This window comes from Aulonocara sp. 'chitande type north' Nkhata Bay, linkage group LG9 (genome assembly GCF_057382095.1).
Source record: "Aulonocara sp. 'chitande type north' Nkhata Bay isolate Kocher_YH1m ecotype deep benthic linkage group LG9, A_spYH_male_GT1.1, whole genome shotgun sequence".
In the NCBI taxonomy this organism is placed as follows: domain Eukaryota; kingdom Metazoa; phylum Chordata; class Actinopteri; order Cichliformes; family Cichlidae; genus Aulonocara; species Aulonocara sp. 'chitande type north' Nkhata Bay.
Window position 1 is genome coordinate 36,842,246 of NC_141352.1, and position 71,738 is coordinate 36,913,983.

The window sequence follows — 71,738 nt, forward strand, 5'->3', positions numbered from 1 at the left end:
ATATGTTGGGCTTTTTTATTGGGTGAAAAATGTTTAGAAACGGTTCTTCAGTTCAGTCCTTTTATTTCACACAACCCACCCACCTTTAGGGAGCAGTTGTCACTTCTATACAATTTATGAATGTAACTTGCTAAGCGTGCTAGCATTGGATGATAAATTGGTACACCACCATCTGGTCTAACTATTTTCACTTCTGGATGGGGTAGACAGCCTAGCTTCAAAGTTGCATCACAATTATTATTTTTTTTAAATATCTGCATATGTTGAAAATACTATACCTTGTTGAAGGTTGTTCAAGTACCTCCCTTTTTAGGAAGTAAATCATAAACAGAGGGGGCATGGAGCTCTCACACTCATTGCTCATACTATGGAACTTGGATGCAAGACATTGCAATGACCTAACAATGTGACATTTTCATATTGCATAGAAATGTGTGCAGATGCTATGAAATGGCACAGCCCTACTTCTCCATAAAACTGACGTGAGGCTAATGTTAATGATGCAAAATGAGTCCAGAAACCATGATGGGACAGCAGCTGTGTCTTTCATATATATTATAAAATATAACATTTCTAGGCACTCCTGTGTTTTAGTTGAAGAGAAGACTTTAAACCTTGTTTTATCATATTTGGGTGGTTTTGGCATTTTATTTTAGATACAGAGCTGTTCTAAGAAGGGTCAGCAGACCCAGAATCACTGTGGGGTTACATTTATAAGAACAAAAAATTAGTGATCATGGAGATGGGGATATTGGCATCAGTTCATGAGTGTGAAGTTCGTCTGATGATTTAAAATGGTCCAAATTAAAGTAGTCATAAGTTCAAAAACCTCCAATAAATTCAGCATCCAGACTGGGAGAGGAACCAAACTTCTTTTAAAGTAATCGCTCTATATTGAGATCAAGTTGTCAGTGACATGTTGCAAAAACCTTCTGTCTTAACACACTATTTGAAGGTCAAAGGGCACCTAGAAGAATCTGTTTGCATCATACTGAAAACCCATCATGCCCAGTAAAAGACATTTAACAACATGGCAAATGGAGTTTTATCCTCAGCCTCCCCTCCTCTAACTCCCTTCACGTGTGCATATGAATATCTTTACCTTTCATTCGGCAGCCCCCCTATATGGAATTTATGACTGTGATGCCGGGGTTTGAGCTCTGTTATGTATCTGCAGAGACAGCATGGCCACATGCACTGGAACCGTGCACTGCTCTCTGGCCAGACAAAACGGATATCTTTCCTCGGGGATGCTATAAATCTGGACTTTATTTCTAGGAGCACTGCAAAAGAGCCCAGAGAAAGAGAGTACCTTGGAAAAGCTCGCTCTTTTCCCTCTTTCTCCACATTCTCTGTCTTTAGAGAGGTTTTCCAACCGGGAATGTGATGCAGCCATTAGGCACTTCTCTCCTCGCAGACACGTTGTGATGCCTCTCCACACAGGGGGTCATTCTAAGTGCAAACATGTCCTATCTGGAAGTGTTTATCTAATAATGACCCCATGACTGGCTGCACATGTGAGCTTGTCCAGACTGAAACAACGTCCACCTTGAATGTGAACATCTGGGGAATGATGAGTGGTGAGGTGTGTCTCTGCTATTATGATATTAAGCACAAACTTCTTCACTCTCAGTCATGCTAAACTTCAAAAACGTAAAGTGTCTTTCTCACAGTGTTTAACGCCTTAACCTACCCATACATCCTCGCATTTTAACAACCGACTGCTTACGTACCAAATGACACTGTTTGTAGTACATATTTAAAGTATCTTGGGTAACGCAGCTTCATCTGAAATATTACTTTCATAACTTTAACAGTTAAGCTACTTTTCTTTTCATGCTAGTTACATTTCATTTGTTTTCATGGCTTAAGCTATGAATTGATTAGCTGACAATTTAGTTGTTTTCAGTTTTTATTGCTTAGGCTTTGCTTAGGCAAACTAGCAGAATGACTGCATGTGACAATTCAACTTATTTTAATACTTGCCCTTAAAGAAAAAAATACTGTGAATTATTTACTATCATTCCAAGCGTCAGTATTGAGCTGTCACAATCTCTGACCATACCAAAAGCTTTGCACTCACACTGAATGCATGCTTATTTTGGCATAAACCCATCATCCCTAAGCTTTGACCATCAGAACAAATTCTCACTTCTCTCATATAATAGATGAGTTTTGATACTTTAGTGGTTTCCTCAAAAAGCTCTCGTTCAATAGAAACACAGTTGTAGTCAGACATTTACATACCCTCATCATGGGCGTCAGTGTTTTTCTGTGTTACAGCAAAGATGTCTTAAATTTCTATGTTCGCTGCCATTTGTTCCAGTTTATGGTCTCCATTCAACCATTCGTTTACGTGTTGTAGGCTGGTTTATAGTCTGCATGTGAGCATTTACAGGAGCAAACGCAAGCTCCCACAGAGTTTCTAAGGAGAGTAAATGGGAATTGTTTTCTGTGTTTCATTATAACATGGATTTAAAAAGAGTTTAAAAGAAGTAAACACAGTGAAATTAAGCTTAAACACTGATTTTTAAATTAGGTAATCAGTAGCAGGCTTAGGTCATCTGATTTGTTTGAAGTATTAAACAATACTCTGTTCACATTCCCCATATTTGATGAAACAGCTTTTAAAAATCTTTTTCTTTTAAAATTATTTTGTGTGCGCTTGTTTATACAGTACTGCGTCATCCTGTAATCCTGCCAAGTAAAATCTGATTATCCACCACAAAGACGAAGAAAACAAGAACAGTGCATCATTGCAGCAACCTGTAAAGTCTTGCCCACCCTTGGCACTGAAGACTCATGATTGATAATAACAGGGCAGAAGCAGTCTAGTGGTTTTGTTGAACTGATGTCATCCCTAAAGCCGATGAGTCAAAATCAAACATTACATACAAGGCAGACATCCAGATGGGAGGTAAAAGTTTTTCTTCGTCATTAGTACAGTTGCCACACACATTTAGAAATATGTGTGGGTGGTGTGTATGTGGTTTTGTTTTTTTTTTCTTTTTTGGGGGGTGGGGTGGGGGGGGGGGGGGGGGTTAATATGTTGGCATTAACGGCAAGACAAATGGCTAAATGCACATAATTAAAGTGGCTGGTTGACTTAAATTAAAAGTGCAAATTAAATAAATTTCTGCATGTTTTCAACAATTTATTGAGAAGTTGCTTAAAGAGGATTTTGGTTAATTATTCAAACCCTCTGACCTTAACTTCTGTAAACAGGTATGAACATACAGAGACTGTAGGCAAGGACAATATTGAGTGATATTGGTGATTATTCAGATTTAAGCAGGCTTTGGTTGCACGCATTTGTAAACGCTGAATGGTGGATGGAAACGGATAACTGCCTGATGCTGTAAGCGGACCCACGGTGAGTGGATGAGACTAAAAGACGATGCTTCTGTTAACATATTCTTCTGATAACCTTTTCAAAAGGGGAAAAAAAACATCCTCAGACCATTGATGGTTAAATAATTTGTTTTTCAGCACGAATCATTGCATAGTTTATCTAAAGTATATCTCCAGCCTTCATACCCTGTTACTGAAAGTACTGTAGGTATTTTTGGTCATGCCATGTCGAAGCTTTGAGAGTGCATGAAAGGCCCACTGATATGTAAAAGGCAGAAAGCTGAGGGTTAATTAAAACTTAGGACCTGAAATCTCACTTGAACAGGGAAGTTGCAGAGTGGCCTCTAGTTAAACAGCAACACTCATAATATTGTCAATGGGTGTTTCTTGCGTTTTGAAATCCCCATTTATCAGCAGTTGTGATTATCAGTAGCTAAAGGTCGGCTAACGGCCAGCTTTGGCTGATAGTATCGGTGTCCTCTAGCTCCTTTATCTCCTTAGGTAAAATTCACTTGTATGCAAACTCATTCATTTTATGAATACACTGCATCAGTTGTCAGGTGTCTGTCAGTCTGCGAAACTACTGACATTGAAAGTAACACTTTGAGCGTTGCGTGCAGGTAGCGCTTTCTCCACCCACTCAGCCACGGTGTGAACTGGCAGCTCTGTGATGGATGTGTGCACGCTGAGCCAGATGAGCTCATCCTGGAGAGGGATCCAGACATGCCACCTCTACAGTTTACACACCATCGTCAGACAGTCCTGTTACATCTTAGCACACCTTTATAGTCCAAGGTGGTGGGAAAAGGCTGATTTATGTTCTTCGTCAAATGTTATGATGGATGCATGTTTGTGCTTTCGGTACAGTCCAATAACCTAGTTTAGATTTGCAGGAAGTTTTAAAAGAGCTCCATTGAGATGAATATATTTTAAAGAAGGTGGTTTTTATTCCCCCCCCCCCCCCCCCCCCCCCCTTGACACCTTTCAGCCACTGAATTGAGAAACTGACATTTGTGGCTGGTTCCATCCAAAAGATCTGCTTTATGTTGACTGCTGTGTGTTTGGCGCTGACAGCTTTCTCTCTGTGTGCTGCAGAAAGATAAGATGCATCACTCCCCCCCCCCCCCCCCCCCCCCCCCAACAGTATCTTGTTAAAGGCACCATCAGGCACTGTGCCAGCCTCCCTGTAGTGCCCTCTCACTACAGTGATAAGCATGTCGTTGTCACATTGACGTATAGGTGAGGTGTGTGAGTGCAAGCACATTTGTCTTGTTCTTGGCAATCACGTAAAGCATATTCATACAATAGAATAGAATGGGTTTCTACATGCCATGACTCACTGTGTAACATTGGTGTATGTGGGCTTGAATCACACAAACACGTTTGATTAGTGTGTTAAAAGGAGAATTGTGGGGATATCAATAAATCAACCTAGTTCTCTTCCCTTTGCATCTCTTATTAGTTGTTCTAGGAAGAAGCAAACTGTTGGTGTAATGGTAACATTAGTCACGAGCAGACACATTTCTGTTTCCCCCATTACAGCTCGCACGCTCCTTCGTTCTTTTCCTGACTTTGTTTCGCTCTTTCTTTCGTACCTTCTCTTTGCCCTTCCCAGCTTTTTTTTTTTCTGCCTAGCTCCATGCTGTTCCTTTTATTTTGTCCCTGCTGAGAGATGACTGGAATTTCTCATCAGACTGAGAGGGTCATTTGAACTTTCTCGTCTTCTCTTCCTGCCCTCATTATTTCCACTCTCGTTCTCCAGACTCCGCACTATTTCTCTTCCCTCCCTTTTCTGACGCTCTGCACCGGTTTCTTTGGCATCCCACTCGAGTGTGTGAGCCAAGGGAAGGCAGTGCTCTCGTGGGACTCGCATAACTATCTCTCTCTCTCGTGCATGCACAGTTTTGTTTTGTTTTTTTCTCTCTCTCTCTCTTTCTCTTCTCTGAGGCTCACTCTGAAGCATGCAGGACACTTTGCTCCAGTCTGCAGTAGAGAAGGGGCCTAATTTTGCTCCCTTGGCTAATGAGCTTAGCCCATGCTGAGCAGCTTTTAGACCTGCAGGTTGTTGTTATTGCGGGCACCGGTTAGTCCACATTGGTTGGTGAGAGGAGCCAGAGCAGAGGAGTGAATCTGAGAAGAGGTGTAGTGCAGCAAAAGCTTGAGCACTCCTCTGTTTGCCTGTCAGGACCACCACTGCTTATGCTGGTACTGTGGCTGGGACATCTTTCTCTCTCCCCCTCCCTCCCTCTATCCTGCTTCTCTCTAATACTACCTGACTCGCCTCTCCCTCCCTCTCTGCCTGTCCCGGAGCACTGACGGAGTACTTTTGTAGTTGCATCACTTCTCGGTCAGCTGTTCTGTCTTCCCGTGTCTTTCACTTCTTTTCTGTCTTAAACTCTCACCTGACTCTGTTGCCAAAATGTACCGGAATCCATGGATCTCAAATTACCTGAGTCACGTCAAGTTCTGCAGCCAAGGTAAGTGCAGTGACTTAGGGCTCTGCAGCTCAGATTTTGTAGCTCAGGCAGTGAGCTTGGGGACAGGTTACTCTGGTTTGGGCTGTTGGGACTCTAAGCTCGTAGAAGTTGGCAGGCAACAAACCGCAGACTCCCTTCCTCTCTGCTCACTGTCCTGCTTTCCAGCCAGCTGTCCTTGCACTGCAGCTGTAGCCTCCAAGGACACTATGTAAAGATGAGGGATTCTTAATACTGCAGGGGGCTGTTTTATGTAGGAAGCTATTTCAAGGCTCCATACCTACTTGGACGTTTGAAAAAGTAGTTTTATGGATGTGTTGTGAAGGCGTATATGGTTTTGCACTGAATTAAACAAAATTTACTGACTTTGGATTTGGGTCATTAGGAGTATTCAGTAGGTTTTTTTTTTTTCTTTTTTTCAGTCTAGATACAGAGATAGATATGGAGAAATAGAGATAGAGATGGATATAGAGAGATGGACACAGAGATGCTGTATGGATATGATCTGTTGCATAGCACTTAAGCACTGTGTCATAAGAGAGCAGTGAATAGCTGAGCTCAGTAAGCTGTTAAAGACGGTCTCCATGTGCAGGGAAAAGGAGAACCTGGTAATCAGGACAAAGTAACTATTTTTAAGCAAGACATGGGGTGTTGCAGAAATATCTACTTTCAACATATTTTTGTACTTGACACAATTTATTTGACTAAATGTTTTCACTACACATGTCCTTCATTTATAACAGCGAATTGTCAGAGAAGCTAGTAGTGTCTGATCTGTCAGTATTGTCATTTATAAAAGTTGAAAAATGAAAGGGTCATTGCATAGGTTGACCAACAGAGGGCACACTGCAACTTCACTGCTGGCAAAAACTTTGTTAAAATTTTTGCTTCAGAACTTGAGTTTCTTGTTTAAGGTCAGCTCTTTCAGACGAAATTTGTGAACTGGACAAGAACAGCATTCAGTGAAAAGCCAGCAAATACATCGCAAAACGCCATTTCAAAACGACAACCTCCTTAAAACAGGACCTTCTTGCTGTGCGGCAACAGTGCTAACCACCGTGCTGTCAATCATTAATCAACAATTTTGAATTCGAAAGGTTTGAATAGAACGCAAAGCTTGGTCTAGTGCTCTAAATGACCCAATTATTCATGGCTTTGTAATATATAAATGTCATATTGTGTATATCAGAAGCACTGGCTGACGTCCTGACAGGTACAAACATGTGAGAAGTACTGACATGTTTGTACCTGTCAGTACTCGGCATTAGAGACAATGTGGCATCACAGATTAATATTATCAGTGTTGAGGTCTACGTTACAGTTTTTGCATTATTTCCTTCACCCCTGTTTATACACCCACTGATTGGCCACTAGTTGATACCTGTGTTTGTCTGAATGCATCTCATTATATTTTCTAACTGACACCTGAGTGTTTAGATCTGCTTGTCTGTGTTAAGATGGATGTGAATCTGCAGCAGGTGGCCCTCAGTGTCAGGCTTTTATGTGAGCATACAGAATAGTCTTGTGTTGTTCGGAGGAGGATGTGCTTTGAAGCTTGTTTGAGGAGTTTAGGTTGTAGAAGTACGCTTTCATTCAGACTTTGCAGCTGAACTGCTTTTATAACCATTAATACTAGTGTTTAAGACCTAATTGGCTTATTGTGGCATCCCTGTGCTTAGAACACTGTTTGGTAGCAGTGGCCTCACCTAATTTCTGTCTCTCCATCTGTTTTTTTTTTTTTTTTTTTTCCCCCCCCCCCCCCCCCCCTCAATGCCTTAATTCTTAAGCTCCTGTTAGTGTGGAGGCTTTAGTTGCAGCTTGAGCCTCCCAGCACACAGAATCGGTGGGCAACTGGAAAATTGGTGGGGGGTGCTGAGACTTAAATGTCAGGCACTTCAGGTGTGATGTAATTCATACAGATAAAGGGTGGTTACTTTTGGGCCTGCTGTAATCCCAGGAATCAAAGTTAATCCTGGATCGTAAATTAGACATATGGTCAGCCACTGATGCCTCTTTGGCTGCCACACTGGGTGTATTGTGGGTTAAGACATGGAGCTTTAGCCTCATGTTACTGTCAAGTTTATCAGAGCCTTTCCAAAGTTAACTTAGCTTCTTTGTTAACAGACAGTGTTATACAACAACCTTTGATACCATCACATAAAAGGCTTGTACACTTCAGAACCTCAATGACACTCCACTGAATCGTGAAATGATTTTATCCTCATGTTTTATCTGCATCAAGCTGCCTTTACAGCGTCGTCGACACACACGGGGCACAGTGCTGAGGAATTCCTGGCGTATTCCCTTGCGGCTATAGCAGCCATAGTGTTTCTGTAGATTACAGCCAGCATCAAAGGCTGTGGGACATCTGTGATCTTTGTGGAGGTTTTTATGCCTGTGTCTGGAATGACGAATGAATTGAGGCCCTTTCTGGGAACCGTGGGGATGGTGGTGGAGGGTGGTGTCACTCCTGATGGACCACATGCCACAGCATATAGAGTATATGAGGTGTAAAAGGAGTACAGGTCTGGTTTGTGAAGAATTAAGTCTGAGACTTCACAATAGCATAAGACGGCTGCCCCCAAGGGTAAGAAGGCGTGGGTTATTTTTTGCAAAAGCAGCTAGTTAAACTTTACATCTGGTTTTGTTTCACACTATAATTTAAATGGAAATTAAGATATTTTTCAGTTTTGTTATTCCTAAACATTTAAATCCACTGACCACTTACATTATAGACATCTGAAAAGCATGAATGATGCCAAGAACAATTGGGGTAAGGTGGACGAGTACTGAAACCGGTGTGCTTCATAACACGCGCACGCACACACTTTCATATCTTAGTGAGGACATCTAATTGGCAATGCTTACTCTAGCCATGAAAAATTAATGTCTAACCCTTACCTTATACCTAACCATAACCCAACTGTAGCCCTGGCACTAAAACCACATTTTGAGCCTCAAAAATGCCTTCGAACAAGCCTGATTATTATTATTTTTTTATTATTATTTCTTATCCAAATGTTAGTAAATTAACTCCTTTATTCTCATGTATTTCCAGTTTACTCATTAAATTAACAGCATTAGACATCTTTAGATTTCATCAGACTTCACCTCCTTTAACCTGGCATTCATGGCTCCATGTGGGTATCACAGTACAGAAAGATGAAATGGCGATGCAATATTGTGGATGTTTTTAAAGTAATCTTGTGGTTGCTGTGGCCGTGGTAGTCTGTATTAAAACACCCAACAATTTGTATCAATTTAGTATGGTTATGTAAAAGATAGCATTAGTTGTGGAGAAAGGGTAAATGATCACTTTCTTTCTTTATGCTTCTTGAACAAGCAGTGGGATATAAGACACACGTTGGCTTTTTACCAGTAACAAAGGTTTCGATTTCACTTAAATTACGAGGAGTTGTAATTGTTAGCTCTGGATAAATGTTGTCTTTCACTTCACCTCAATTGTCTCCAACATGGCTATTAGCTGTGGTCTGTGGAGCTCAACAAAGCCTTCACTTATTGAAGAGTTTTGGAACCTAACTGTGACAGTTGAGCCCAACACAGTCACATGTTTAGTTTGGCATCTGGACCAGAGCTGGAAGGCTGCCCTCCAGTACAGCAGTCTAATATTCAACACTACTTGTTTAAAGAAGGCTACATTTGTAAAGTCATCCACATGTTAAGTGATACTGCTTCGTGTATCATCAATATCGCGTATTGCTTTGTAGCTGACGTTTGGTCAATAGTGGTCATTCCATTGTGTAGAAAACTCTCTATTGCATTTATTTATAGCTTTAACTCAAAGTTGTGAGAAGCTTAATTCAGGACTGTCTCATTTTCTATTGCTAATGGAAATCTCAACAACTGTAATTTAAAAAATACTAGGTGCAAACCAAATAAACATATACAAGATGAATTAGACATATAGCTAAGCTTTAAAAAAAAAAAAATACTGTTTGAAAGGAGAAAACCACCGAACACGAATGCCTTACCGTTTCAAGTGTGAAGCACGGTGGAGGGAGCATCGTAGTCACGAGGGAGCAATGGATTCAGCTTTTTATAGGAGAAAACCAGGATATCAGTTCTAGATCTGAATCTCGGGGAAAAAATGGAATGATGAAAACACTTTGACCCAAAGAGCACAACTAAATTAAGAAAAAAAATGGCCTAGTCCTGACCTTAATCTGTCTGAGATGATATCACAGAAATATCAAGAAATAATAGCTTCCTCAACCTTTTGCTGGTCTCAAAAATTAGATGTTCAAAAGTCTGTTACTGCCAAAGATTAAGTTGCAATTAAGCTTGTATAAAATCTAAACTTCATCTATGTGTGATCAGTAAAGAGACTTTATACCTGCTTGAATGATGTTGACTTAATCTTTTTGACTCTGGTCAAAAGAAAACGCAGTCAACTCTGAATAAGATTATCATTCAAGGCTCACTGTGTTTCAGCAGCCCTATTCCATCCAGCTGAAACAATACTCAACTACCCCTAAACCCATACCCGCACACCACCTTCTCCAAATAGGCCTCCTTTCTTCTCAAATGTCTCAGATGATGTTTTGCTTAAGTAGGAGGGATTGAAAGCATCAACCCAAACATCTTTAACAGGGACTAACAGATCTGGAATGGGGAAGGGAGGGGCGGGGGTTAGTTTGGGGTGGGTAGCCACTGGGGAGATGTTAGGAGTTTGGGTGGAGCAGTGGGCAAGTTTAATGGGGTGGGGGGATTTGACCTTGAGGTGATCTCGGAGGGGATGGAAGTAGGACCACATGTTTCTCCCAAAATTGCACAGCTCTGGCTACTCAGAGGTCCAAGTGCAGCCAGAACCGCACGTTTGAGGTTTAGAGCAAATAGCAAGCATAGATGTTCCCTACAGGGATGTGTTGCACAACTTGGGTTTCTCATGAGACTGTTGTGATGTTTAATACCCACTAATGCCCCATTTTGGTGGGATGGGGGGGTACTGAGGCTGTATGTCTCTGTAGGCAGGTGTTTATACCACATTGTTCCCGTGTTTACCGACTTGATTTTTCTTCCTAATACACACCAGACTGTAGAAAGTTGGATTGTGTATGTAATTAGGTTTTATCATACATTATGCTTCTGATGGCTGAGGAAACTATCTGTGCTCTCTGTATTCCTGGAGGGTGCAGTGTAGAAATGCTACCCAGTGACAATGATCCCATCTGCACTGCAACTTTGATGTGTGGTGAAACTGCACTGTACACAGGCCGTCAAACGCTCTGATGTATGATCTCATGCACAACACATAGACTGATGCTTAAGAAGGAGACGGTGTGTCTGAATATAAATGCAACAATGGTGTGTGTGTGTGTGTGTGTGTGTGTGTGTGTGTGTGTGAGAACTAACATAGACTACTTATTGTGCGATATGATTCAGTGGGACAGGTAGATTGTTTTCCACATTGTTCGTTTTCTCTGTGGAAGGCCTCTTAATTAATGTGGTCCTGTGCCAAGGAGCTGCAGAGAGAGCTGCTTCACGTTAACATGCCTACGCTGCTCTGATCATCTGTTCATCTGAAGACACAACCCCGGGTTCAAAGTGAAATTAATGGACCGTGGAACATGAATAAATGTTACTCTTTTCTTCTGTCCACAGGAATTGGGAGTGAGAACCCCATTAAACTAAGCAATCCCAGATTGCTACAGAAGAGAGCATTGAGGTAAGATGTGCAAAAAGACCTTTAAAAAGTAAAGGTGCTACTTAGAAATGTAGCAAACAGGCATCATGCTCCTGCAGGGGAGCTCAAATCCATGACTGATAGTGTTTCCTTGTGTTTGTGTCAGGTATGTCATGTGTTTCGGATCATTGTAATGCTGAACACTGAAGCCATTTCTAATCAAACACCTAGTACTTCATGGTGGATGAAATTCCTTTGTCCAACAAGCACTGGTTGAAATCCAGCCGCAAACCATGACAGACTCGGAGTTTTATAGGTAGCTGTATCGATACTGTTGTACTTCTTCCATACTGACAAAGATTTTGACCTAAAATTTCAAATTTGTATTCATCAGTTGGCGCAGGTTTTCAATCCAGTCCTTGTATAGTTTGGCATACCTCAGCCTTTCCTTCCTGTTTCCCTTCCTTAAGAGCGTTTTTTTGACAGCCATGCCTGAGGTTTCACTGAACAGTGAAGTGGATCAACCAAAGGGCCAGATGCATCGCTCAGGTCCTGTTTTAGGTCTTTGCTGAATTTATTTTCTTTTTTCTTGTTTTTAAAGGGCATACCAACGCCATGCTAGGATATGTCACGTGTTCAGCTAATAGCTCTCACCTTGTTCCTGCAAAAATGCTATTTTATGCTTGTGCTATCTTGAACATTTTCATAGATTCAGGTCACGAAATTAAAAAGAATGATGTGTTTTTGCCACAGGCTAATGGTAAATTGTCTAAATAAATAATTAAAGCTCGTTCTTTAAGTTGTCTGTTATCTAGACCCAACACTGGTTATCCCTTAAGTTGGGTCCCATTTTATGCTCTAATGATTCTTAGGTCAGTGTTAAATGGCTCAAACAAGCGTTCCTTTGCGATGGTCATGTAGAAGGACTGGGCTGAAAATGAGTGAAAAAGCAAACCAAAGTGCAAAGAAACACTTTAAAAGCCTCGAGAAAGAGTGAAGAATTTAGCTGAAGGCACAGTGCTGTATGCAGAGTAGTTACTTTGAATACTGCAGAATTGCTGATGGTAATGCACAGTGAACTGTAAGAGTTGCACCTTGTCCGTTATCAGGGGTTCCTCTCATTACAAATCCAGCAACGTAAGTCAACCTCACAACCGGGATAATCTTTTTCCTTTTTCCATGTTTTGTTTGCTTACTCTTCCCATGCTATACAATAAAGAATAGGAACAATGACATTGCACAACACTGCTTTACTTGTTCATCAATACACGCACTTGCTGATACAGACTGCTGCACATAAACAAAGTGGCTCTGGCTCTCTTGGAGACGTTATTTTCTTTTCATTCTAGAACTAAGAAGCAACCTTTGCAGTGGTCTCTCCCGTGTCCCTCTCCTCTCTTTTCTCTCTCTTTCTATGATCAGAGCTCCACATATAAACACCTGTGTTCTCTTCCTCATACATGAATCACATTAAAAAATATTCTCTTTAATGTAAATTTCTTTATTAAGACAGTACTTCAGATGGGTGAGGAACTAACTTGTGCTCAATAATGTTGTTGGCTGTTTGTCAAATACACCATCAGGCCTCCTTATTAACACTCTAATCTGTGAAGTTTCCTTCACTACACTTATAAGACTGTTGGGCACATCGATGCCCAAAATCTGGGTGTTATTTTGTTTTGTTTTGAAAGCACTTTGCATGCATGGTGAACATATCTAAAGATGAAGAAGTAGTGATGAAAAGAGATGTTCCTGTGTTGTGATGAGAAAGGATCCACCATGCACGCGTGTATCAGGGTGTTCACAACTCCGTGGTTTCTGTCCCTTACAGCAGCCACAGAGTTCAAGCGAGTTGGGTTTTCCCAGTTCTTGACTGTTTCCTCACAGCAGTAATCTGCTGCCAGCTCTTTTATAGCTATATTGCAAATTTGTGGTTTTGAATCAAATCCATAAATGACTTCAATATGTTGTTTTGGGGGGGGGGGTTTTGTTTTTTTTGAGAGACAGAGAAATTTGCTGCATATCTGCGAGGCTCGGGGTGTTAACGGGTCAGAAATGTCTAATATCTAGATGAATATTTGGAGATGGAGAAGTTGATGAAATTTACAGTCTCACTTCCAAATGCACAGTTCGGATGATTAATTGCATACTTTTGTAGCTTCATCCGCAATCCACTGACTGATTAGATTCTTGACCACCTCTCAAACCAACCACGCTTCTAGCAAATAGTTCAGTGATTTGTGTTTGATCAAATTCAGATTGATTCAGTGAGCCCCTCACAACTGCTTACAATGTAAACAAATCCAGTTTCCCACAGCTCAGCCCTGTTTCAATAAGAGTTGGTATTTTTTCTGCACCCCTCAGCTTCCAGAAAGAATTCTCCTGTGACGAAAAGGACGACCCAGCCAAAAGCGCCAAGGATATAGATGTTAGTCTCTTGGCCAATCTCCCCAAAGGTGAGTGAAGTGATTTTTATTTATTTATTTATTTATTTATTCTTTACTTTTTTTTATTATTTCTTGCTGAAAATGACTCTGACGTTGTCAATGTTCCCACAGTTTTTCAGAGTTGCTGTTGTGTAACAGCAGCTTGTTTGCCAGGTTGGAATTAAGTCAACATTTGTGTAAAACCAGTTTTTCTACAAGGCCCAGCTTTGCAAAATGTTATGTATGAACTGCTGTTATTATGCTGCACTTGTTTTCTTGACAGGGTTTATTTAATGTAAGTTCCAATAAAGATCCTGTAGTGGTTCACACTGGAATGTACACATAAGTTTGAAGACGCTTTTGATTAGCTGTTTATAAACTGACTCATGTATAAACTCTGTGGACTTTTGTAACATAGTAAGTAATCAAATCAAAAGTAAACATTTTGAATATGATTTTTGATTTTTCTTCATTCACTAGAGAATACGTGTTGAATATTTGAAATATACCTTTTCTTAAAAATAAAGTACAGAGAAACGGCAGTGATCCTGGATTAGAGGAGCAGAAGTGGGTGGATGGATCCATCTTTTTATGTTGTGACAAATAATTACAATAATTACAATCAGCTGTTTCTTTGGTGAACCCATCACTCCACAGATCAGCTTCATCCTACTCTGCAGTTCTTACAATACAATGCTCTGCATTGACAAAGTCAAAACTATGTTTTTTCTTTTTTTTATGTAAATAAATGAAAGGCAGACGTTTTTGCCTTGGCTGAAGTATCTCTGAAGTGAAATGGTGAAATGTCAGAAGCTTTCCTGAGAACAATCCTTGAAACTTGGCAAACCTTTGTTTTGGAGGTTTCTGCCATTCTGCTCCATTAGATGGGGATCATTGGTGTTTGGTAATTGTTGTTGCTATAGATTCTGGTAAGATTTTAAATAACCAAAGTCTGGGCAGCCAGATTTAGGTGCTTCCCAGCTTTTATCGTTGATGGGTTGAGAATTTTTTCCCCCCCTTTAGAAATTTTCCTGTTTTTGTGCCTTGTTGCAATCCTGTCTTATAAGATGCAGACGATCCTGTTGGTTTTTATGCTGACATTGACTTGTGTAGTCTATATATAGACGGGTGGGTGTGCTTTTGTAATTTCATTGATTCATGGGTGGACTCAAACCAGCTTGGACCACTGATAGAAGTAAGACTCATCCGAGTTCATAAGGGCTCTTAAACCAGTGGTCTCAGGAGGGTTTATTCATGGGGTTTTTTTCTGGGTTTTTTTGTTTTGTTTTGTTTTTTAAATAACATAAATTGTAAGTTGGTTTTGTGAGATTTTGTGTCGATTAGTGGAAAATAGTATTTTGGAAATGATTCAGAAACATTAAACATATAACATCAATGATTTAATCAAACTAACATTTTATGATAATATGTATATGTGAGCTCAGTGGTATGTGTTCATATTACAGATTACCAAAGCATGTCTACAAATATTTCCTGTGAGCCAAAATCTATCCAAAATTTGTCATCTTAGACCAATTAAACATTTAATTAGATCTGCTTATTCTGTACTGATTTTATTGCTTATTTATTTATTTTTGTTAAGTCTCTGAATTGAGGAAACTATTTGAGGGCATTACCACAAGCACAAGTGACTTGGAAATGAACAGGTGAGATAATGATGCATCTATAAATATGCTACAGTAATAAAGATAATACTACATAGGATAATAATGTGTAAAGATGACTCTTCCCTTTCTTTCTGTGCTTAGAAAGGAGCGCATTGCTCGGCGCTTGGAGGGTATAGAGGGTGAAGTACATCCGTCTCTGCTGCCTACCTTGGTGGCCAACCGGCTTCTGGAGGAGGACACTCCACGATACACTAGGGCCTCTGACCCCTGTGCTGGTGAGACAAGAACAGTACTACAGACTATCGTGTCTCTTTCTACACAACAAAGACATGACTTGTTTATTCTTGCACCAGTTACCGTTCAGCGTTATGGCATGGAGGGATTTGAAAGCCCAGAAATGCAGTTGATGGCTCCAGAGCGCCAGTCCAGAGCTCGATGCAGGCCTGAGCCTCAGTCCTTCATCCACACTGAGCCAGTTCACATTTCGGGTCCGACCAAAGGTGTTCCTGAGTTGGAGTCCAAGGCTGAACGCATCGCCCGCTACAAGGCAGAGCGGCGCCGGCAGCTGGCCGAACGCTACGGCATCTCTTTGGATCAGGAACCCGACTTGGACCATCACTCCCGCTACCCCCGCTCTCACAAAGAGTCGGACTGCTCAGAGAGACGTAATAGAGGGGAGCTGGTGGGAGAGGAAGGCAGAGATATCACCCTAAGTGCTTACACCAGTACCTTAGCTACTAGCCCAAGGGCAGGCCGTTCAGCTCCGCCACACGGCTACCCGGACCCAGGCTGTGATATTGGTCACACCAGGGTGGAGTTGTTCTCAGAGAGGGAGAGGCTGATGAACCTGGAGAATCAGCGCAGGGCCGCTCCGCCTGAGCCTCCATCCTCCTCTTCATACATGGATGTGACATCATCGTCCTCCTCTAATAAGGTGCCTGCAAAAGACTACACAGTGACTGGCATACCACCCAGTTCACCCAAGCAAGGCAGGCACCCCTCCCTCTCCTCGCCTAAACATGGTGCGTCTCCTGGTGACCTATTCATTGAGCAGCAGGCCCAGAACGTCCTCAGCAGACAGGGGTGAGTGTTTTGTTCTCATCTTTGTTTTTGTTGGGGGTAGATCTTTTTTTATTTTAATAAATCCATTTATACATAACAATGGTAAAATACACTTTTGCTAAAGTTTTTGGGGTACTTTAACTGTTTTTGTTTTTGAAAAAAGCAAAGATCAAATTTTATACCAAAGTGTGCAGTACTCCCTCTAACACAGCAACACTCTCAACACAACATGGAATAAAAAAGGTCAGACGTCACTGCATTTGCAGAAACATAGATGTATCCATGTTTTTCTGCTGGTAACTGAGACACCATTGTTAAATTGTAACAATGGTGTCACAACAAGATTAGCACATTGTTGTAGCAAACCGTTTTCTTTTTTTTAAGTTTGATTTGGTTGAAAATGGACAACCCTGAGTTTTCTACGTGACTCCAGATTTTTGAGGGGTTTCATATTTTACTTTATACATAAATTGTCCCTTGTTTCGGGAGGCTTTTTCTGCATTAAGCTCCCAAGATCCCCTTCACATACAAACATGGGGTTTGAACCAGAACCAGAACTTTAACAGCTGTTCACACTGCATTGTGTTTAAAGGATGGATCCATCTCTCCATCTATTTCTGTCACTGTTGCTCTGTTCGTTCCACATGTCCAAGGTCGTTCTCTTAGCAGGACTCTTGTTTGATACAAGGTCATGCAATCCGAGCTCATTCTGGAACAGACCAGCTCCCACAGTCACCTACAACTGGGCAGATTAGTCTGCCTGTGCTGTTCTGTGCTGTATGTTTATTCTAGAGATTTCAGGTGGATGTCTTGAAGAACAAATTGGGGTATTTTTCAGATTCAGAGGATCTCTTACTAAGTTGTGGATAGTACTTTAGCATGTGCACCAAAATGATACACTGCATTTGCCTAAGGGGAGGAATGGATAACACTGTCGTTGTGAGTCCATCCTTTAATTGTATGTTTAAATGGTGGCTAAAAGGACAAAAATGACACCCGAATATTAAAACACCTGAGCTAGCAGCTCTTTAGAGGGGACGTACTAAGAGTTGTTTCAGCTCCACAACTGTTGGAAAAGAGAGAATCCGTGTATGCACCCCTGTTTCTTGCCCAACCCAGATCATGACCAGGCTCCAGCCCTGCACTGTTCCACTGCAAACAAACATATGAAGGTGCATTCCTTGCTTCTACATCCGTCCGGGACATTATTCCCAATCCATCTGTGTTCCCCTCTGCATCGCCCCCTCTTTCTTTTCCTCAGTTTCCCTCTCAGGTTTCAAAACTTGGCCAGGTTGTATGTGTGTCCATGGTGCAGGGAGGGTGTTGTGTTACTGGGCAGCTCAGTGTGACTCCACAGCTACATCTCTGACCCACAGCTGGGTCTGATCAAGACCAGTGAACCCTGAGGAGAAACAAGCAAATAGGAGTGTCTCCGCTCTCCTTTTTCATTGGATGTGTGGGAGACTAACATGAAATGCTACGTTTTAGCTCTTGTAGTGAAATGTTCAGAGCAACCCAAATGTCATCATTAGCAAAAGCTTGATGCACTTTTATTCCAGCACGATCATTTTCATCTCCTTTATCAGCATTGAAACTTTCTGGAACTGGTGACAGAAAATAATCAAAACAACAATTAACTGTAACGGTACTTATATAGTGCCTTTCCACAAAGTTGAGCACTCAAGCTCAACAAATGAGTTTCTACTGCAAGTCTCATGCATTCTGGACTTGGAAGAGCGTGGGATCAAGTGACCCTTCAGTTTGTAGACCCACTCTACCACCCAAGCCACAGCTCTGCAAACTAAGTGCAGAGCTGCACTGATTATCCACTAACAGTTTAGTTTAGTTTGTTATTTTTGTAGTAGTATCAAGTTGTAGTGTTTTCCTAAGTGCTGTACAATAAAGTGGATATCTTAAGGATTTTAACATCTTTGCTTCACAAATGGCGCTCGCTGCAGCAGTCCAACAGAATAGCCTCATCAAAGGTGTATAATCTACAATAAATCACAATACGTTTATACGCAGATGATAACTTATTATTCTTACAGAACCACAAGTGTCAGTACTGGAAGCTAGCAGTTTATTCAGTAGACTGTCTAAGGTTTCTAAATATTCAGTCAGCTGGTCAAAATTAATTCTGTTGCAACTATCGATTTGCTTAGGAGTTGAAATGTTTCCACACAGAGACATGAGGCTTGCTATAGTTGAGGAAGAGCCAAACTGATTGGTCCAGTCAGAAGACTATCTGTAATTTGTAATCTCCAGTTACTCAAGTAAAACATTTCTACCTCATGACCTGCGTCAGGTCTGTTTCCCCACTTGAATCCAAGGCTAACAGATATGACTTTGTGTTGTGTAGTGAGCTGTTAAATTCAGGTTCTTGTATCCCTAAAAAAGAGATTTGCTTCACAAACTGATTTTTGTTTCCTCCCTTCATTCTTCAGTTGATCTCTTAATGTATTTATAACTGATCAACATTTTTTCCAGTTCTGCTGAACTCTGATCTGTGCTTAGTGAAAAATTCACACTGTTTGCCTTTACTCAGCATCAGAGGGCCAGCATGACTCATCTGGCTCTGGTGGAGTGAGATGGCATTTCCCTTGAATATCTGCTTCTGCAGATAAAACCTCAGCTACAGAGGCGTACATTTAAAGAGCCCTCTCTCCAGATAGCATCAGTGTTATCAACAAATGAGTGTATCTATAGATAGCATCTATGTAATAAGATCTGATGTAATATAACTGCACTATCTGACCATTGGTCATAATTCAACAAGCCTTAAATATGAGACTTATTATTCATATTTTTACTGTGGCAATTAAATGTATCGTGTGGGAGTTAAACTTGTGTTCTTGGGATTGTGCTGATTGCTAAACTCAGTGTCTCTTCAGTCAGTCTTAATGTGAAGTCAGTGGAGTGTGTAATATAGTTTTGTCTCGGCTTATATGCTTCAAGAAAAAGACCTCAACACTGAATTCAGACCCAACTGCCCAGTCAATCACGTTTCCCATTGGGTTTCTCTTGGTGCAGTGCAAAGACGAAACTTAGTACTGATTGGTTCCTCCAGACTGATGCTGAAGGCGACACCCACTCCCTCATCAACTGGCCTTCAAGGTAGACAAAGGCTGGTTGTTTCTCACCCCCAGTTATCATCTACCATGTTCCCATTCATCTGGACCAACCCTTGTGAGCTGTGCTTTTTAAACAGCAGCTCATTACAGGGCTCCAGTTTTTTAAATATTATTATTATTATAAATTTCTGTGATGATGCTGCATTTACTCACTTAGGGTCCTGAGTTGACCGGCAGGCGACTGTTTAATAATCTCTGCTTTTGAGCTCTGGACGTCTGCTGAACAGTCATCCTCATCCTCATTGTCACCAGCTCCAGTCCCCTTGGCTTCCAACCATAACTTCATTTCTCACTCACCTTTTGCTGTGTTTAGCTTAAACCCCATTTGGTAACAGCTGTGTGATGGATCATATTATATCAACAATGACAAATGCTCGTACAGTATTGCCTTTTTAACAATTATGCTGTCGGTGACTGGATTTGTGAGTTGTGGGTGTTTTGTTTTGTTTTTGAATACTTTCTTCAAGAATCAGATCTTAGTAAGAATTTAACCATTATTGCCAGTGTGAGAGAGAGCCTGGAAATAATTCTAAACCAGTTCATATCAGGCAAAGATGTATGTTGGTTTTAATCTGGCTTGTATGGTATGTTTATGGTTTTATGAAATATTTGAGTCAGGAAGACTAAACATCTGAGCCAGTATTTATACTGGTCTTACATCCAAATATAAAATCTGCATGCTTTGTCAGTGTCCAGCCCTAATGTCAAACAAGAGGCTGAGCTCCTCCTTTAGTGCTCAAAGGCTGACACACAAAGGATCACAATCAAAGTCATCTTTCTGAGCTTCTATGAGAGCTATGCTTTGCCTATTGATGTTTTCCAAATGTTAACCAGTCCTTTGTCTCCCTGAAGAATCAGAGTTAGGGAGAGGCTTGTCAGGGAGGAGGGCCGCCAGAAGAGCCCAGAGTTCGGAAATGTTACAGAAGGCCTAGTGTACCGCAGACAATTTCAGCACCAGCCCCAGGCTTCTACACGCTACCATGCAGACCCACTAGGCCCACAGCAGGCCTACTCCCACCATCATCCACAAGTTCAGCACAGCCAGTCTGGTCCACAGGGAGGGCAAGAAGTTGGCAATTACCCCAGTTATTTGTCCATGACCTCTGGTTCTACATCCAGAACTGGGCAGCAGCAACAGCAGGTGGAAGAGGAACAAGCTGGTGAGGCTGAGGCGGTCAAGACAGAGGGCCTTCTGAGGAGCAGAAAAGCAGTCTTGCCTTCACAGATCCGGCGCAGAGAGAGGAGCACTGAAGACCCATGGAGAGGGCGAGGTGAGGAGGAGCTGGTCGTGTACAGGATGCAAAGAGAGGCTGAAGCAGAGGAACCTGTTAGAGGGGGACTTGGAGGCAGACCAAGACGGGAGGAAGCAGAGTATACCTCCTGTCTGCAGGCGGCGGAGCGCCGACCCAGAGAGCGGGAAAACGCTGATCGTGCCCACAAAAGACCGGCTGCGACCCACATTGAGCCCAGAACATCTCACACAGGGCCAGGAAGTTCCAGCTCCACCACAGCTCTGAGCCGATCCGTGTCTGATGCTGGAAATCAACAAGGACCCAATCAGAGGACCTTGCAACACCAAACCAAGGAACCCCAGGAGGTCAGAGAAGGAGAAAGTTTGAGTAATGGAGAGAGTCACCAGGACACCAGGGTGTCTGTTGCACAGCTCAGACATTCCTACATGGAGAGCACCACCACTCCTCCAACCAGCCGCAGGAATGAACTGTAGGTGGTAAAATGCTGCATGGCCTGTACTCGCTGACGCTTATTACCTAACATCATCTGGCTACTCAACGACTAACAAGCAGCTACGTCTGGTGTGATGCTAACATCCCAAGCACAGTGGTTCATTTAATCTGTAGACATGGCATACATGCATTAATTTGCTAACACTAATCGTCCTGCAGTACGGTGTTTGTCTCTGCTTTAATGGCACTGTGAGTTGTTTGGATACTGCCTGGAGCTCGTGTGTGTGTGTGTGTTTAAACTGTTAAAAAATCTGCATGGGCTTGCTCATAGGCTCGATTTTAAAAACCAGAGGTGTGGTTGAATGTTCAACACCTCTGCTTTTAAACAGTTTTATTTTGCACCATGTCCCTCTCTATTTCTCCCTGACAACTCTGTATTCTCTCTTTCCTTTGGGTTTTCTGTCTGTTGATCCCTCTCCCTGAATGGCCCCTCCAGTGAAATGGAGGAGTGCAGGGCACTGACGGGCTACGAGGCCCCATGGAGAGGGGAAAGGGACAGGGGGCGCAGGCCCCGGCAGTATATCTATCCTGGGGAGAGTAGAAAGACCTCTGAGAGGTTTAGGACACAGCCCATCACTTCTGCTGAGCGCCATGAAACTGATAGGTACTGCTCTGGATTCAAGAATGCACAGCTGAGTGTGAAACGCATGCATGTTAAAAGAAATCACAACTTTGTTTAATTTGGAATGCAACGAAATGTTGATTTTAGTCATGTTCGGGTGACCTGTAATCAAATATATATATTAGTCTCTACCAAGGTACCATAGTCTTATCAATATCATCACAGTGAAACAGGCCAGTGAGAATAATGCTCACATATACAGACCTAAACACCCTCCCTCTCCTTGATTTTCATTCTAACGACATTAGCAAACAAGGAAGCTTAAAGGCCAAAGGTCCCTCTGATTGGGCCTTGGCAGTGGTCATCACACGTGACCACAGTGAGGACGCATGAATTGGCCTTTGTCAGTAATCAAGTCCCGAGACCATGGATCAGAGCAGACTAATGTAATGCTGTCTAATTCTCTAGCTTGGTCTGCTTTCTCTCCATTTTTCAATTCTAACGCGAGCTGTCACATTTCCAGCATACCACAAACTACTGCTTTTCTCAGCACGCCGCTAGCCTTCTAACCACTCGCCACTGATTTACTCACCTTTTTTATTGTTATACATAAGCTTCGAACTGATCACCTTTTTCTTTTTGTGCTTTTGAAGGTCTTGTGTGAGTTCAGACTTTGCTTCTACTGAAGGTAAGTAGTTTTTCTCACTAACCTCAGATTTAGATTTTCAGAATACAGTAACAGTAAGTAGGTATAATAATAAGTAGATATAATGCTAGGCTCATTGCATCTTATTTTCTACTCCGGTATAGATATCATACAACAAAAGTAAAGCTCATGAATTAAAGTAACCACATCTAATATTTCTGTAGACATCCATGTGGAAATGCTGAATCACATGGACATTGTTTCAGTTTCAGGGTTTTCTTGGTTAATTTTACATGAGAGCCAACTTAAACGCTACACATTGTCATGCCACAGACTGATACAGCACAGTTTCTTTTATAATTCTTTGGATGGCTGCTGAGATCACGAGGATGGAAAAAGAATGCAGTTACATTCATGCTTTAGTTCAACTGTCTTTCCATTTATATCTGCTCTGTATCATAACTGCATAGGTTCATGTAGTAGTATCTGCAGTTCAGTGGTCAGTGACTAACTATGAAAACAGCATTACTGATTATTTACAGCTGCACTCATCTATAAGTGAACAGAATGAGTTTTCAGTGGCTTCAGTAATAAACACATGGATGGAGGCCTGGTGACTTAAATCTGTTTTTTTTTAGGTCGTCTTTATTTTATATGAAAGCGTGATATTTTGAAGTGGAGTTTACAGAGTCATTAATGGTGCTCACAGTAGCATAACATCACTGTGGCCCCGCTTAGGGCAGAGCCAGCTCATCTGCTTCTTATAAACATGACTTGGTCGGGATGCTTTGGCGAGTATTATGTAGGCCAGAGCTCAGCACTGCAGTGTCAAAGGGATAGCTGTTTGATGATGTCATGGCATGTGTCTTGCAGAGAATAAAGCGTGTATATTCCTCACACCTGTCCATCTTTTTATAGTCTCCTGAGTGACTCCAGTGACGGGTTTAGTGGTTTGTTTGTTTTTTCCCTGCCATTAAGCCAGATGGTGTTAATAACGATTGATAGGTATCACACAATAGTTGTCATACTTCTGTGTGTTAAATAATTAGATTATTGGGAAAGGTTTATCGAGCATAAATGTACCTATCATCTTAAGATGCTCTTCTGTTACCATTTTTATCCAAAGCTAGCTAGTGCTAAAGTGTTCAGTTTCTTTTAAAGTGACTTCAGTTTTTTGCATATTATAATAATGTCAGTGTTACTGCATAACATTCTTTTTTTTTATTGACCTATAATTTAGTAAATATGTAGACTAAAGCAGGATCTTTAATCAGCGACTAGTGACTACAGTCATTTGAAATAACCACTGTTAGTACATTTTAAACTAGAGCAAGCTAGCTAATTAAGCTAATACTAGCTTAACGAGTTTGTTCAAATTGTCTGCCTTTGAAATGTCCTTACATGATGGCAGTTTAATGCGATATTATAAGTATAATGCGTTGTACATACTGTACAGGATTGAACTAGCACTGAGTTCGCAACAAGAGACTGTGTACGGTCAATAAAACTCACAGATTCGTAGCCATGCAGAGCTGTTATTGGGGTGAAGTGGTGGGCAAAGGACTGAAGTGACAGCTATGGAAGAGGAGGATATTGTTGACTGAGGAGGAAATGAGGGTTACTTATGCAAGAAGCCTGGAATGTGTTGGTGTTCATGGAGAAATAAAGAGTCTCTGTTGTTTCTGTAAAGTCGTACCCCGTGGTTTCAAGGACATTTGTTGAAACCCTTGTTTTTATTTTGTGTACTCAAAGTGTACACTTAATAGAATCATTAGTGTATGAATAGAAATATATGTAAATAATCACATTACAAAACTTATTTGCTCTTTCTGGCAATATAATTTGGTGTTTTAGTGTCTTTGGCAGAAAATTTAAGTAGTGTTTTACAGAGTGTCTATGGTAGCATAAAACAATAAAATATTAAGATAAAAAAACCAAAACGTAAAACAAAGTATAGATGATACAGAGAACTGTGAAGCAGAATTTATGTAGTTAGAGCTGGTTTCTAACTCTAACTTTTTTTTCCTTTGTTGCAGCTGATGAAGAGAAGCTAGATGAACGGGCCAAGCTGAGCGTCGCAGCTAAGCGCTCTCTCTTCAGGGTGAGTTTTGACTTCAGCCTGTTGGGCATCTTATATTGTCTGAGTACGAGCTTCCAAGCTGAGGAAAAACTTCATTCCAGTTATGGGTACGATTTCAGACTCTGGGATTAATAAAGTATTCTGATTTCAATTTCCTGTCCTTCTCTTACTTTGAGTGAATGTGAGTCACAACTGAGCCAGCCTTATTCCTGAAATGATTTGTGCCATAATTCAGCGGCTTCTAGAATCACTTTTAGCAGGAAGGAGTTGAAGGAAACCTTTTCTGTATGATTGTGTCAGGCTCTCACGTTTTTGTGGAAGAATTGTCTCTGTCCTCTTCAGTGTTGCTTCAATCCAAAGCCTGTTCATTTCTCAGCCTGTAGAGTCTCAGATGTTGCTCTTATTTCATATGGAAGCAGTAAGGTGCAGGAAGTTTTGCTTGTTCATTTTGCTTTAAAAAAAAAAAAAAAGCAATTAAATTTTTTATTTATTTATTTAGTTGCAAGATCTGCTAAGGACCAGAGAAGGTCTATACAGTTTGTGTAATCAGCTGTGTTCATTTCTAAAGATGACCAATGTTTACCCTAATTATCTCCATCCAGGAACTGGAGAAGAGCGTCGATGGCGGAGCTCCTAAACTGCGGTCCAGGAATGCTGCTGTGGACAGGAGACTAAGACGGACACAAGATCGATCCAGAACTCAGCCGGTCACAACTGAGGAAGTAGTCATCGCAGCCACGTAAGGCTCTGTCACCTTGTTTGATGCTATGTAATGTGAAAGACACCTCTAACAATAATAGGGTAACTTACTTTCTTGATAGGCAAAGAAAAAGTGTATAATTATATAGTTCTATCAGGAAGAATGACTAAATAAATGTAAGCTTGAAAATGAGCCCATGGTGAGTACAAATGTGACACAAGAAAAAAGTACGTCTGGTCCTTTTACTAAGAACCTTCTGATTTTTTTTACTCTGAAAATGTTTCACATGTGGGTTTTTATTCTCATTACTTTAATTTTTATTACTATAATAGTACTCATTTTAAAACCTTTCACAAAGAAATGTTTCTGGAGACTATCTAAAAGGAGCAAAAATGTTAATCGCTCAGTATGATGAGAATTGCATAGTTCCGGGGCTATAATAGCAAAACCTCAACCCTCCTCCCCTTTTTGTCACAAGCTGTGGCCGGGGAATGACCACTAAGACTCCATCTACAGATCTGTGTGTTCCTGACAGCACATATCAGGTCAATAAATCAGAGGTGTAAAATCTTTAAGTGCATTAAAGCAAATACATGCACATCTGTTCTATTTGAAAAGTGCTCTAAAGGGAAGTTCTCCTAGATTATCAAAGCGGAACAAACTCAACTGTGCACTTGTGTGTAGGCATCCATCTGTGGAGAGACCTTGCTGTGAAGATGAAGTTCTAGGGTGTTACCAGTTTTTGTAGATTTAAACTTTTCTTTCTGCGTGAAATTGTTTCTTAAAGAAAGCTGTGCCTCTGACTTTTTCACTGTCCTCACATCTACATGAAACTTTAACCACCATGTTTGCACCTTCCTGTCTTCTCTGTCCTCTGTGTGTGTATGACTGTGTCCCTGTCCTTGACCACTGTAGCGCCCCATCTCACGTGCCACAAATGGTGTCCGCTCACGCTGCCGTAGCACGCGTCCCTAGCCCCACCCTAGTTTACAGCACTGTCCCACCATACAGGTACACAGCAGACGTGTGTGCACGGATATGTATGCTCACATCGAAGTGCGGTGTTTGACTAACACGTTTGAGTCTTGGCTGCTATGCAGTTTTTCTTCGTTCACTGTGTTTTAAACTATAGGATTGAGTTGCTGGTAAAGTTCTAATGCACAGTTTTAAGGTTTGGTGCCCTCATGTGTGATCGGAGGAAACTACATGAATTAATTGCTAAGATAGGACGTCTGGGTTTTTAACTCACTGCTTGGTGAGCATGACTCACCCTGCATGTGTAGCAAACCTTTTTGGCTCTGTGTTGGCGACTTTTATTGGCTGTCAGAAAATGCACTCTCTCTGACATGCCACTCGCTGGCTTGCATGAGCTCCCCACAAGCTTACAGAAGTCTCCGTTTTCTTCTCCCTCTTTGTCTCTTGGATGTCTTCTCCCCTCCTCAGCCTGCAGGCATCCTCACAGCAAAGTGCTGTTGCCCATGAGCAAGTGAGGGAGGCCCGGCGGGCGCAGGATACCAAGGAGATCCGGGGCCCGACGCAGACGTCTTCACTAAAAGAAAAAGATACAAAGCAGAGCGAGACTCAGGAGGAGCCTGACCTCTGCACCCTCAGCCTGGCTGAAAAGATGGCGCTGTTCAACCGGCTGGCTCAGCCCCCAACCAGGGTCACCCACACAAGAGGGGACACGCGGCAGCGGAGGGCCAACGCTCGCTACCAGACACAGCCCATCACACTGGGAGATATGGAACAGGTGGGGAAGCAGCAAGGTCACTTTGTTTCTCCAGTGCTTCGGTTCACTGGGAGAAGACCTCTTAACTTTGCTTTCTTACTGTACACATTCACTCTGTTAGTGCCACACAATACAAAGGTGGAGTATAAATGTAGTAATAATGTGTCATGACTTACTCGGTCAAGCCAGTGTCTTATGCACAGAGTACGTGAATTAATATTTTTAGAGAACACAAGAGGAAAAGTGAAAATTCTGTTAATGAATATAAATGATGATGTAACTAAACAGCTGCTGTCCAGCTCTGGGAGCAGATTGCTGTTTAAGGGTAATGAATGTTAACAGAGTTTCAAATGGGCATGGATGGAATCATATGACAGAATTATTCTAGTGTTCACTGAAAAATGAAGAAATGTGAGAGCACCGAAGTGATGATATATGGAAAAGGGAAAAAAACATTTAAAGGTGGAAAAATTGAGAAGTTGCAATGATGACATGTTATCTGTTAGTCAGTGGGTTTGCAGGGGTTATAATTAAACTCCTGCTACTAAAGTAGAAAATCCATGAAACAAGAACTGCAGCATGCTGGTGTTTCTGCTCCAGGAGCTCTCAGACGTAGACCTCAGTGATGAGCAGGAGCTGTGTGACAGTCTGGTAGAAGACCTACAAGTAAGCTTCCTCTGAACAGTCACCGACCACCACTTGCCTGCATCAGTGGAGGCTGACACAGCGGGAGCACTCTTCTCAGAAATGACCGTCCATTTCTGTGAACAACACGCTCTGTGTTTTCTTTTTTGGCTCGTCTCCACATTGGTGTGATTTCATTCTGAATGTACGTTGCATGGCCCAGCTTGTGATAAAGCTCTGAGTCATCAACCCCAGTTCAATAAAGAGGCGTGGATGGATGAAGCACACATATCAGCGAGTCTGTGGGCTTTAAAAGATGTCTCTGTGACAAAGAAGAGGGAAACCAAAAGCAGTTCAACTCCCATCTACAGCCACAGGGGTTGAAAGTTTGATTGTGGGGGAAGTATGAGAGAGAAATTTGAAGCAAAAGCGAGTTAATGGATGGATACATGTTACAAGTTTCCTTGACATGGCTGCTTTCTGTTGCTTGTCATTTGTTCCTCAGCAGAAGTGCCAGGTTAGTTCTCCTCTATGGATTATGAACCTAGTTGTTAAAAACTGAAAGTGTTTGTCATGCGTTGTGCGTCGGCGGCTGCTGGCATGGCTTTGTGATGTGGGCTGACCATTAAGAGAGGCTGCTGTGTGATGCCCAGGAAGTGCACTGAGTCAGGCAGGCTGTGACTAGTCAGCGTTATTCTCTCGATTGTTTGTGTGTGCACTTTGCCCGAGCCGTTTCTCAGCCTCTGTAGCAAACTGACCCACTTCTTTGTCTGTCTGCATTACACAGCTTCAAAACGGCACAGGCTCTCCGTTTGGACACCACCTATCTTCCTCGTCTTCCTCTGCACTCAGAGCAGGCGGGACGGTGTCCAGTGACCACGCCGGAGACATCCACATATCCACTGCAGCCTGCGTGGAGCCCACCTATCCCAGCTCTGACAGGTCTCTACCCCCTCGCCAACCAGACGGCCCAGTCGGGGGGTCCCAGGGATCCTCAGATCACCATAGGCATCACATTTTGCCCCAAGGGGAAGACCAGATTGATCTGGGAGGGGGGAAGAGGAAGTTGCCGTCTCCTGAGAGAGCAGTCAGGCAGACAGCACTGCCCCAGCCCCAGAGTGGGAGAGAAAGGAGAGAAGAGGAGGAAGAAGCAGAGGAGGAGCAGCTGCAGCAGTGGCCGGACAGTGCGATAGAAGAGGAAGTGCTGTGGAGCTCAGAGAGCCACAGGCTCCAGGACAGCCAGGAGCAAAGCCAGAGGAGCAGGGCCACCAGCGGAGGTAAGAAAACAGCAGGAGGAGGAGCTCAAAAGCATCAGTCTGCTTTTTATTGCCTGAACTACTCTGCTGTTTGTTCTGTCTTTACTGAAGTTTATAAACTTGCCAAGTTTACATTAAGATTTGGGGAGAATGATAACTGTAACTTGTCTATATTAACATTCAACAGCGATATGTGTTATAGACCCTGAAGAGGAGAAGAGGATGGATGAATGGCTAGATGCATATTTCCTTTTTTTAGTAACTGGAAATATTTGGATCAGAGGGTAGTGCTGTGGACTTGTAGGTTAAAGCTAGCAGTAGGTTGTTATCTTGGTTAGTAAGGTGCACCTGCAACTTAATTTGGTGTTAAATGGGAAGCTTATTTTGGTTAGCATGCAGAGTTAGTGTTTCTGGGTAGAACACTGGAGTTTAACAGAAATAAATGAAAAAAGTGAAGCTAATCAGAAGACTAAAATAGGTTTTAAAAATTTAAGGAGCAAACTATGCTAACAGTTGGTATCGGTTTCCGTCAACAAGTTCTAATCCAACCCACTTCCTGTGTGTCTGAGTGAAAATGTTGAGTTCAGACTGTGGTTTTCAGGCTTCCTTTGTATCTGAGCACTGCAGTAACACCGGGCCGTTCACTGTCTCTGTGTCAGCATGTGGCTTGTCAGAAAATAGAAATCAGTCAAACTGGAACTGTGGAACTTGTTTCGGGGCAGGGGGAAGGAATAGTGCGTTGACCTGAGTCTCCAGTGTGGGTTGTTTGATTACAGCTGTGGCAGAGATGTTTAAAGCTGTGAAAAGTGTCTTTGCTGCTTCTCACGAGGTGGACGGGATTATTTCGGTGAGCATGAAAGATGATTGCTGCGATGCTGCTTTGAGATGCTGAGTCTGCACTGTGACACCTCTGACTGTTATGTTAAAGGGTTTACACCCTACACAGCGATTCTTAGTTAATGTATTTTCCTCAAAAGATCATACAAGCGGTCACAGTTAATGTTTATGGAGTTGCTGCTGAGTTACTGATTTTTATTTATTTATTTATTTTCTCTCCCCCTCTCCTCTCACTATTTCTGTGTGCTCACACTCACAGACCTGCTGGAATCAACTGTGGTAACATCCAGAGCAACATCTGGCTTCCCCGAAGCAGCAGACACAGACAGCAACACACACCCAGCTGACCCGGTTCAACCTGAGCAGGGAGACGAACTGAGCGACAGGATGATGGCCCGACACATGTCCATCAGAGAGAGGTGAGCATGGAAGTGTGCTAAGATAGGATTTAATATATATTTACTGCATGTCTGACCATATTCACGTATTGCAGAATACCATTTACCTGTTTCTCGGTAAATTAATCCTACAAGAGCAACGCAAAAGAAATCACGGTTTGCTCTGCTAGCTACATGTTTGTTTGTTTTTTAATTCATTAACAATAAAAATAAGTTTAAATGTCTTTGTTTTTTAAAGAAAATACATGTATTTCAAGACAAAATGCCGTGGTCACTGAAAACAGGCGTCGGTGCATAAAAATGCTAAATGATTAGGACCAATGGTTTCATTATTCATGAATGGTCATCAGTCATAGCACATTTGTGATCAGCTCTTTTACTTTTAAATTAAGAATGGATAAAATGTGATGACTCAAAATTACATCATGAGGGCAAAGAGGGAGGAGTTTTTAGGGTATTAGAGGGTTTTTTTCTTTACTGTTGAGCTTCCTGGGATGAAGTCTGGAGTATTAACAGAAGCAAAATGATAAAGAAAAGAAATTATAGATTTTTTTTCATTACATTTCATTGTTGTTATATAACAAAACTAAAGCTGAGTATTGGATTCCTGAGCAAATCCTTACATAAGTCCTGTTATGTCATACTGGGATAATTGAGCTGTTCGTGCTAGTTGACTGGCAGACATAGGACACTAATCATGCTCTAAACTGACTGATGATATAATAAAGTTGCATGTAAACTGGTGTTAAAGCCTGTGGAGTTTGTACTAGTTATTGTGCTTCTCGTAAATCTGACTCTTTGACCATGTTTTGACTAATTTGTGTCGTTCCCACGTTCAAAGCATTTCTCTGGAGCAAGGGTCTGTATCCCAGATACAGCTTGCAAGTTGGACTGAGTGCTGCTTTCATCCTGTTTTTGCATTTGCTGTGTAGCCCTGGGGGCAGAACAGGACATTTCCTCGCTGGGTCACAGAGGGGTGCTTGTGATGGGGGGGCAAGTGGGGCACAGCCAGGACCCTGACCTCTTGCATATATTGGTCCTGTCTGCCCCAGCTCACAGATGAGAGCTCAATAATTGAAGCTCTGTTCTTGCTCACGTTTAGGTTTTTAGACTTGTCGAGTACTTTAAACCTAATCCCAGTTTTCCTTATTAAAAAGATGGAAAAATTCAGGGTTGAGGTTTGAGTTGCTTTCCCAGCTCCTGTTACACTGACTGGCTTCTCTAATCAATGTTTATGTGTAATTGGATCAGAGCTGTCATTGCTCTGTCTGTACACTGTTTACTTCTGCAGCTCCTAAACGACATGCTCGCTGCCTCTGTTTAATGTCTGCTGTCTTCTCATTCATAAATGTAGAGGAGCATGGCTGCTTTTTGTTGGCTTTACTATTGTGACAGGTTGGGCTAAAAGCTCTGGGGAAGTAAGGTTTTGTGTTTCTTCGGCACATGTGGAAATAAAGAGTCTGCCTGCAGCTGCAAACTCAATGGCTCTTCATTAAAACCACAGCGTGTAGTTGCTTTTGTGCCATCCTTAACATACAGTTTGTCATGTCACGTTTGACAAAGTGTCTCAAAATCATCTTCATAAAACTCACCTCTTAAACAAATTGCTCAAGTTTTCCATAAATGCTCTGGATTAAATTTGAAAGCCTAGCCAAAATAAGGATTTGTTGCGGTTTTTTTTGTTTTGAAAAGTGTCCTCTAACTACAAAAAACTCAACTGAAAAACATTATTTATTATTATGAGCGCTTTGAGTACTCCGGGAGAGTAGAAAAGCGCTATATAAGAATCAGTCCATATACCATTTATTTGTATGCTACAGCTCATGATCCTCTCCCCTTCCCCACTCAGAGTCGCCTTGTTAAAGAAGAGTGGCGAGGAGGACTGGAGGAACAGGATCAATAAGAAGCAGGATGTGGTGAAGATTGCTGCAGCAGAGCAGAATGCTCAACTCTGGGAGGTGGAGCAGAGCTTCAAGAAGAAGGTAACCACCTGACGTGAGCACCCACTGCTGAATTAGCACGTCAACAGAGAAGCCTGAGGTTGTCCCTTGTATCGCTCATGTTTTTGCACGTAGTCATAGCAGCATGCATTCATGACTGACTCTGCTACTTTGTGTCCACAAGACCTGAATGCAGAAGTGATGCAGTGAGTTGGTTAATTTGATTTGATCGACTGTGTCGCATTATGAAAGCAAGTATTTAATGTGTCAGCCTCTGAGATCATGCCGCTCAGTAGGTGTTCTCGATCTTCTATTGCTGACGTGTACAGAAAGAAAAATCTGATCAAAGACTGATACCCTTTAAACAATCACTTCTGTAGAACAGAGCTACAAGGAACATGGTAACAATTTTCAATATCTCTAAACAGAGAGGTCGTGTTTTTGTCTGCGTCTTTTGATCTTTTTCTCTTTTCTCTGTTCTGTCTCAAGCAGCTGTTGCATGTTTTTGTTCTTGGACTGTATCAAGAGATAATCTGCATGTCTTCCATCCTGGCAGTAGAATACATACTGTGGTGTCTGGATCAGTCACACAATACTTCATGGGGCATGCTGTTTTTATTTCCTAAATATGGAAGCCTGCGGCTGCCACTATTCAATCATGAACATTTTTTTCTTTCCTTTCCTTTCTTTTTAGGATACTAATTTTTTCATACGTCAAACCTTTAAAATCCAATTTGATTTTAGGCCGAAAATGCATAAATGCAGTGAAATTAAACGCACGCAGTTCAAATACTTGGGTAACTTTTACGTTATCCCAACATTTTAGCTTATCAGATTTCTAATAAATAGTGAAACCCTATTTATATAATAGTAATATAATCCCAAGGCTGACAATCACAAATGCAGTTTTGCGTTGTGATGAATCATTTCTGGAGTAGCAAAAGTGAAAGCACGCAGGCTAGAATATTCATAGGGCCACTCTTCCTAAGCTGTTCACTTAATTCTGATTCATTTAGCCCCGCTCGAATGAATGTATTACTACATGTAGCCATGTAATAAACTATACATAACTGTACTTGTGATAGTATACCTGGTACTTGAAATGGATATCTCAAGTCTCTAAATAAGTTTTGGGGGGAGTTGACATAGAATAATCCTGCTGTTTAAGAGTTTTATTTTATATATAAATGTAGAATGTAAAAAACTTGAGCATCTTGGAAACAGTAGCCAGTCACTCATAAAAACTTGGAACACATGATTGAACATGAGTATTTGCAGCCTTTGACTTCCAAATTTTGAAGTTTTGCCTCATGTATGTTTTATACTTGTTATGAATATTAAAGAAGCTTAATTAAGTTGGATTTTAATCCTATTTGTTGCCTGAATGACTCACATACTGAGATGAATTTCCCCTCCAGAGAAAAGCTGAGAGCACTTTGTAGAGTTTAACTTTTCTCTGAGAGTTGAAAAGTATTCAAACTGTCAGCTACATGTGAGTGTTGTACTAACTGAACTGTAAAATGTAGCCTCTGTGTTTAGTCATGCTAGGCCTTTGTTTCTAGTTAACTGCATGTTACATGTAAACTTTCACTCTTCTGTTTGTCTCTGTTTGCATGTCCTTTACTTTTTCTTTTTTAAAATAAAAAAATAAACCTGATTTCTTTCCTCTGCATGTTGACTGCGTTTCTGTTTTTGAAGGAAGGGTTAGGTCAGGCACAGGACACGCACCTCTCTGTTTAGACATATTCAGCTGCCGTGGCACAGCTGTTTTTGTTTCCAGCAGCTTATCAAGGTTTGCTCAGCTCGACAGCTTTACACATACATATTTTCATTTTGGGTTAGTAGTTTGTTTAAGGTCAGGAAGTACTTTACCTACGTAGCTTTGATTCATCGTGTGCAATCAGACACACTGATTGAGGAGCTTTTTCTGGGGGTTTTTTTGTTTTTGTTTTTTTAAAGATATGTCTTAATCAAATCAGGGAAATCTTTCAAGACCTAATCAATTTGAAGTGATGGCTGGGTCCAGGTCAAGGGGAAGGGCAGTTGATGTTTTTCATCTTGTTTCCATCCTCCAATTCATCCGAGCGAGTAGACATGATTCATCAGGTTTCCTGTTTTGAATCGAAGAAGTGCAAAACTACAGATAATGCAGATACAGAACCGAGTCAGAGAAAAACGGCAAGTAGAGCAGAATAAAGGCTGTTTGGACAACTTTGCTTTTTGATGGACTTTGTTTCTTTTTACTTTACACATACTACAAACTTGATATTTACCTAGAAATTAACCATTCGCCCGCGTGATAAATGTCATACCTGGAGTATAGAATCTGTAAAGACTCACAGGGAGCGGGAGTAATGTGCTTTGGCCTGTGTGTGAAATGAATGCTGGGAACTGTCCCTTTTTCTTTGGCTGCTCGTCTGTAGGATGATGAAGCGATGATGATGATTGACGAGTTTGCTGTGTCCGACCAGCTTTGGGTAAGGCCCGTGCAGAAACCAAACGTGTGTGCACGTATGTGTCAAATGCATTTAGTTTTCATTTTTCCATCTTTAACTTTGTTTCCTGTTGAAAACTCTTAGCCTTGGTGGAACACACAGAGCTACGTTTGTGTGTCTGTTTGTGGTGGTACTGGTGGTGGAACTGCGTGTGGGTGTGTCTTAAAGACAAATTGTATTAATAATCATTCTGATTGTTGTAATTATGCTGTGTTCCTCATCCCACCACTGCTCATCAGGTTTCAGATTTATAATTGTGTTAGAATTTCCTGTTCTGTCTTACACTATGAATCTAATTTAATTGAGTTAAAAATTTCCCATTTATCATATTGACTTTGGCACGCAACCTCTGCTTCTCTAATCGACTCACATTTATGACAAATGTTTCTTGTGGCGTAAGATTTGTCTGAAAGTTGGTCTAAAATCTCAAGAGTCGGTTTGGCGTGCTTCAATCTGCTTCCAGTTTCATCTCTGTTCCAGTGGTTCAGGGCTGTGGCTTTGCATATTAATGTGGCTGCAGGGATTTTTTTATTAATTTATTATTAATGTGTATTGTTTGCACAATGTGTTTGTTTCATTGGTGGATACAAGTAACAAGAAAGAATATAAATGATTAAAAGTGAGGAAAACCATCAATAACCACTAACGGGGAAATTTTTAAATGGTAAAAACACAAACATGACATAATTCTTTAAATTCAGCTTATGGTACATCAGTGGAAAAAGTAAACAAGATGTCCATGAGAACCATATTGTAAATCTTTTTTTTAAACCCTCACTGTGAAGTTAACCAGCTAAGCGAGCATGATTGTGCACATACAGAGTAGAGCAGGCAGCTGTACGTCTTGGGGAAACACTACTGAGGCAACAGCGTTTTGGTAATTAATGAGAACCATTCAACCAAATGAGATCAGATTGTCTTATACACAATGCTCACCCACAACACTTGAACCAGACTGAATGAATGGTAGTGGTGGATAACATACCCGACAGGTTTGAGTCTAAATAACTGCTGTTGCATTTTGTTGTAATGTTACAGCAAAACAAGGTTTCTGCAAAGTAACTGAACTGCACTTTAAATTAGATCATCTCTTTCTTTTATTGTTACACTCCCCTCAATATGACACAGGCTAGAATACCCTGACCTTTACTTACTAATGCAAGTCAAGCTCCTCATCAGCCCCTCCCTTGTTGGTCATCTGGAATGAAGACTTTCTGTTGTAAGTTTGGAGCCTCTAACCCCAAACTGAGATCATCCCAATGCCTCGTCTGTGACACAACTTGTTATTTCCTGAAACCCGTTGAAAAATCTCCAGAGCTGCAGAGTTCATTGTACAGTTGTTTTTGCAAAGAGTCTCACACTACATGTAACTAGAAAACTGATACATTAAAGCCTTGTTTCGCATGATGCCAGTGTTTCTAAAATCCCAGCGACACCCCTGCAGCTGCTATACTCCTGATCATCCCCTTCATGTGTATGTGTACATTTCCTATTTCTGTGGCTTCCATAGGAGCCAGTGTTTGCTGCTACTTTCTCTACTCCTCCTGAGCCTCCTTACAATGCAACCGAATCAGCCAGCCAGGTAGGACGTGTCAACAGGTCTTGCTGCCTTGCAGTGCTTGTTGTACTTGCTCACACACCTGCTTCACTAAACTCACACATTACAAACCCTATTCTACAACTTTGCTCCTTAGCCACATCACTGTGGTTAATATGCATTATTAATGTGTTCATTCTGAGGTTCGGAAATATTTGGACAGTGGTGGAATTTCTTTAATTTTTGCCTCTGTACACCACCATTTACTTTTGAGTTTCTGAAAAACTGAGACTGTATAAAAATGTCCTTAATGGTTAATTAATGAACTGGTAATTGGTGAATTAGAGCTGAAGTCTGCACTTTTTGATTTAAAATCCACTGCGGTGTATGGGAGGCAAAACCATTCAGGCACTAGCACACTGATATTGATATAAGTCGCACATCGTTATCAGCACAGGGCCAGCATGGCAGCCCCTGCAGCTTCTCGTGCTTGTGCAGAGCTTGGATCTTTTCTTCCGTCTTTTCATCCATAATCCTCATCTTTTCTTACCTTCCTCATCCATCCCTCTGGTTGTGAAGGCCATCAGATCTCGCAGACCCGTGCAGGTGGATGAAAAACACCCCTGGAGACGAAAGGTGACCCTTTCGAAGCTATACACAGCTTTCTGGGCAATTCCTCCCCCTCCCACTCACCGCTGGCAGCCTCCACACAAACACAGCAATCAAAGCTCCAGCACCATGAGTTGCAGTCTGCTATATTCAATAGACTTCTTCCATTTTACTGTCACGAGTTACTTTAAACACCCACACAGTCATGTGTCATTTCTTAATATTGTTCAAATAGAGGTGAATGACTTTAGCGCTGTGTGAGGCAAAGATTTTCTCATTTTCTCTGTGTGTACTCTTTGTGTATTTGGGCACTTTGTTGTTTATGAATGTGGGAAACATTTAAACACACAGACTGCAAAAGATACAGTACTGTGTCCATTTTGATGGGTAGATTTTAGTGATGAGTGCAGTTTGAACAGTGTCAAACTCAAAGGCCACACTCAAAAATGAGAATCACATCTGGCATTTCCCCAAAATGTTGATTTTTGTCCAGATAAAACCCACATCCAGGCATTAAGAAGTCCATACAAAGTTAACTTAATGGACGTGCCATTTAGCCCAACAACCTCGCTTCCTCACCTCACAGCCCTGCTGACCACAGCGTTAATCAAAAGCCTGAATATTACAGCTACTAGGAGACTGGAGGTGTTTATAAAATCATTGTCTTTACATTACAGCTTTAACAGAGCAAGTTAGCTGCACTGTACAGTCGAATCTTCTGGCATCAAGTTTCTGTGCATAAACGCCTGAAAGCTGTGAATAAACTGCAGCTTCTCTGCAGTTTTCGTCCTTCTTCATTGCCATTTGGATCCAACACATATTTTGCGTTACAGTTCAGCAGCTTTCTGCAGCGCCTCTACGACTCCAAACCTCTGCTGGCGTGCAGAATAGAAAACTGAGTTTATATCTCAGCAAATGGATCCGTGGGTCGATGCCGAGAAGCATTCGGTCTCCCACGTCTCTGGAGACTTTCTGACCTTGTTATCAACAGTCTGTTTACTTCCATGAAAGTACAGGAAACGCTGTTTAATTTGGCGTGTGACTCCAAATGTGGTGCTTAATGATCGTTGTGCAGCTTCAGCTAAGCAGGGTAAAATTTATAAATAGTCTTAAAAGATTTTGTGGCCACATGACAATTTGTAAAGGGCCATATTTGTCCTGTGGGCTTTGAGTTTGTATAGCAAGCACTTTTATGAAGGACATTTAAATAAATGCAGGGATGTGATGGGTTACCCATTCACAAAATGCTCCCTGGAATGCATCGCACATTACAAATGATGCAGTAAGGCACCTGAGAAGTGTTCTCTTACACTTGACACTGACTTGTCCTCCCTCTTTTCTCAGAGGTTAGCAGAGGCAGAGATGGAGTCTGAGAGCATCGAGGCTCACATGTCCATTGAGGAGAGGAAGCAGCTGATCGTGGCCCGAGAGGAATCCTGGAAGTCTAAAGGCTACGGAGCTGCCAATGACTCGACCCAGTTCACTGTGGCTGCACGCATGGTGAAGAAAGGTCAGAGGGCAAAAACGCTCACTTTCCACTGGCATACCTGTGCTCGTTATGCACTGCTGCAGAGCAATAAAGAGTTAACGTCAGCCTCAGCTCTGTCCTGAATGCTTAAAAAAAGCTTGCTCCACAGCTAGCAGCTTGGGGAGAATGACTCTCGTTTTCCCTCCATCAGGCCAGAGTAGCTGCTCCAAGGCCTTCGCTGAAGCAGAAATGATTTAATGGTTGGAGCTTTCCGCATTAGCTGTGCACTTACCCTGACGTGGCAAACGATGGACAGTTTCATTAACTATTCCTGCTTATTATTCCAGAGCTCTGTAACATACAACACATGCAAAGACACCCACACCTGTTGCTTTCTGTGTGAACCTACAAACTGATAGTACTGCATCTGCCTGTGAAACTATGAAAACAAATGAATTTGTGTTTTTACTAAAATCACAAACAGCCCTTCCCCTTCAGATTGTACCTGAGTCATCACATGTATATGTACGTCTCTGTTGCTGCAGGTCTGGCCTCCCCTGCTGCTCTTCAGAATCCTGTGCCGTCCAAACCCAAGAATGGCAGCATTGCCATCTCTAAACCACAGGATGGTCAGTTGCACTTCATTTCTGTGTTTCCCTGTTAGAGCATGTCACCCTGCTTTCATGTTAACAGATGGTTTCAGGAGGGTTTTTCAGGACTTTAAGAGTTCAGCCATTGCTTAAATCCGATTTAAATTAATGACGCGACTTTGTTACCTCGTTAGCCTCTGAGCTCATGTTGCGTAGGTGCTAAATGTATACTTTTGTGTTATTCTGTTTTTGCTTTTCTTTCCAAAGACATGGAACAGATGTCTGATACTGAAGGTTTACTCTTTTTGTCTTTTTTGCCATTTATCACGCTGCTCATCCAAACCACCAATATCACCAACACTAATGTGACTCGTGTTGCTGTGAGACTTCTATTGGCTTGTAAAGCCTAATAGAACGTAGCCCAGGGGAAGGCAATCACCTGGACTAATGTGCATGAGTCTGAAGTGCTGAAGAGTTCACATTTGGAGGCCTTGGAAGTGCTTGTGACCATGTTTAGATTTACGGCATTGTGACTGTAACTTTCCATTATACTCATTATTCAATTCAGTCAACAGAAGCAACATTAGTCGTAACATGTATGAGCAGAACCTCATGTTGCTTTCCTTTTCACTTAAAATCAAACACTTTGTTGGCTCTGTCGTGCGTGCGTGCGTGCGTGTGTGTGTGTGTGTGTGCGTGTGTGTGCGTGTGCAGAAATCAAGGCCATGCCAGATCTGAACCTGGAGTCAGACATGAAGCTGGATAAATTGGAGTCATTCCTGGGCAAGCTCAACAATAAAAGTGAGTCCTTCACAGACACGAGTATTAATGGTGCCTGCTTACATGTAGGTATGGAAGCTGATAGCTGCAGAAACGATCTTTTCTTGATATCATTAGACGATACAAGTGATATCAAACTATTTTCTACAAAAGCAACATTTGACATGGAGCTGCTGCAAAACTGTTCTTTTTAAATATTGAAGAACCAGGTAAACTTTGATCTTTTCACTCGGACGTTTCTGAGTGGGCTTGTGTGACAATCTGATCCATATTCATCCCGTGCAGGTCAGCATGCAACCTGTAATAGAAGACAGTAGGCCACAGCTAAACCATGTACTGCGGACTGTGTCTATAGCATCATGTTAGACACCTAAGATAAATGAAAGTCAATTTGTGTAATTATGTGTTAGATAAAGCCCTCACACAGAATGGTTGGTTGTTATTAGTGGGGCTTGTTAAAACACCAGTTAAAAGTCACAAAGAAAGTGAATAATTTCCATTTTCTGTATTTTTGTGGTTTTTAAAGAGTCGCTTCTTTCTGTCTGTCCTCAGTGTCTGGACTGCCAGAAGCAACCATCACAGTGACGGAAAAGAAGGTAAAGGAAGTGATGACCCTCGAAGACGAAACTTTTTCCAAGTTCTACCGCCAAGTGGAGGAACTTCCTTCCGTCACCAACAAGCTGGAGATAGATGACGACTTTGATGCCATCTTCGGTCCCCAGGTGCCAAAGTAAGCTCTCGATGCCTGATGTGGTTTTGACTCATCACTGAGGGTGAGACTTGTTCCTGTTAACTGTGACCCTTTACCGCTGACCTCTCTGCAGGCTGACCTCAGAGATGGTACAGCACAAGCGGGCGGTGCGCCCAGCACGTAACGTCCAGTCATCCAGGAACCCTCTAAAGATGCTGGCTGCCAGGGAGGACATCAGACACGAGTACACGGAGCAGAGGCTCAACATCGGCCTGCTGGAGAGCAAAAGGATGAAGGCTGAGAAGAGTGAGTGAGGATGGATGAGGAGCAGCTGTTTAAAATAATATACAGTCTCCTTGACGATGCTCTATTTGTCCAAGCACCAACAGGTTGTTGTAATTTATCATTCCTGCGGTTGTTGCCAGGCGCATTGGACACTGCCATTCCTACTTTACCCTGCATGTCAAACTGTGCCGTGTTGTGGGAGGCTGGTGAAATTGACAGATGCACAAAGAGGCCAAAAATCTCTTCTCTCTTCTTCCCTGTGATGTGTGCATTCATGTTATCAGCAAATGCAAATATCTTGCCCCTTATATTGACAGAGAGATGTATTGACCAATTGAGTCAGTGTTTCTATGGAAAAAGAGGGCAATATAGCATCACTCTCATATAGAAAGGCTCACTTGTATCATGCACTCTAAAAGCTTCTCCACTTGCTTTGAATGAACCCACGCACACCGCTTTGGGATGTGAGCAGACCTGCATGCGTGTCCCTTTCCTGTTATTGTGCTGAGCAGTCCTCGGAAAAGTCAGCTTTGTTTACGAGCTACACGTGCACAGCAGCTTGTTTTGACTGTGAAGACAAGAACCCACACTCTTTGATGTGTAACATCCTCCTTCACCTCCTCTCATAGCATTAAACCTTTAGTACCTGCTGTAGTGAGACACAGTAGAGCTTTGTGGTCATGGCTGTGTGTACTGGGTGGATGTGTCTTTGCTGTATAAGAATGAAGAGTAATAAATTAAAATTGTTGTGTGTATTTCTTGCAGTCTAATGTCAGTTCTCTGTGCTCTGCTCTTTTTCCTGCAGTGAATAAGAACTCTGGTTTCTCTGAAGTGGCTCTCGCCGGTCTGGCCAGCAAGGAGAACTTCAGCAGTGTCAACCTGCGCAGCGTCAACATCTCAGAGCAGATGTCCAACAACAGCGCTGTGCCTTACAAGAAACTAATGCTGTTGCAGGTCAAAGGTCAGTTAAAGATACTGGAAACACTGCACTAAATGTACAGAAACACCTACCCTCACAACAGGAATAATTCTACTTTTCTTTTTATTCAGTCCACTGCACCATATTTGAATACTTTTGTTAAAAGCGAGGACAATAGCTCTTTGGTTTTTGCAGTTTTTCAGAAATTCTTTGATTAATGTGCTGTGATTCTGCAATGTTTTAATTCAGGTTCACATTTTAGGCTTAGCACTCATGCAGGTTTATTTCCATTAATCCCACATTTAAATCTAGCAGCATCTTGCTAAGATGCTAAACTCTGTGCTGCCTGCTGAATGTTATTTTGCCAAAGAAAAATAATAAAATACAATAAAAACAGTGCAGCTAGTGTAAAGTGAAAAAAAAATTCCAGGCAATAATTTGTAGTACCGAATAACAAGTTAATAAACTGTGTGTGCTCAGTATTTTTAAATTGCAGTCAGTGAGTCTGTAGCAGCTGCTACAATTAATCGTTTAAGGAACGGAAAAACAAAAACCAGTTCACACAAAGCTCTGGAGGATGCTTCTTCAAGAGTGTCCTTTCCAGAGGACCGGAGGATATCTAAAACTGGAGATGAGAGCATGTCTGTGCATCTCCTCCTTATGTCTGTTGGTGACAGCTGTGGTTCCAAATCATTCTCACCAGGGTGCCTCACACTGCCCCAGGCTGATCCACTCCTCTAAAGCCTGCTGTCTGTAATGCAGAGTAAATCCTCAACACTGGGGTTACTGTTTTGTTTGGAGGTTAGCTGTCCCAACCTGATGGTTGGTAGATGGTAGAAGCCAAAAGCGTCCTAAAATCACAAAACTCTAACAAATATTTGTTTTGCTGCCCTTATTTATTTGCAGGAAAATTAGAAGTTAATGTAGATAACATACTTGATGAAGTGGTGAGACTCGCAGATGCTTGCCCTGTTACTGCAAGTACAATAATGTGACGATCTGACTACCTGTCTGTGTGAAACCAGGCCGCCGGCACATCCAGACCCGACTGGTGGAGCCGCGAGCATCCTCCCTGAATAGCGGCGACTGTTTCCTGCTCATCACGCCACAACACTGCTTCATCTGGATCGGAGAGTTTGCCAATGTTATTGAGAAGAGCAAGGTGGGTTACGACTCAGAGCGCTGCAAAGCAGTGATTACAAAACGGCTTATTGTTGGTATGCTTAGATTTGAGTACAGTATACTTACTGTTTGGGAATTTACAGCCCTCTAAGAACTGAAATCATGTGGTATAAGGGTCTCACTGCTGCATGTGGGACGGGCTTCAAGTGCAGGATGTAAACAGTGTTAGGAGGAAGCTACAGTGGCATAGCTCAGGAAGGTGTGTGTGTGTGTGTGTTCTGATGACCTTTTAGCTGAATAAACTAGTGACCTAAATCTGACACAAAGGACTGTTGTGAGCCGGTGTCCACAGCTTTCATGGGGTTGTTCTAGTTCACTTCATAAACTTTGGTACTTTATATTCTAACAGTTATTTCGTGTGTTAATACAAGATATTTTACATTGAAATAAGCGGAAAAAATCTGCCAATGGAACAAGTGAAAATCCTCTAGTTTTTCTCTCGTTTCAAGATTCACCGTGTGAAGAAGTTTCTATATCTTACTGGAATGTTGCTTTGTAGCTGATTTTGTCTTATTTTAAGTGTAATGAGATAAATTTTGACTAGAAATGAGATAAATATACTTGTTAAGATGGAAGTGTCTACTTTTTTATGGTGTGTGTGTGTGTGTGTGTGTCTTTCAGGCTTCAGAGTTGGCCAATTTCATCCAGAGCAAAAGAGATTTGGGTTGTCGAGCCAACTATGTCCAAGTCATTGAAGAGGGCATTAACACAAACCATGCTGTCAAGGAGTTCTGGAAGATCCTGGGGGGGCAGTCGAGTTATCAGTGTAAGGATTCAAATGTGAAAAACTCCAAGAAACTGTTTCAATAAGATGAAATCCAATGCCTCCATGTTTGCTCTTGCAGCTGCAGGAACGCCAGATGAAGATGAGCTGTACGAGGGCGCCATTGTGGAGACCAACTGCATTTATCGCCTGATGGATGACAAACTGGTCCCAGATGATGATTTTTGGGCCAAGATGCCTCGCTGTTGTCTGCTCAATCCTAAGGAGGTGAGACAAATTAAGTTAAAACTGTTGCAAACTGTAAATCCATCTCAAATCTAAAATAAAGTTTTAAAATCATGTGCAAGCATGTAAGATTTAAAATGACTTTTGGCTCCCTCTAGTGGTGATATAAATGCTCTGGAGAAAACACCACGTTCTGTTTTCTGCAGGTTCTGGTTTTTGACTTTGGCAGTGAGATGTACATTTGGCATGGGAAGGAAGTGACTTTGTCGCAGAGGAAGGTGGCTTTCCAGCTGGCGAAGCACTTGTGGAATGGCACCTTTGATTATACAAACTGTGACATCAACCCACTGGACCCAGGAGAGTGTAACCCACTCATACCCAAGTATGGAAACACATACTACAGCTTAGATGCATGGTTATGTACAGATATTGAGAATGTCAATCACAGGAAGTCTGCATACACATGGTGTTTTTGCCCTTTGTGCAGAGAGCTTTAAAGAGATGGTCATGTTTTCTCTTTTACTTTCTGGTCTAAGTAAGGCCTCAGAAATTAACTGACATTGCAGGAGTGTGTTTCAGGCATCTTCATTGGTTTTAATAATAATGCACTATACACTGTGTCCGCTTCGCATGTAGAAAAGGCCAGGGTCGCCCTGACTGGGCAGTGTTTGGCAGACTGACTCAACACAATGAGACCACCTTGTTCAAAGAAAAGTTCCTGGACTGGAGCGACTCCAGGAAAACTCCCAGTCCTACAAAAAACAGCAGCGATCACAGTACTGATCAAAAGGTATCAGCAAACACTTTATTCTACCTACATCCTCATTTTTTGTTTTTGTGGGAGTAACATGCTTCAGCAGATTCAGCACACTTATTTCTTTCTTCTACTTCAATCCCCACCAGGAGCAGCCCACCCGTGATCAGCCCAGTGCGTGCAATACCTCACTGATGCTGACCCTCCATCAGACACCCGTCTGCACCATTCTGGATGGCTTCAATGTGGGCCGGGGCTACGGCCTGGTGGAGGCAGAGGAGTGGCGCAGCTACGAGATCAGCACTCTGGCAGTGGAGGTCTGGCACATCCTGGAGTTCGACTACAGCCGCCTGCCGCGCCAGAGCATTGGCCAGTTCCACGAGGGTGACACCTATGTAGTGAAGTGGAAATACATGGTCAGCACTGCTGGTGCGTACTGAGCACATATATTCATGTAAACCTTGTAATTTTGCAGTAGTTGATGAACTGCATTCCTAAAGGACCACTTTAGTCAAAACAGACTTGTTTGTGTAGATTGTGTCCAATCTACCACTTGTGCAGGGATGTGTTTAGAAGAGTCAATCATTCAAACCGGCCAGCAGATGGAGTTGTGGAGACAGTATATCAGTCATGTTTGTTATAATTTCTTCATTTGTATGCAGAGTTTGCACATAATGTTTTGCTTTTTCCACTGCTAAAAGTTGTCTTATTGAGTGAGTTGTAGTATTGACTACAATACTGATACATTTATTTCCAGTTTACCTAAACCACAGAACCACAGGATCCTTGATTTTATGTCTGTTACTGCAGATCTAGGCCAATTTAACCACATAGCACATCCTCTCTGACTCAGAGTACTTCCAAGAACACCAAAGTACACCTTTGGGGAGGACTGTTGGTGAAATCAGTTATGTACCACGCAGCCAAATGTCTGCAGATTCAGTGAAGCTGGCTCAGCTCCTGCCGCTGCTCTTGACTTGTGAAGCAGAATACCACAAACTCCAGTTTTATGTTACAGATTAAACAAACTAAATGCTTGTTAGAATACAAGAGGGGGAGAGTACAAGGAGGAAAGAAAGAGTTGGTTTCACCACTGCTGTGATCAGTTTTAGACAGCCACAGAAAATCAGTGGTTATGCTGGACCTGTCTGCTGTGTTTTAATTGAGTAGTGCTGTGTCTGGTGCCATGGTGGTACACTACTGTTTTTTCCCAATACTCAAATTCTGTTCTGTCAATTCTGTAATACTACTTGTATATTATTACTAATATTATCGTGTAAGCTACATCCAAAATTCCACACTAACGTGCCGTTAGCATGTGAGAATGGTATGAGATTTAGTTTGTTTATAGGGACCTTTTTCAGAATATAAGCAGTAGCAAAGGTGATGGTCTTAATCTCTCATACAATCAGTCTGTGCTTTGTAGGTGGGTCTAACTATGGTCTATACTCTATTCCAAGATCAGAAGAATTATGTGACAGTCGGTCTGTGATATCTTCGGCTTTGATCAAATGTCTATAAATCAGTCTCACTGCTGCGCAGCCTTCTTGAAATACCTCAGAAGCATATTTGAGCGGTTATGTTGAAGCAGCATCTAAATGAACTCTAATTTAAACGTCCACCAAGACATAAAAACCAGATGTATAAAATCACCAGCCACATCTGATTAAAGGCTGCTTGGCAGCCTTTGCCTCAGAACAGGGTTTTAAGAAGCTTTGTTCTCCTGGAAGTTGTACTTCCAGCGGTATCATTGCTGTTGTGGAATTCCCCCCAGATGTCGATTCATGAGCACCAGGTCTCTGTCAAAGAGTTTTGGAAAAGGGCACCGACTAAAAAATCGATACAGAAACAGACATTTAAATTTGACTTGTTGTTCTGTTACATAATCTGCTATATTCTTTGTGGTTATTGCCTAGCAACATTGAAAAGATTGAGACCACACATTACCCAAATGACCTAAAATTGGACTCTGCAGAAAGCTTGCCAAGTTCGAAGCAGATCAGACATTTATTGATTTATTAGAGAGCTCGTTTGTTCATTGAGTCACACACCAGCTTCATGCCTGCAGATACAAAAACCTCTCATCAGCTCAGAGATGACAATCATTTCGGATCTTCATAACTTGAACAGGATTTTTTTTTTAATTCATACCGTAGATGGATCTACTAAAATTCTCAGGCGAGTTTGAATCCTGATGACTTTAACCTCAAGGTCAGAGGACCTAGGATATCCACATTTATATCACAGGTGCATCTACTAGGACACTGAGGAGCAGCATGTATGTTCATGAATCATGGTTTTGTGGCCGTGTGCAGACACAGACCTCAGATGAATGTCTCCCTTACAGTTGGGAAGAGACACAACCCGGAGCAGCTGAAGACGACAGGAGCGGGGAAGGAAAAGTGCTGCTACTTCTTCTGGCAGGGCCGCAACTCCACCGTCAGCGAGAAAGGAACATCAGCACTCATGACGGTGGAGCTGGATGAAGAGCGTGGAGCACAGGTACAACAAGAGCGTCTGAAAGACCAAGTTTGCATGGAATAGAAATTTGTTTCCTGCCTTTCTTAGTCTACAGTTTCATTTTATGGGAGTATGATTGCTTTGACATCTTTTGTTTTTTTTGGGGGTTTTTTAGGTTCAAGTCCAGCAGGGAAAGGAGCCTCCATGTTTCCTGCAGTGCTTCAAGGGAGGGATGGTCATCCACTCAGGAAAGAGGGAAGAGGAGGAGGAAAATTCGCAGAGTAAGCCTACTACAGTGGACAGCTTTTAACTTCTTTGTTTTAAACACCTCCAAATAACTTGGCCATCTCGTTCACTTCCGTTCATCTGCCCTCTTTGTCTCAGATGATTGGCGTCTGTACTGTGTGCGTGGGGAGGTGGAGGTAGAGGGCCATCTGCTGGAGGTCGCCTGTCACTGCAGCAGCCTGCGCTCAAGAGTCTCCATGGTGCTGCTGAGCATCAGCCAGGCCCTCATCTACCTGTGGCATGGCTGCAAGTCTCAGGTGCACACGCGGGAGGTGGCGCGCACTGCTGCCAATAAGATCAAAGAACAGTGAGTGCAAACCTCTGTTTTCCACTTGTCAGGAGTTCAGTTGTGACCACGTAGTCTGACACACTCTGTTTTTTTTGCAGTTGTCCTTTGGAAGCCGGCCTTCACAGCAGCAGCAAGGTCACCATCCAGGAATGTGATGAGGGAGCAGAGCCCACGGGCTTCTGGGAAGCCCTCGGGAGGCGGGACAGGAAAGCCTACGACTGCATGCTGCAAGGTGGGAACACTTGTCAAAATTCTCCTTTCCAAGTAAAAGTCCTGCATTCACAATTGTAGAGAAAGTACTTCACTCATTTCAGGCATTTCTGAATAGTATCACTAGTAAATATGATATTCTAAGCTTAAGCTGTGGTGGTCAGTGTTCAAAGCAGGATTTTAAATCACACTTTAGCATAAAATAATGCAGAATAGCATTATAATATATAATGCTTTTTCAACTCATGACGACAGAGATTAGATTTTCAGTCTTTTAAGCCCAAAATTTGTTCCTGATTACCTCTAAGGGACCTCTAAAACATCAGTAAATAAATTATTAAAGGCAAAAATGCTGATTTGCTCCTGGAATTACTGAGCACATGAACTCAATATTCATCTTCACTGAACTAGTAAATATCATATCTGTTCAGAGGTTATTCCCCTGAAAGATATTTTTAGTGTTTTTAATTAACCGATGGCTTTTATTACTTAGTACGACCAAAAAAAAAAGAGTAATTTCAGCAGTCAAGTGCAAATCTTGATCTATAGCAGTTTTAATACTTAGAAAAGTATAAACGACATAATAATGTGCACAGATGATACGGATCCAGATCTGGGAAGCTTTGGGAAGAATTTAATTTGTGTAAGAGAGCAGAATTATTTTACATCAAACCTCCAAAAATGCATGTCATTCTGTAATAATAAAAACTGGAAGTCATCTTTTTTTGATGTTAAGAAAATATCACAAGCTAAACACTTAATGCAGATCCATGGACTTATTTTTTTCATCTGTGCCTGCAAGTCCAAACACTGCAGCCTCACATAATATTGTTTCTTTATTGTCCTGTTCTGATGGAGACTACGGATAATATTGTTAAATATGACATTTATTGTGGCCATGAAATCATCTTCTTGTCACATGATACCATAAAACGGTAACAAAATGGCAACGGCACTCTGGCTGCTATTAAGTATCAGGATTAGATTCTTGCGCTGGTGCAGGTAGTCCTGGGCATCATGTGGTGAGAGTAAGCAGGCAGTTCCTGGAGGATAAAGGAATTGACACCATTGACTGGCCCCCACGCTCGCCTGACCTAAATCCAATAGAACATCTGTGGGACGTTATGTTGTGGTCTATCTAACGCCACCAGGTTGAACTCGGGCTGTCCAGGAGCTCAGTGAGAGGCTGGGCCAGATCTGGGAGGAGATCCCCCAGGACACCATCCATTGTCTTATTAGCCACATGCTCCAACGTTGTCAGGCATGCATACTAGCATGTAGGAGTCATACAAACTACTGAGTGCCATTTTTGAGTTGTTTTCAGGCTGTCTTTGATTTCAGCTGTATGTAGTTTGATGTTGTAATTTTCGTTTCCATCAAAGGATGTGGCATCCTTTTGTTCCTAATACGTAACCTAGGTTATATCGGGATATGATCAAATCTGATGTGATTTCAAAGTATTCCTTTTATCCATTTATTTTTTGACTAATATATTTGTTAAAAAAATTTTCAAAAGCAAAAACCATTGAATGTATCCAGCTATTTAAAAAAAAAAAAAAAAAAACCCACACGAATTACTGTGATTTCACAGCTGTTCATATAATTCAGATTTTAGATTGTGGTAGAAAAAACATATTTAAGCTCTGTGTATTAGTACAGTATACAACAAAAACACAGCACTTAAGTAACTGTACGTATTAATTCTTTTAACTTTTTTCAGCTGTAAATTTGTCATTTCGTTGTCTGTTTCTCCCTCTGACCCTCAGATCCAGGCAGATTTAATTTCACACCTCATCTGTACCAGCTGAGCAGCAGTTCAGGAGAGTTTGCAGCTGTGGAATTTCTCTATCCCGCCAGAGATCCCAAGCAGGTCAACTCCATGCCCTTCCTACAGGAGGACCTGTATGCAGCTTCCCAACCAGGTACAGTAGACACACACGGTGTCTGCACTCATTTTGAAGCAGCTTTAATCTCTTAACACAAGTCCAGAGTTTTCTTGAAACAGGTTTTCAGGCTGAACAACAACTTTCTAAATGTAGTTGTCTATTGAGGGATGTGACAATTAACTTGTGCTCGAGATTTTAAGTTTGCTGATGTCATCAGCTGCATCCAGAGTGCTACAAGTAAGGGTCGCACTTTGGACATGGTTGATAAAGTATTTTTAATATGAAAACAGCTTTAGAAATTCAGCTAAACTCAGCAGAGAAGACCAAATATTTTTAATAATTGAAAAAGAAGTAGAATCTCAAAGGGCGGTGTGATTAAGGATTAAATGTTTGTAATGTCTGCCAGAATCACTTCCCTATAACTTAAAGTTACTTCCATAACTCCAGTTCTCAGAATGAGATGCATGAGACCCCTCACTATGGGGTGTGACTCCTTGCAGGGTTCAAATAAACCATTTATCTCCTTTAATTGGCTGCTGATTGGTTGGTGACCACAATAACCAACTACCATTAAGTAGCTTGCACTACTATGCAGTCATTATTCAGGGTAAGCACTTCTTTTGTCTTTTTTGTATCTTTTTTCCTGTTGTCCTCCCCTCACCCCCAGTTGGTTACAGCAGATGGCTGTTCCCCTGTGAGCCTGATTCTGACAGATGTTTCTTCCTGTTAAAAGGGAGTTTTTCCTTCCTACTGTTGCGAAGTGCTTGCTCAAAGGAGGTTGTCTTCTTGTTGGGGTTCTCTCTGTATTATTGCTGTTTGTTTTTGCCAGAAAAGCTTATCTCAGTAGTAGCAGTAAGGGCACAGACCTGAGCATTGCTTGAGGCTACACTTGGAGCAGAAGCGTCCCATCGCTGGAGACTTTTCAAGCAAAACAAGCAGCCCTGGTGTCTTTACTCGATACTTTGTTCCAACGCACAGTTGAGCCCAGAGGAAAGAGGGTTCAGTCACTGCTAGCTGGAGTGATAACAAGGAGGACTGTATGTGATGCCTGCCATTTTAAACTACCTTACCATGCAGCTGTCTGTAGAGAGTTAAGCTAACTAGCCTGTTTAGCCCTCGGTTGGGAGATGATCCAAAACAAGAAGAGTTGTTTGAATAATAACAGCGTAGTGGTGCACGCTAGTTGGTGGATGGTTCTGACCAACATGGTCATTGCAATCACCAGCCAATCAAGAGTTGCATGAGGACATAAATGCTCGTGAAGGGATACAGATTGAGGCACATCCCATAATGAGACATTGAAATGAATGCTAGGAATGACAACTTTAGTGTGTGCTGAGAGTTTTCACCAGAACCAGCAGGTCTAGGTTTTCAACTGTTAGGACAAATCCATCAGTCATGTCCAGCGCTGCACTGAACAAAAATGACCACTTAACTGAACACTTGGAAAATCTGACAATGAAGCATACCAGATGTGATCGTCTTTTTTTTTTTTTTTTCCACCTATTTATCAGCCCTGTTCCTGGTGGACAACCACCATGAGGTGTACCTGTGGCAGGGCTGGTGGCCTCAGGACAGTGAAAGCACTGGCTCGGCCCGAATCCGCTGGGACTCGGACAGGAAGTGTGCCATGGAGACGGTTCTGCAGTACTGCAGAGGTATTCCACTTTCTTCCTAATAAATATACAACCCATCCAGTAGTTGTGGACACTTTTGCTAAACCAACCCCAGGATCTTGGAACCCAGATAAATAAATGAAATCTTGGTTGTTAATGAAGGATGTTTGCTTGTTTTAAAATGCATTTCTTGCGTTTTCTCCTCAGAAAAGAATGAGAAGAAGCCTCCCAAAGCATATTTGATCCACGCTGGTCTGGAGCCACTCACCTTCACAAACATGTTCCCCAGCTGGGAGCACAGAGAGGACATCGCTGAGATCACTGAGAGGGTGCGTACTAATATCAACATATGAAGCAAATAGTGCACAAGTCAAAGACTCGCATACAGGTCCGTCTGGATATCAGCTCAAAAAAATTATGTTGTATTGTTTTGGTTTCTAGGAGGCAGAAATTTATCATCAGATTATTCTGGTGGAGGATGTGTTGGCCCGGCTCTGTAAGACCACATATCCGCTGGCCGATCTCCTAGCTCGGCCGCTGCCTGAGGGAGTGGATCCCCTCCGCCTGGAGGTCTACTTGTCTGATGAGGACTTCCAGGTAAAAATGTCCAGTGTGAAGAGCCCGTGATTTATTTAAAGGTTGCTTCGTTTTAGAACTGATAAATGACTTGTCAAAAAGTCTCTAAGAAAACATTTTCCAACTAAGCTGACAACAATCTTTTTTTGTAAAGTTGGTCTGTGTTGGCTTGTGAGTTAGTTGGCTTATTTCAGTCAGAAGAACAACAGCCTTGGGTCGATTTAGGTCACCACCATGAATCAAATTACTTGCTGATGTCAGCCCTCCACTTTTAAATTTGGCCAGAAGGGCTTTATTAGCTCTAGCTTCCCTCCAGCTAATGATGGTCAGCATTAATTTACCTGGTAACTTGGGCATTACGAGCTAACCGCTCTGAAGCCACATAAGTTTGTGTCCTCATAGAGTTTCTCTGGACTCTGTTGTGCCGGTCACAACATAGATTGACTACATCGACTGTAGTCTAGTTTTAGAATACTAAATGTTAGTATTCACTACTGTAAAACACTGTAAGAGAGCACAAGACAGGCACTTAGGGAAGGAGCGGCCTTTTAATTTTCCAGAAAATCTGTCATAGGAGGTGAGGAAGCACCAGGAAGGAACCTCAGTTTTTTTGTTTTTAAGTTGTTTTAAGTTCATTCATACATAGGCAACAACAGGTAGTACAACCTCTACTGAAGTGCTGCATACAGTACATTAAGTAGTTGCTTGTTGTGGTGAACCAAGACAGGATCGCCTCCTAATTTTGCAGCTCAGTCAGCACTTCAGGGAAATTGTCTTTCAAGTCATTGGTTTGGTTTAATGACCCAGAATGTTAGCAACCTTCCCCAGAGCATGAGTACTGCTGTTGCACCTTTTGATTCTCCAGCTTATCCTCTCTGTTTGTCTTTTCCTTATCTGTGACTCTCAGCTGAGGTCATGCATCTTTGCAGCCAGCGTGTAGTTTGACTTTTTTCAAACAGCTGGACAGTGTATGAGTCAAACGTTACTTCTCACTTCTGTTTGTTTTTTAACGATTTTTCTCTTGTTTATTCCTCCTTTCATTCCTTCTGACTCTCCAACTTCTTCCATTTGTTTTTAATGGTGTCATGTTTCGCTCCTTTTGTCCCTTCATGAACTTACCTGTTTCACTGATTCCACCCTCCAGGGTGTGGGGGCTTATGGGAAGGTGAGTTGTCTGATTTGGGATGTTCACTCCTTGTTCAGCATTGTCACCCATTTTCTCTCCTTTCTAACACCGTGTTTCTACTATAGCATGTTTGGTTACAGGCTGTTCACTCACAACTCACACGCGTGTGAACTGAATCCTGGAGTTGTGAGCACTTTGGAAAATCGAATGCGTCTTTAACTTCACTGATGCATGAATGTGTTCAGATGTTTGTCACTCACAGTGCAGGCTACAGGACTGAGTACTTTGAGTTTGCGATCAGTGTGTGCAGCAGAGCGTCGTGTCTGTTTGATTCTGAGTGTGACTGATCCCACAGAGAGCCCTGGAGATGAGCAAAGAGGAGTTCGGCGCTCTACCCGGCTGGAAGCAGATGAACTTGAAGAAAGCCAAAGGACTTTTCTGAATGATGAAAAACTGGGCGCTGCTGATGTCATCAGAAAACTCAGACTCCAAGGGTGGGGCTGCCTGGATGTGTGGGGAAAAGATACTCCAGTGTTTTGGTTGTAGGAGAGGATTGTGAGTGGATGCATGTTTTAATGGCAGTCATGTAAATTCCCACTCTGTTAATGTATGTACTTGTGTACTTTGAGCAGGAGCACCTTACACTGTCAGCCTTGCAGCCATGTTGGTGTCGGCAGGTCTGTCAGCCTGCTGAACTCCCTCCACATGATACTCTCTGCTATGTATGTCTGTGCATTAAAAATAAATTATATTTATATTACATCCATGTAGAATGTTTTTAAAAAAAAAAAGAAAAATCTCAACAGATATTGAAAACCTAACAAAATAAAGTGTATAATAAATGTTGCAGAGGTTTGTGTCTCATGTTCCAGCTGTACAGATCACCATTTGCTGTTTACTGATCAAATGAAGCTCTTGATATGAATGACGGTGTCATTACTGTGGGACAGATACAGACCTGATTAAAGGCAAACAAAGGATGATGATGAAATGTTTGATTTTTAATTCTTTCAGTGTATAGTGCCTTGCTTTGTACAGTTTATATACAGATCCTAGTCTGCATTTTGGAGACTGTTTTGTGATATAAAGATGTATTCTAGAAATAAACCTGGAAAGTTTGATATCTGAACATTCTGGGTTTTTTCATTTTTCTTTCATCTTTTTCAGCTGACCAAACAGACACTACATGCACTCCAGTTTCCTGTCAAACCCTTGTGTTTTTGGAGTGATCCTCAACTCACGCGGCTGATGTCGCAGTGGCCATGTCCTTCTTTGATAGTGAAAATGATTTGTCTCGCGTAAACATTAAAGTTCTGATTTATCCATTTGTCTGTGTAAGATCTGACCTACTCCCATGAGGTTCATTGACATCACAGGGAGAGCTCGTTCACTTTTGTGTGGTGACGGTGGTTTTTGGATTTAAAGCCGGGCATCGATTCATGCCTGTATCTGGGCCCAGCACTGACCAGCGGTCATGTGAGGAGTATCTGCTCTATGGAGCTTCTCACCTACTGGGTGCAGCTTGGCTCCATGCTTACTCTGAAGCTCACAGCCTCTCTGTTTGAACAAAGAGGACCTACCTTCATGCATAAATGAGTAAACTGTGATTTAAAAAAAATAAATAAATAAAAGCCTTTTAGCTGAGAAGTCAGTTTAGTTCCAACTAGTTTCCATCGTTTGATTGTTATAGTGAACTGATTTCATTACAGTGATTACCACTTATTGCTTGTTAAAAAAGAATAAAATTTTTTTTTTTTTTTTTAAAAGATCAAATTACTATGATCTTTGGAAATTACTTTTTCACAGGACTGCGTATAGTCTGTGTCGGGTGAAGCCTGATCCAGCTGCCATAGGATGAACGGTGGGGAACACACTGGACAGGTTTCCAATGTGACACAGGGCTAAAACAGAGACAACCATTCACAGGTCACCTACTGATGGGAAGGTTGGTGGTTCGATCCTTGGCTCCTCCAGTCTGCATGTCAAGTATCCTTGGGCAAGATACTAACCCCAAGTTGCTCTCCGATGCTTCCATCGAAGTATGAATGTGTGTGTGAATGTAGTCAGAAAGCGCTAAGTACAGAGAAAATGCTTGTGAGAATGGGTGTGATTGTGGCATGTTGTATAGAGCGCTTTGAGTACTCCGGGAGAGTAGAAAAGTGCTATATAAGAATCAGTCCATTTACCATTTACACCTATCTGCAATGTAAAAGCTCCAAGTTCACTAAATACACATCTATGGGAGGAAGCCAGAGAGAACACAGACAAAACCCAGCCAGTAGGTGGATTTGAACCAAGGACCCACTTCCGCCATCATTAAATAGTAAATTTCAAAAGGAACCTCCAAAAGTTGATTCTGTTCATCTGGACGTAGCATTTTGTGGGAGAAACGTTTTGGTGTTCGCTCTGTGTTGTAGCGTCCTGATGACACCCAGTTTGTGCTCCAGTGGATGATGAGAGTCAAACCTTAAATGCTGATCCGTATGTGTAGATTTACGGTACACGTCAGCTTTTAGATGTCCTCCATTATTGACCTCCCAGCCCATTGTTCCTTCAGTGGGCTGGTTTCAGTCATTATGCAAATGTACTGTTTATAAGATTTGGGGAAACCTGCAGTCAGCTGAGACTGAAGAAGTCACTTGGATGAGTGACGAAACGTTTCTCCCACAAAACGCTACGTCCAGATGAACAGAATCAACTTTTGGAGATTTACTTACCTGGATGATTGAGAATACATCAAGACGTTTCAAAAGGAATATTTTCAAAGAAAAATGAATTGTTTCTGTTAAATATTGTTGTTTATTAACTGACCTCTGGTGTCATGTCTTCTTTCAGAAGAGGTCTCAAAATTGTTATGCATACCAAGCTAAGACTCTTAAATCAGAACTCAGAGTGGTGTTGGACTGTGTGAGACCAGAGTGTCAACCGTTCTTAATCAACCAGCAGAGGGCAGTGAAATACAAGTTTCTATGAGTACAGAAACTCTTGGGTCTGCAGACTTGGATGTGCTCAAATATTATAGAAAGGAGTTAAAGAAGAGGTTCCCAAAGTTTTAAAGCCAGCATGTGACTCGTCCAGTCATTTGTCTGATCAGAGGACGGCAATTGAAGTTATTATTTCTTCCTTTCAGACAGTTTTTCTGCCATTTTATATTTTTCTAACAACAGAGTGAGGCGTTCCTGACGCTCTTTGGCCTCAGCTGTAGCTGAAGGTTCAGTCACAGTTTGAGTTTAAATGGAAGCAAAGTGGTCTTGTACTACATCATGTAATGTGCTTGCATATAGCTCTAGTCTTACTGAGCAGTTTTTTCCTACACCTGAGTGCTTTCTATCTAACTTTCCTGCTCCGATGAACACATCAGAGAGCAGCCAAGGATCAAATCACCAACCTTCAGTTTAGCAAGTGACCTGCTCTACCTCCCGAGCCACAGCCAGCCCTAAATTAGTGTTGTCACCTTAGTTTCTGTTAATATTATTAAAGAGGGCTGAGACTGACCGAGGACGCTGATGCTAAAGATTCTGAAGGTTTAGGATTCTGAGGCAATACTTTGTTTGCAGTCTGGTGATGCTACTTTCACCTAAATAGAGCTGCTTACACAATGACAACTCGACACAGAGGTTGTCATTGTGTAAGCATAGATTATGTCATGCGCACAATGGAAGTTTATTAGAAACAGGAGGGAAAAAATTATGCATTATATTTTTTGTAACTCTTATCCAGTTCAGATTCTTTTTTTTTCAGATTTCTTTTGGGGGGGGGCTTATCCTGCCACAGAGGGCGACCTGGAAAGGTTCTAGCCTGTCACAGAGAGAGATGATTTAGAGTTGTCAAACGCTATGTCGTTCTACACAGGGACCAGATGGGGGACTCAAACCCAGGACCTGCTTTCTGTGGGTGGTGCAGCACTAACCGCACCACTCTCATGCCAAACTAAGTCTTTGCGTTTCTTTTCAGGCTTTTACTTTTTTCATCTTCCAAAGACAAATTAAGAGGAAACGTTCCAAAACTACGAAGATGATAATCCTCAGCACAGCATTGTTCAGAAGAAAAAGATCAGATGTATGTCTTTAAATGAAGTCGGGGGCACGTCTGTCAGAGTCTCCTGTCACTTTTGGTCTGTATGGTCTCCATATGGCACCTTTATGGACCCCTCTATGCCCACCTACACCGAGTCGCAGGTGAAAGCTACAATCAGCTGTCCAACCTGTCAAACATTGCTGCCTAATTTTCCAGGCTGTCCTCCAACTCTACACATAAACACACACACACATAAACACACACACACACACTAAGAGCTCTCAGATGTTCTCAATATCAGCTGTTGGCCTGTGTGGAGGAACAAGAGCAATTAGAGGGGAATTTCATGCAATCACAGTAGAACAATATACACAGCAGGTTTCCACCCATCCAACTGTTGCTCAAATGTGTTACTCAATGTTTTAACAGCCTGCCTAGAAACAGCAACAAGAGCGAGGAGAAGAAGAAGAAGCTGCCGCCTTCTCCGAAAAGATTGGCAAGGCTCTGCGTGCTTCTCGCTGGTTTTCATCTGCTCGCCCTCTCTTGCATGCTAAGTTGCTGGATGCTGAATCGCTGTGTTACACATGCCTGCTCTGAACTCCTCTGGCCTGCGAGGAGTTTGATGTGGCGACCCGGTGCATATCCACCCACCCGCTCCTCCACATCCCTCCCCTCTGTGTCTCCTGGAAGACAGTGGGATGCTGCTGTGCACCCTGCAGGTGTGTGTGTGTGCACGAGGGTGTTGTATCTCGTTTTTTGACTCCGAGCCCAGTTTCTGAGCTTAGCTCCACCAGCTTTTCTTTGCATACAACCCCTTTACAGAATGCAAGACATGAATGCAGCACACTCAGATGCTCCTGTTGTACTGTGGAAAAATGAGTGCAGTGTCAGTGTTTGAAACTCCTCCTGTATTTTCTCTTTTCTGATTGGCCAAATATTTAGACTTTTCTTGCCTCCTGATGATTTTATGCACTAGAACATTTTCCCAACTTACATCATCATTCATCAGCTTCCTGTGACGTGTGTTAAATGTTTTTATTTGGACTGAAATGTTCCAAAAGCCCCGTTAAACATTTATGTGTCACAGTAAACTCAATAAAAAAAAACCCTGCTGCTAAGTCTGGGGATTTTGAGCACATTTCATAGGCAGCGTTTTACCCAGAGGACAATGCTGTCTTACAGTGCTGGGAAAAAGCATTCCTTCAAATTTTAATATTAATCCAAAATAGCCTGAGTAAATAGAAAATGTATTTTCTAAATGATGATTTAAGCTATCACAAAAAGTTACATTTATTGAGTCAACAGAAAAGAAGTGATTAATGACAATTAATTTATGTTTTAAGGTGGGCCAATGACTGTTTCGCAGCAGTGTAGATAGAGTAAGTGTCATGGTCTGGTGGGGCACCTGCAGGTCTCAGACAGCGGCTCCTCCTCCTTTAGGCGGAGTCCGGTTGCCCCTCCCTGGCTGACCACCTGTGAGCAATCGTGCCAGCGGTATATCAGACCTGCGCTCTCAACCACTCATCGCCTGAGTATCTGCTATTCCCATGTTAGTTCAGTGGAGCATCCTAAACCTTGTCTTAACGCCGTGTGATGACTGACCTGTCTTTTCTTGTCCTCAGCGATAGCACCCGGAGTGGAGATCTTGTTCCCCTCGCTCCCGTCCTCCTGGACCTGGGCCGCCAGCTGCTTACACAACGTGGCCTGCCGGCCCACCGCTCACCTGCCTGCCTCCCCACGCCTCGACCGCTTCCGGGTTTTCCGCTCCACCTGTCCCCTCCATCTGAAACCAAGTAAGGCAATTCAATTCAACTGCGGAGGATTATTGGTTGTCTGCTGGATCCCTCTGATCGTGATCTCCTCTTGTTCCAGTGCCCCCGGCCCCTACCTAGTCCTGTTTCTACCTCCCCGCTGTCCCCGCTGTTCAGCCGTCTCCTAGAGGTGTCTAGGTCGCCCTCATTATCACCGACGAATCCTACGCGCCACTAGTGTGGTGGCGTCGCTTTGTGTTTCACCTTTGTTTACCTGTGGGCGGAAATAAATCATTTGTTTTCTGTCACCTCGCTTCCGGGTTGGTTTCTGCGCCTGTGTCCATCCCTGTTCCCTCGTGCCGTTGAGCCGTGACAGTAAGCTTGTGTGCTTGTTTCAGACAACAAGAAATATCTGTTAAAAAAACTGTTGTTTTCAACTTTATGCATCTCTGCAGTTACAAAGAAAATATTGCTTTCATAAAATAATGCGCTCAAATGTTGTGCCAGCTTTTAAATGAGCCTACATTTTGCTAATTGTCCGAGATGCAGATCTGCAGCTACATCCGTGCAGTTCCTCAGGTGGCCACTTGGCCCTGGCTCTAAACGCAAGTCAGTCTCCAGACTGCAGGATACACATGCAGGATTTATTTAAATAAACTCCAACGTTGAAAAGACAGTAATAATAAAACCATGGTGGAAGCCATAAACCCACCATGGTGGTAGTGTTGACTTTTTTTAAATGTGGAATTGCAAAATCAATGGGTGCTACTTCCATTTTTTATATACAGTCTGCAGTCATGACCTGAAACCTGTTGCGGTTCAAGCACAGAAAAGGCAGAAATCTAGAGCTCTCTCTAATAGACTTGCAAAGCAATGGAGGCCTCTGTTTGGGGTTCATCAACATAATGTAGTCTGTCATTAGGAGCTGGTTTGCTTCCCTTTTAGGCCGCTTTGAAGAAGGTCCACAGGGTCCTGGGTCCAATTCCAGTCTCTCCAGCCTGGATATAGAATTCAGGGGAATATTATTTTCAAGCATGTGAAAGCCAGTCGGATTTGTAAAATGTGCCCTAAAATCCACAAATATGTGTTCAGATGTAGACTGTGATAGAAAAGAAAACATTTGATTAGATGATGAGAGAAACATTTGCTGAGAAAAACATATTCAATGAAAGCACCGGAAGGCATTTCATTAGGAGAGTGTTGCTCCATGCCGCCGCATTAAAAATATGAAAAACTCTTAATCCACAGAAAGTGACTGTGCCTGTTTAAAAGCGGCACCGGGTAAAGGTGAAACTGTAATGTTTGTGATTAATTATTAGATTATGCAGAGGGTAATTAAAATATCAGTCAATATTTACTGGGCCATATGCCATGGGCACTTTTGCAGCCATGACTCGCCTGTGAATTGTAATAGCCCAAACAGGAGGTGAAAAGCACCCTTTGGCGGGTATCTCCCTAATGCTCTTACCCATCTGTCGATGCTCAGCCCGCTGCCGCGTTAACATAATGTTTTGTTTATGATAACAGTGTTAATTCAACACAGGCTTAGGTGCAAAGTGGCAACGGTTGAGCTTTACCGCCATTTATTCCACAATATTTGCATTTGGCAGGGAGCCTACACCGCGCCACTCCTCCCCTCTCCTCCTCCTCTCCTGCATCCGCAGAAGATGACAAGCAGCAAACAATGAGAGTCCAAACCGGGCTTAGCACATATTCTTCTGCATGCTGCGCAGCGTTTCTATTTATGTGTGGATTACTACTTGCTCTGAGCATCACAGCACATATGTGTTCCTCCTCTCTTGTTTTTCCTTTCCTTGCCTTTCCTTTCCTCATTCCTCCCCTCTCTGTCTTTGGGTTGGAAAAAAACCCCTAAGCCCGACACTTCCTGTCCAAACTCTAAGAAAGCCACTTCAAAGAGTGTGAGCCGAGATGATTTATGGGAAATGAGTTTCAGACAGGAGACTTTTTCTCTCTTTTCTCGTGCCCTGGACTCTTAGCGGTAAGCTCTGCTTGTTAACCCAGATTTAGATCTCTACCCTGATGGAGCCCATAAAAGTGCTGTGGATTTATATAATGTGGAGCGTAGCCACGTGCCTCAGGTCGCCCTCACTCACTGCATCTCTTCCCTGTCTCCTGACCAGACCTGGACAATCTCTTTTAAAGGCTTGGATGGAGGCTCTGTACTACCTGAAGCTCCACAGCTGGAGGAGAAGAAAGAAGGGGACTGCACACCACATTATGAGATCTACAGGAGTTTAGACTTCATTCCACAGGTTTGGACTTCCTCTGCACACGTTCCGAGTAATAGATGGGACATCAGACAGACATATGTGGGTAATTATAAGCTCTTTTTTTTTTCAGTTTGATGGTGAAAATCTTTCTAAAAAAAGAAGAGACTTGACAAGTTTTATTCTGAAATACTCACCGCTCCCCCACTGCACACTTTATAGTATTTATGAAAGAGTATAATGGAACAATATCAGCTACTTGGAAGATGAATTGAAGAGACTGACAAAACAGAATCGGGCCTAAATAAACGTCATAATTTCCTGGAGGAAGTGTGTGAACAAGGACTTTACATAACTCAAGTCCTTCATTTGAAGATTCCCCCATTTGGTTTTCTTGTTTACAAAATTACTGTTTGCATTTACTGTCACCATAAGTCATTATTTACATCAGGAGTTCACAAAGTTTTCAAGAACATCTGGGTGTAAATGCCCACATCAACATTATAAGTGTTTTTTAGTGAGTTTATGCTAGGTAGGATGTGACCATATATTCTGCGATACATTATGCTCTATTTGGTTACATTTTTTCAATTCAGTTTTCTCTATATAGTGCCAAATCTCAACAGCAGTTGCCTCAAGGCGCTTTATATTGTAATGTAAAGACCTTAGAATAATACAGACAAAACTTAAATGGTCAGATGACCCTCCTAATAGCAAGCACTTTGGTGACAGTGGGAAGGAAAAACTCCCTTTTAACAGGAAGAAGCCTCCAGCAGAACCAGGCTCAGGGGTAGCCATCTGGCACAACCGTCTGGGGGTGAGGGGTACTTTTTGGGAGCCATGTTGATATATTAAGTTATGAATTAACTGTGATTAACAGGGTTGCACAAAAAGTTATTAAATTTATTTTTTCCCCTTAACAAATGAAATCATGATTTAAAAACTGAAATTTGTATTTCTTGGGTTATTTTTGTCTAATATTACAATTATTTTGATGATCTGAAACATTCAAGTGTGAGAAATTACCAAGGCGGTAGCATATTATCAGCCCCTCTATCACAACGGTCATATCCAGCAAGTGGAATATCAGCCACAGTGCAATCAAGGAATCAAGCAGATCCCCACCACCTAATCACAGCAGGGCAGGGAAACCAGGTGATTACCCTCTCCGTCAGAGGATAGACTTTAAAGTCCTGATGCTGGTCTATAAAGCTCTGAATGGTTTAGGGCAACAATACATCAGTGACCTCCTGACCCAGTATGAACCTTCCAGATCCCTCAGGTCATCTGGATCCGGTCTTTTATCAGTTCCCAGAGTCAGAACCAGACACAGAGAAGCTGCATTCAGCTTTTATGCTCCTTATATCTGGAACAAACTCCCAGAAAGCCTCAGATCAGCTGAAACACTCAGTTTATTTAAATCCAGGTTGAAGACTCACCTGTTCTCAGCTGCATTTGAATAAAACACCAAATCCACACTTTTAAGCTTAAATTTCAAAACTTACATTTAACTACTGATTTTATCTACTGTTCTGATTTTATCTGTTTTGATTTTATATACTGTTGTTTGTTTGTTAATTAGTTAGTTTGTTTGCTTGTTTGTTTTAATCAATTTTAAATCATGCTTTTTATTTGTTTTTGTTTCTAATGTCTCTGTAAAGCACTTTGAATCACCTTGTTGTTGAATTGTGCTATACAAATAAACTTGCCTTGCCTTTGCTTGCTGTCCCACCTCTCAGCGTCACCAACTCGGTACTCCAAAGTAGTTCCTTAGAGGAGTCACTGAGTGGTTATGATACCATTTCACAATGTGCAGATTGGTTTCTCCAATCAGCAATCTTTTGCTCTGAAGAACCACATCCTTCTTTCTTTATTTCAGCATTTCCCATCTGTTGCCACAAACAGTAACAGTGTAATGAAGTCCCTGTTGAAGTTGACACTTGTGCACCAGTTGACTGAGGCCAGGCAGGGGGCAAGATTGCCACTTTCTTCCACATTTGGTGGCTCAGTGGTCAGAGTGGGACACCGTCAGAGCCCATATTCATTGGTAGCTACTGGGACACTTGGCTGGTTTGTACCAAAACACATGGTTCTATATCGCACTTTTCTGCTCTACAATACGCCTCATTCACTTAGGTCCTTTTTAACTCTACACCTCAGAGCTTTAGCTTACACTCGCACATCGATGGATGCAACTTGGGGCTCAGTTTCCTGCCCAAGGATACTTTGGCAGTGCATGCCAAAGAGATACAGGTTGGTAGAGGTCAATCCCTGGCTGCTCCAGTGTGCAACTGGAGCAGCCAGGGATTGACCTCTACCAACCTGTATCTCCACTACTGCCAACCAACTTCTACATAAAAACCTCTACTTTCTGACCACCAGCACATGTATAACGGTACCTAGGTGATTTGTTCGCGTCACATTGTGTGGTATATAGATTTAGCTGCTCTACTGCTGTTATAACAAGTCATGGATGACTCATTTGCACTCCTTGTGTTCTACGTTATATATCAAAATTCAAAAATCAGTTTTTGGATAGAATAAAGGTTGATGACTGGCTGACTCCAGATTTAACCCAAAAAAACAACTTACGTGGTGCTTGGTGAGATGTTGGCATTCATTTCCCTCTTATGAGGCTCCAGCTTGTGTATGCTACATCCTGTGTATAATTTCTTTTCCCTCTGCAATTGATGGCTCAAAGCACAGGTCTAGGTCAACTTATTCCCTTCACCAGGGTAAAGAAGTGTAGCTGCTGCGTGAAGAATCTGCCAATCAATCAAAAGTATCTTTTTAAAGCTGCTCCCCTACCACGCTCTTCATCATTACGTGTATTCGTGTGTGCGCTTTTCCAAGTGTTCAGCACACCTTCAAATCGAAAGCCTTTGGACCGGAGTCAAGAGACTGCCCTCCCACCACCACCACCACTTGGCATCATTAGAGATCTGATCCTCTAATCAACACCAACAAACACACTCCCATCCTCCTCCTGCTCCTCCATCCTGTGGCCCAGCCCCGGGCCTGGCAGCCTGCTGTGGAGAGCAGACGAGTTGATGTTTGAGGGTGGGTGCTGCTAACCAGGTGGGTGATGATGAAGGCAGAGCTGGCTGCATGCTGGGTGGTGGTAGTTTAGTGAAGGAGTTCGCTAAAATTCCAGCTCAGTTCCACTGACATACACAATGGCTGTGCCTGCTTTCTGTTCAGCAGCTCGCTGCACAAGTTATTTTCTGCTACACTTGTAAGCCAGAGGTGGATTTTTGGATTTACGGAGCAGGAAGAGGTTGCTTGTGTCATAAAGAAAACACGTACTGGTCAGAATTTCTTTCTTTTTTGAAGGGAAGGGGGGGGGGTGTCAGGTGTGTAATTTGAGACAAACAGGGACCCAAACACAAACACAAAGCAGTGTAACCAAGAGGAGCGAGTGACTCAGCCTTAGGACTCGCTGCCTCAGTGTTGGGCTCTCCAAACCCCAAAGCTGGGGAAACAAAAACACCTCACTTTTCTCTTTAGTTCATCTCCAAATGTTGAAGTGTGTAATCCCTGTCCAAGTCCTCAGCCACGCTGCAGAGTGATGAGGAGACAAGCTGAACGCTCTGAGCCCCCTAACAGCACATTTCCATCACTGTTATGGCACAGTTCAATCTCAGGTGACTAAGAGACTCATTTAATATCCCACCTCCTCTCTCTCTCACACACACACACGCAAACACACACATACAGCTGCTATCTGGAGAGCACGAGAGCTGCAGTGTGCAAACATCTGGCTGATGTCTGAAGCGTAATTAGCATTTAATAAAAGAGGCTAATAAGGACTTACTTTGAGTAGTGAACAGCTGAACAAAATCAGTCAGAGGAGGACATGGACAGGCTGGCGGTCTGATCTGACTGATAAAATGTTTGACCTACAAGCTGCTCCAAACTTTCTCTGTCAAGGGACTCAAAATAAAATGTTATGTGTTGGCAGAAAGAATGCAGTCCGCAATGCAGGGTTCATATCATTCTCTGGATGACTTTAGCCATGCTGCTGGCAGTTGATTGGTCAGCCACTTCTACTCCAAGGATATGTCGTCCCTCAGCTTTGCCACCAACAGGTTGGCGTTTGTGGTAATGTTGTGTTAAACCTTGTGTCTTATGAAGTCTGTACACTTCTTTTAAGCACTTGCTCAGCAGGCCTTTATTTACCCCAAAAATAAAGGCCTTTGAAAATAACTTCAAATCATAAATCACACAATGAAACCGGAAGATAATTAACATGTTTTTCTAAATGTTAAAAAAGTGTTAAGTCTTTGTCCATGGAGTGGACACTACACGGTCACCCTATTACTGTAAATGTAAACTGTACTTTAGTACCATTTATGAAATTTAGGTGTTACTGTTGTTTCTGTTATAGCCTCACAGTCAGAACAGTTAAACCATTTATCTCTGATGGCCTAGTTGAAGATCGTGGCTAAGAAGCTCCACTGTGATGACCGTAAGTGGTGAAGAAAACAGAAGGTGCATCGTTTCAATTTAAATAAAATTGAAATTTAAAAGGCCAAAATTTTCCTGAAAAGACAGGTTAATGACATAACTGTTGAGTTAGTGGGTGAATGTGAGTTTTAGACAGACTTTTTCCTGTACCAGAGAGCTTTATGTGAACTTTTTGGTGATATGACTACAGAAAAAACAAAGTGACTGACTTGGTGAACTATTTAGAGTTAGTATTCCAGGACAAACGTAGTAACCTAATTCCTTTTTCAGCCATTGTGTGGATACAGTTCCTTTTTTTTTTTTTTTTTTTTTTTTTTTTCTAAATGACATCAGAAACAGCAGTATGCGACATTACGTGATGGCAGAGCTTCAGTTCATCCTTTGTCATTTTTTTTTTTTTTTAATAAATAGGACAGGGGGAATGAATGAGAGAAAGAGGGGGAGAGAAAGAAAGAAAACCAAAGGGGAGAAGAGACGGTGAGAAGGGGGGGGAAGAGAGAGAAAAAAAAAAAGAACTCCTGGGTCACCTGTATGGAGGAAAAAAAAAAAACAAACAACAAAAAAAACAAACAGAGGAGACAGCAAACAACAAAGAGCAACATAATAATAGAGAAAACAAAGCACCATCACAATAAACTAGCTAGTCATAGATATCAATATTTACTAAATAATAAACGATATTGTGCAGCACGCAAGATAGACAGCGCACAGTGTGCTTTGAGGCAGCAGCCAAGAAAGCTTTAGTCCGCGTCTGTGAATACCCATGTGTGCATACCTGTGTGGATCAGCATGCTTGCATTCCAAAGGTTTCTCCATGTAATGATCTGCTAGGGAGTGTGGGGGGGCCACAGCCCCGTCCTCCAGGGTGTGAAGCGGGTATGGAGGAGATCAAAACTCCAGACATCCAGAGGCCCCCAGAACACAAGAGACCATGGAAGACCAACAGAGGGGCAGCCGCGCCACTGTTCCAGTAAGAGCCGAGGAGAGTCCCAGATGAGGGCTCGCCCAGCAGCCGCGGAGCAGAAGTCAGGGGGAGTTGCAGTGACGCGCCCGTGAGCTCCGCCGGCCCCCAGCTGTGCCTGAGTGACCGAGCCCCAGGCCGAGAGGCCGGGGGCACCCCACCTCCAAAGGGGGCCCGAGCGAGCCCCAGGCCCCGACAAGCGGCCGCCAAGGAGTGAGCCGGTGTGTACCCGGACGCCCACCCCCAGACACAAAGAACCACCAACACACCGACACCTGAGGGAGTCCGCCACCGGCAGGGGAAGTGGTGGTGGGTGGAGATAGGCCTCCAAACCTTGGAGGGCCTGAGGTGTCCCCAGAGAGGTGGCGTCTGATACCCAACCTGACATATAGACACAGACATACAGGCACACACAGACACAAACATCCATTCCCACCCTCATGCTCTCATATGCACTCACTCCACACTCAACCAACGTGGAGACAGACATAAAGAGACGCTGTACACACAATCATACTCCCCAAGCGTACTCTACAAACCGGGTCTAGGTACCCTGGATACAGTTCCTTAATTGAACCCTGTGCTTTCTCACTCATTTGGGACAATCCAGATTTTCAGTTTAACAGCAACACTTCACTTTACAACATGGGAGCAGAAAGGAATCTCACGTCTTCATCACATCTTTCATGGTAAAAGTTCATGTCAGCCTCTAATCTGTTCCAAAGATTTGGATTAGACAGCCAAAATATTCTCTACCACCTTACAGTGAGCTATGAGTGTGTTCACCCGTGGCTTGAAACAACTCAAAAGCTTTCCTCTATCTCCTCATTTGTGCTTCCTCAGTGAGACAATTGCAATTAGTCTTCCAACCAAAAGAGCTAAACCCACACTCACTGCTTCAGCCATTGCCAAGAAAATAATACTTATTATTAGAAAATCAAGCAATCACTTAGCATTAATAGTGAAAAGAGTATCTGCCTCCTTAAAAAATTTATTACGTTTGATTTGGCCGACTGTGCTTAGTTTGCACGTACGGGCCCAGCCGTGGGTCTGGTGGGCTTGTTTTCACCCCCTCCCTGATTTCTCTGTAGCTCCACCCCTTTCTGGTTGCTTTCCTCTGCCTCGCCTCTGTGACCGCAACTACTGCAGGAGATGTAACCGCCGGTCATAATTCATCGGTTACTTTCTGTCTCTCTGGAGATTCCCGGGTGGATGCTCTGGGCTGCCCTCTTTCTTCCGCTGGTGGGGGCGGGCTAGAGACTCCTCTGGGTGCCGGATCTGTGGGTCTGCGGGAGGATGGGGGGTCAATGACTCTGCCTCTTCTTTACTATCTCTCAACGGGTTGGTATGACCGCACCTGTCTCGCTTCTTTTAATCCACAGCACTAGTGCACTGACACTGACACATACGAGTCATAACTATACTGATGCAGAGCAGAATACGACTCACTGTAAGTGGTGAGGGTGGGCTGGGATGGTGGTCGGACTATCTGCGACTGCCTCGTTTTCTCCTGTTCCACCTTCCATCAATTTTAATGCAACTCACTAAACCACTTATAGGTGGGGCTCACACCAATCAGGCATGAGGAAAATGTACTTAATTAACTTTAAGAATTTATAGATGTCCCCAATCAGGAAGCTGGATAACATACATGATTTAAATATATATTTATCCAATTTTTTAAAAAACTAAAAAACTGCTTTTGGGTTGGTCCAGCTTGGTGTGAGTCCTGGGGGTGGGGGCTGCGTCGACCGCCCGGGCGGGGCTGGATTAATGCAGGATATGTCAGGGGAGACTGCCAGATCCTGCCAGTTCTGTCTGACTTGGCACTCTGGCTCCCCACCCTTCCCTTTTCCTTGATCTGCCTCCCATGTTGTCATGGGCTGGGTCTGTGACCCAGTGTTTGAGTTCTTATATATTTTGGTATTCATTTGTGCCCTAGTTTAGTTCATCTAGTTAATTTCGAGGTTGCTGTTTAGTCCTTTGTTTCTTAGTTGTTTGTGTCATCTCCTCCTGTATTCAGGCTCCCTGGTCCGTGCGTCTACCTGTCATGCGTCATGTCTGTGTGGTTATGTTCAGTTCAGGTCACGTCTAATCCCCATGTTTCCTGTTTTACTTTGAAAGTCTGTGTCTAATGTCAGTGTATGTAGTTTCACTTTCCCAGTCCTGTCATTAGGTTCATGTGTATCATCTGTTCCCCTCATGTGTTTCCACTTCCCTTGATCATCCCTTATGTGTATTTAGTCTCTGTGTTTCATTCATTCAGTCTGTGTCGCGTCGTCTGTGTTCCCACCTCCATGTTTTCACGGTCAGTCTTTGCAGTTATCACCATAGTCTCTGAGTCTTCTTAGTTTGTCACAGTACTAGTTTTCCCAGTTTAGTTATAGTCTAGTTTAGTCACGCTATCCCTGCTTTGTTTGTACACTTTGTCTTCAGCCATAATAAAGGCTCGCTTTCTGTTAAGTTCACTCCCGTCTACTCACTTGTGTACGCACCTGGGTCCATCACACACACCACCACACAGCCTGTCTCCGCAGACCGTGACACATGTATTGTGTTGGCCTGTGTGATGCATTCCCTCCGTGCCCACTGTCCCGTCCCTTCACCCAGCTCACTGGGTTGGGGTGAGTGCCTCTCGCTTCCACGATTGGTCGGGGTCTGAGGCCTTTGGGGGTGGGCTGTGGCGCCTGGGTCGTGCTGGCCGGTGCCCCGCTTGGGCTTCGGGTCTGTTCGGTGTCCCTCAGCTTCTGCAGTGTTCTGGGTCCTTACTACATCTGTGATGCTGTGCTGGTGGACACTAGCTCTCCGTGCAGACTTTCATACATGTTTCTCACACAGCACACTGATGTTCTCGGCTTATTGGTCTTTACTATTGTTTTCCAGACTAGGGATTCTGGGCTCGCGAGTTCTCATCATCAACGCTCTTTGTTATAATGTTTGTGTTCCAGTGACTCGGGTGATCTTGATGGGGCTGGTGATGCTTGAATGTTTGGTTTTTGGGTCTCATCAGGGTGCACCTTTAATGGTGCGGTTATTATGACATACTGACACAACCTCACAAATGTGCAGCTTCTCTGTCTCGGGTCCATACATACAGCTAATGGACTCAGGGGATAATCTGCAGGTGGACAGTGCAGCTGTCACAAACAGATAAACAATATGACTGTGTATTTAAAAACTAATTCAGCGACTGTGCAGCTGCCAAATGAAATCTTTAAATCCATAACTGCTCTACAGAGTTTATTCCATCATGTTCTGATTAAACTAGCAATCACACGCTATTTAATGCTACCATACTGCCAATAAAAACAATCATATTTATAGTCTGGCATCAAATGACATCTCACCTTTCAGTTTGTGCGTGCATTGCAATCCTCTGAAACACATACTGTAAGTCCACTGCAAACCTGATCCTGTCCACTTCCATGTTGTCCCCAGGGACCTCATCCCTGTTCTTTGTGTTGAGCTCAGCGTGCTACCTGGCCTGCTGTGTTCAGTGTGTGTCTGTGTCCTTTCCACAGCCTGATCACTGCTGTGATTTATCCTCAGTTATAAGGGCCAGAACATATAAATGTATATTTAAAACTTATAAACTCCTACCATACATAAAATGATTAAAGTCCCTGTTTTGGTTAACTCCCTGCCCACCCACCACAAATGGGTTTGATTTGTCAGTGCAAACTAGATCCAGGTGATGTTCCACGCTCTCTTCCAGGGCGGCAGTCGATCAAAAACAGGACATGTTTGAGTTTAATCAGCTCTGCGACAAACCTGGACACGCCTTAGACTTAGAAGTGTAGTTTCCCAGCGCACTGTACTGAGCCATTTTCGACCTGAACTCAATGTTGCAGCTTAGAGTTGTTTTATTACCACCTAGTAAGCACTAATTCAGCCAGGGATGCAGAATGATGCAAGCCAAAGCAATCCGCTGAGTGTGGGTAGCTTTCATCGCATTTCCATTCACCAGATAGCTGTGATCCTGCGCTGTCAGCTTTAAAAAGCTTATCAGCAGGGAAAGCACAGCAGCAGCGTTGGACTTGAGCGACTTCGAATTAAGATGTTACTTATTTTAATTGTACTGAATGTTTTTTCTCGAAGCAGTTAATTTGTTCCCTGAAAAGCAGGATTGCTTCTCTTAGGCTTCCAAATTTTAGGTTGACTTGATATCCCTGACATTTTTTACCATTTTAAAATCTCAAAGCAGGAATATTTTATCCAGAAACACATTAAACTCTGCTGGTGTTAGACTTTTAAACCTGCAAGAGTTTTTTTATGTCTCGTTTTCAAAAAGTCTGTTAACGATGGATACATTTTTTCAGCTCATTATTTTGATTGTCAGGATTACAGCTTTACTGTTTTGGTTCATGTCTCTTCTAATTTCCATAAATATCCCACATTTAATGATTTATATGAATATCACAATATTAATATTGATAATATCTAACATCCTGCTTTTAAGATTAGGCTTTAAACATTCCTATTATTAGAGGTGGATCAGGTGACCCTGACTCCTCCCTTATGCCGGGACTCCACCACTCTGCATTTAATCATTGGTTATTCTTTTTCTCTGGCTCTTTTCCAGCTTCCACAGCCTATCACTCCCAACTGCTCATGGCAGATAGCTGCCCCTCTCTGAGCCTAGTCCTCTCAGAGGTTTCTTCCTGTTAAAGGGAGTTTTTCCTTCCCACTGTTGCCAAGTGGTTGCATATAGAGCAGGGGTGTCCAACTCCAGGCCCCGAGGGCCAGTGTCCTGCAGGTTTCAGATATGTCCTTGATCCAACACATCTGATTTAAATGGTTAAATTACCTCATCAATGTGTCTTGAAGTTCTCCAGAGACCTGGTAATGAACTAATCATTTGATTGAGGCCCAGGGTGAGATCTAAAACCTGCAGGACATCGGCCCTCGAGGCCTGGAGTTGGACATAGAGGGTAATCTGATTGTTGGGGTTGTCACTCTATGGTTATATTTGGTGTTTTTAAAATAAAATTGAATCAAATTGAAATTGAAATTGAAGAACATCAAGCCCCTGAAATCAAACGGCAGCTGTTTTTGGATTCTTTTCAGGAATTTTAAGAAACTATACCAGAGCTTATTTTTAAATATTTCATATATTTGCACTGCAGGAAGAAGGTAGTTGGCAGAGGCAGCGTGATGCTTTGGGCGATTTTGGGAAACCTTGGGTCCTGCCATCTATGTTACTTTGACACATACCACTTGCCGAAGCATTGTTGCAAATCATGTATACCCTTTCATGGAAACAGTACTCACTGATGGCTGTGGCATCTTCCAGCAGGATAATGCAGCCTGTCGCAAAACAAAAAGGGTTCAGAATTGGTTTGAGAAGCACAACAATGAGTTTGAAGTGTGGACT

At 42.4% G+C, this 71,738-nt stretch overlaps 1 protein-coding gene and 1 long non-coding RNA gene across 5 annotated transcripts; both read left to right on the plus strand.

Moving 5' to 3' along the window:
• Nucleotides 1–4,903: 4,903 nt before the first annotated feature.
• Nucleotides 4,904–54,086, plus strand: svila (supervillin a). 4 transcript variants are annotated; one of them, XM_086307321.1, is made up of 42 exons: nt 4,904–5,828; nt 11,448–11,511; nt 13,834–13,925; nt 15,499–15,562; nt 15,665–15,798; nt 15,877–16,606; nt 19,616–19,699; nt 20,569–21,438; nt 21,898–22,065; nt 22,677–22,711; nt 24,706–24,770; nt 25,352–25,488; nt 26,365–26,460; nt 26,893–27,199; nt 28,590–29,079; nt 30,155–30,314; nt 32,143–32,275; nt 34,657–34,710; nt 36,239–36,310; nt 36,845–36,901; nt 38,219–38,384; nt 38,888–38,971; nt 39,647–39,733; nt 40,265–40,442; nt 40,537–40,709; nt 41,494–41,649; nt 42,633–42,769; nt 43,411–43,555; nt 43,635–43,780; nt 43,945–44,120; nt 44,375–44,528; nt 44,642–44,921; nt 46,840–46,994; nt 47,128–47,233; nt 47,337–47,544; nt 47,625–47,758; nt 49,503–49,658; nt 51,137–51,280; nt 51,446–51,567; nt 51,680–51,835; nt 52,959–52,979; nt 53,296–54,086. In XM_086307321.1, the coding sequence occupies exons 1-42, from the start codon at nt 5,771–5,773 to the stop codon at nt 53,380–53,382; spliced, it is 7,041 nt and encodes a 2,346-aa protein (XP_086163447.1). In that variant the 5' UTR covers nt 4,904–5,770; the 3' UTR covers nt 53,383–54,086. The 4 variants fall into 4 exon arrangements, with proteins under 4 accessions (XP_086163447.1, XP_086163448.1, XP_086163449.1 ...); XM_086307322.1 differs by lacking the exon at nt 19,616–19,699 and having other exon boundaries at nt 4,905–5,828; XM_086307323.1 differs by lacking the exons at nt 19,616–19,699; nt 20,569–21,438; nt 21,898–22,065 and having other exon boundaries at nt 4,914–5,828.
• Nucleotides 54,087–58,363: 4,277 nt separating this feature from the next.
• On the plus strand, nt 58,364–59,059 carry LOC147322759 (uncharacterized). Its single transcript, XR_015130925.1, has 3 exons — nt 58,364–58,506; nt 58,580–58,750; nt 58,830–59,059. It is a non-coding gene; the product is annotated as an uncharacterized LOC147322759 (long non-coding RNA).
• The last annotated feature ends 12,679 nt before the right edge of the window (nt 59,060–71,738 follow it).

What these genes read in the sequence shown, in the direction of transcription:
- svila (XM_086307321.1), top strand. Translation starts at nt 5,771, where the DNA reads ATGTACCGGAATCCATGGATCTCAAATTACCTGAGTCACGTCAAGTTC. An exon ending in TGCACGCATGGTGAAGAAAG is followed by an intron (nt 38,385 to 38,887) that starts GTCAGAGGGCAA and finishes CTGTTGCTGCAG; the next exon opens with GTCTGGCCTCCCCTGCTGCT. An exon ending in TTCGGTCCCCAGGTGCCAAA is followed by an intron (nt 40,443 to 40,536) that starts GTAAGCTCTCGA and finishes ACCTCTCTGCAG; the next exon opens with GCTGACCTCAGAGATGGTAC.